We start from the raw sequence: 72,089 nt of genomic DNA on the forward strand, positions 1-72,089 counted from the left end.
TTTTTTTTTTTTTTTTTTTGCTTATTGTCATGAATGTGTAGAAGAAAGGATTTGATGTTTTCCTGTTTAGGTGTCTGATGACAGGTGACTGTGAAACCTGGCAGTGTTATTCAAGTGTTATTTTGAGTCTGCTGACCTCCACTCAGAATTATAAATTTCTTTGGGAGGAGAGAACCATTATTTAGTTGTATTAAGGTTTAACAGGGGTTTAATGAATATTTGCGTTCTTAATGTAATGTTTTAGAGATCTTTTAAATACAACTATACTAAAGAAACCTGGGGCCTGAAAAGGTGAGTGATTTTTCTGAGGTGATCCAGGAAAGAACAATGTCTTGAGAAGCTGCAGTCCATTCTTGCTTGCTCTGTATTATAATTGTCAATATTTAATTTTGATTTTTGCCAGTCTTTTAAAATACTAATGTGGAAACCAAGAGGTTTTAAAATAAGATTGAGCATACATTCATTAAACTGCTTGTGTTGTCATGTTTCTCTCATAGTCAAAATGGTTTCCATCCCAGAATACTATGAAGGCAAGAATATCCTCCTCACAGGAGCTACTGGTTTCTTAGGGAAGGTGCTTCTGGAAAAGTTGCTGAGATCTTGTCCTAAGGTGAATTCAGTCTATGTTTTGGTGAGACAGAAAGCTGGACAGACACCGCAAGAGCGTGTGGAAGAAATCCTTAGTGGCAAGGTAAATGTGGAGGATGATAATTTGGAAGGGGACAGAGGTATATGCTTGTGTATGAAATTCGTGAAGCATTAAATTAGATGCATAGTGTATACATATTGTTTCTGTATCCCCACCCCCCATAAAGAAAATTGTAGAGAAATTGCTAAGTTCCTGCAGTATGGCAGTGAACTAGAGTGAGGAGAAGAAAACAGCTTTCTTTTATGCTAGACCAAATTTTCTAATAAGGTCTAAACTACTGTTATGATTGATATTTCAAGTATGCAACAACCAAACAGAACTACGCAGTAGCCAAATCCAGTTGATGTTTCTTTCTAAAATGTATGTTTTTTCATCCTGTGCAAGAACACGCTTTTACATTGAAATTTCTCTCTCACTTTTGTCCCCATCACTCACCTGTATGCCTACATGTTCTGTTGCTCCTTCAGGTCTCTGATTCAGTGTCATTTCCTCCAAGAACTTTCTGTAACTCCTAACTCCAGGGGATACCACATCCTCTTCTGGCCTCTGTGGGTACTGCACTCAGGTGTACAGATACCTACACATATAATTAAACAGTCTTTAAAATCTTTTACAAGAGTCAAACAATTAACTGGCAGTGTTGGAGAGTGAGGCTATCTTTGTCCAGATGTCTTCTGTTTCTTAAGCCTGTTCTGAGGCATAAGGCAATCTGAGGAGCCAGCTTGAACTCTCTGAGTCTCGACTTTATGTCTGGAAGACGAGCAATCTTTCATTCTGTGCCTCATGAAATTTAAAATAGCTTTCCTTGATGGGGAAAGAGTTTATAATAGATTTTGGGAAGTGGAAAACACTATCCTAGAATAAATATATTCCTATTTGATAGCTTTTTGACAGGTTGAGAGATGAAAATTCAGATTTTAGAGAGAAAATTATACCAATCAACAGTGAACTCACCCAACCTAAACTCGCTCTCAGTGAAGAAGATAAGGAGGTCATTATAGAATCTACCAATATCATATTCCACTGTGCAGCTACTGTAAGATTTAATGAAAATTTAAGGTAAGTACAAATACTTATTAACATTGAATTACATATGTTACAGATATAATTTTAATTCGACTTTTTAGTGAGCTTGTTTTGAAAATGTTATGAAACTGTCATATGTTAATAGTGACTGTCGGTGTTTTATTGAAGTTAGTAAAATTCTTTTATAATCATTTTGAAAATAAAAGACAGCTAGTATATGCTGACTATAAAACCTTGCCATGACTTTATAAAATAGGACAGAGGTAACGGACTAGAAGAGAGCAGAGTGTACTTGATAAGAAGCAGGAAGAGTTACTCAGCTGTGTTGGTTACCTCTTTGTGAATTGTTGTCAGACTCTTCTACACCAGCAGCTGTTTGTTTCCACTCTTCACTATGTATTCTAGAACATAATCAAAATTAAGTTCAGGTTTTGCATGCTAAGAAGTGACTTTTGACACTTCGTTTATATTTCAAAAACTCTGCTTTGGTGTCATTGTTAAGACACAAGGTAACATCAGAAATTTAATTTGAAACCAAATTTGAACTTCAGGATACATCCTGCTTCTAGTTAAACACACACACACACACACACACACACACACACACACACACAAAACCAACATTTTAAGTGATCAGTATTTTAAAAATAAAATAAAGGGCTTGAAAGATGGCTCAATGGTTAAGAGTATCGACTGATCTTCCAGAGGACCTGGGTTGATTTCCAACACCCACATGATGTCTTACAGCCATCTGTAGCTCATTATAGGGATTGGCTGTCCTCATCTGGTGTCCATTCATACTGGACACATATGTGGTACACAGACATATATGCAGGCAAAACATCCATACACATGCGCTAAAAATAAATAAATCTTTTTTGAAAAATAAATGAATATATACTTCAAATAATAGAATTTAATTCATAACACCATTATTTTTGATGGTGTGTCTAAAAGTACAATTTTATGTTAATTTTATTATATAGTCTTACACTAGTTTAAACGATAAAGCATTTGTTTTGGGGGTTCAGAACTCTCTGTGAAACCCTTCTCTTTAAAATGTTCAAAAAGTTAAGCTCTGGGAATAATTCTCATATTTTTTGAACATAAAAGTGTTAACTATTACATGATTATATTGTGTGAGAGCATAATGCCAAGCGTTTGGGTGTGTGAAGATACGATCACTGCCTCTTATAGTTCCGGGGTTGTGCTTTACAGTCTTCAAAACATGCTCATTTGTTCCTTCTGTCATAACCTTACCCAGCTTGTCCTGGGCAAATCCATTTTATTCCTGAGGCATCTGAGGCAACACCATAGAGAAAACGGAAAAAAATTTGGAGTAACACACTTTAGTTCTAGTCTTGACCTCATTGTTTATTAACTGAAGAGTTTGGACAATTATTAACCTTCTTGAATTTGAGTTTGCTTATCTGTAAATTGGCACTTCTCAGAAGACTTTTTCTGATGGATTATTTTACCTCTCAACCACAGAGTATCAGTCTGTAAGCCATTGCTTTATCACTCTCTTTTAATTCTTTTGTAAGCCAGCAGGTGAGACACTCAGGGACTGTCATGTGTTTAGAATCCAGAAGTAACAAAATAATATCATAATCAGTGTAGTATAATCTCACTTTATTAGATAGATATGCATCATGTGTATTAGGCATATATGTTTTTCTATATTGATGGTAATTGTTTTTAATTTTATGTGACTATTATTATTCCCACCATAAACATATGTTATTCTTCAAATAAAGACAAATAATATTGAAAATATATGTAAAGCAATACGTTCCATCTTAAAGAAATTTGTACCTTCATCAGTAAGAAAATTTTTTTATAATTAATTTTTTTTAATTTCATATATGTGTGCTGTATTTACATTATTTCCCTCTTGTTCTCCCACCAGCCCCTCTTCTCAAATTCATAGCCTCAGCAGAAGGGATAATAAATACATATGTACATATATGAATAAATACATAAAAACAACTTGCCAAGTCCATTTAGTGTTGCTCATATTGTATATATTTTTAGGATTTACCAGTTTGTATTGGATAACCAGTTTGGGGCTCTTGCTGGGAAAGACCAGTTCTCTCTCTTTCTTAGCTGTCATGATAGGACTCTTAGGTTTCCCCCATGGCATGTTAGCTGGTATTTTGTTCAGCCATATCACTGAGATTTCATGGGTACAACTTTCTTCTCATATATGGAAGGCATAATCTCATAGCAGACTTCCTGGTCCTCTCTTAGAATTTTTTTGCCCCTCTTTGGTGATGCTCCCTGAACCTTATGTGTAAGAGTTGATCAGAGATTGTCATTTGGGCCCTAAGCCCTGAAAATGCCTTGTTTTTAACATTTGAAATTTTCCCTTCCTTGTATATTTGCATATAAGTCTAACATGGTACTTTAAATAGTATTTTCAAGATTATGAATATAGTCCCTGATATTTGTTTGAAACAGGCTATGGTATCCCAGGCTAACCTTAATATTATGCTCTTTCTGCCTCAGCTTCCCAAGTGCTGGTATTACAGGCATATACTACTTTGCTTGTTTGTTACTGAATTTTAGTGGATGCTTTATTTTTCCTTAGAATTCATTACTATACAATGACATATTTTCCCCTAATAGTTCATGCTTTAATTATTTTCTTATTATAATCAAAAGAAATCATTTGTGTTTTCAGGGACTGGTGTATAATACTAATATACTAGTTGTGGTATAGTTCTCATTGACTTAAAGGGGGAAATTGGGTGTTTTTAAGGGGAATTTTATTAACAGAAAACATTAATTAGGATAAAACACATCAAAGAAACCTTTACCAGAAGGATCACAGTATATTACTTTTGTATTCTCCTTGGATTTATCATTAATGATAAGGATTTTTTTCATTATTACAATTTCTTATACTAGACAGACCATATTGGAAAGTCTAGATAATTTATTGTTAACTATCCCTTTGTTAAGCCATGAATGTTTACTGTTCTAGTTCTAGTCTCTACATCATAACTATTTCTGTGAAGCAAATCTAGTGTATGTTGATGTGTAAATATTAGTAGAACATTAGATTTGGGCCAGATGTTCAGAAATACTGGAAATAGCCTGAAATAGCCACCTAGGGGAAAACCATGTATAACTATAATCATTATCATCTGTTAAGCCACAGATATCACATGGTATAATTATTACTTCTGAGGGGATGCAGGAGGAGGAGAGTCACCATAACATTGTGCCTAATGCTTTGGGGTGGAACCAAGGTAAATTTGGATGTGCACCCTTTCATAAAGCCCTGGGGCATGTGCAAACTATGTTGATACAGGCCTAAATGCAGATAGTACTGAACACATCTGTTGAGTGCTGAGGAGGCAAAGTTCATTAGTTTTCAGACATGTTTTTGAAATATTGAACTGGGGAGAAATTGACAGGAATAAAGAGGTGAGAAAGGAGGAGTAAGTAATTGTGTAAGTAGTTGGTTATTCACTAGGCGGGACAGTATCAGTTGTGTATAGAGAAGAATATCAAGAGGCCAGAGGCTATCATGGGGTCAAAAACAGTCAGAAAAGAGGGAATAAACAGATTGTTTGGGGAACAGGCATGGATTTCAGCAATGGAGCAGTTCTAGATGATGAGGCCCTAGGGGAAGGTATGGAGTTGGTTTTCCAAAAGGAGTGGAAGTACAGATTAAGATAAAGGAATGGTACAGTCCTTAGACTTAAGGAAGGGCCAGTGGTGAATCCTGGTGCTTGTGTGGGCACTTTGTGGTGATAGCTTTTTTTCTAGTTCTGTCTCTGCTGTGAACTTTTTATACGTGCTCCTGTAGGGAAAGCTGCCTTTAATAAATATATTATCTGCCTTTTTCCACCTCCAAAGAAAAGAAAAAAAGAGAAAATAAAACTATAATAACTGGAAACATATTTTAAAATGTAGATTTCTTGATTGTACTTGACCCTGCCTGTCTTAAGATTTACTATTTCATAAAGCAAAACTTGAGAACTTTATTTCATTTTTCTTACTTTCTGGTCTAGCATGTAAGGGACTCAGTCTGAAGTTCAACAGAATAAAACTAGTGTCTCTATTGAGGTTAAAAGTAGCCTTGCAGATATTGTTTTAGTATGTCTGCAGGTTTGGGCTCTCAGGTACAAATAGAGTGGAGAGACTAAAGGCACAGAAGTGTGCCTCCTGAGTTATTCCTCACTTCAGTGACCTAGAATCTGTCACTATCCTCAGGACAGTGCAACAGAATACCCCTTGTGTCCTTTTTTCAAAACATCTCTCTCCCTATCCCCATTGTTTTGTAAATGTGAAAGAAAATAATGCATTCTCAATGCTCTAGTGGATAGTATCCTCTCTGTGAAAGGTCTTTTGCTAGATTTCAATTTGAACAGATGTTTTTTTCTCCTTAGTTGAGATTTGGGAAGATCATAAGACCCCTACCTTAGTTTCATTAAAAACATTTTTTTCCTCCATAGAATCTCAGATGTAATTAAAAGAAATAAAGTCTTAAGAGATCTTTATTTATTTAGATTTTCCCTTTTATGAGTTACTCCTTGTTTCTGGTGACCCAGAACTTCTTGTCCTGTCCTCAGGAGCTTGTAATAAAATATTCTCAGTATACCTCTTCTTAAACAATATCCTCCTTGTCCCCGTTCTTTTTAAACAGATAGTTATCAAAGTATTGCTGTACAGTCAGATAGACTGAATTCTACCTGTGACGTATTTTTTCTTAAACACTGACAAAATGAGCATTTTGCAGAGTGCTCAGTGCCATTTTCATTTTTATAAAAAAATTTCACACCTGATGTAATGATACATGTTTGTAATCCCAACATTCAAGAGGTGGAGGTAGGAGGATCATAAAACAGGTTCATCCTAGACAACATAGGGAGTTGGAGTTCCAGGCCAGCCCTGGGCTACATAGCCCTACCTTAAAAAGGCCTCCCCTCAAAGCTCATTGGATCTATGTTTAAGCATGCATTGTTTTTACATAGTTATTAATGTTAATTTAATAATTTCACCTTTTAAATTTAGCATAGAAATAACTTACATGTTTCTAATGTTTTTCATGGTTATACTTTTAGTCACTACGTGATTCTGTAATATTGATACATAACAATTTGTGTAATTTTCACTTGCCATAAAAAATGTTTTTCTTGTTTGAAAAATTAGGCTTTGGGTGACTTTTTGCTCTGAAATTTAGGTTACTAAATTAACAAATGCATACTTCCTGTAATTACTGGCACTTTGTCCTAGTTTCTTTTAGGTCAGTTGTATGAATTTGTAGTTGTAATAAGACTAATAATACTCTATGCCAGTTTTACCACTCAGTAGTGTTGAGTATTTCAACCTGTCTCCATCCCCCTACTTTTATAGTCTGTTTGTTGGTGTATGTGCAGGTGTGTGTACACATGTGTGTGGAAACCAGAGGACAAATTAAGGGTAGGATTCCTTGAATGCTGTTCACTGTTTTTACTTCATTCATTCATTCATTCATTTACTTGTTTATTTGTTTATTTATTTGAGATTGAATGTGTCACTGGTTTGGGACTTACTCTGTATGTTTATCATGCACAATGCATGTGGAATGACTAAAGTATTATGTTTATGACCTCACATAACTTTTCTTGTATTGAGAATGTTTTAAAAATGTATAATTTTCATTATTCTGGTATGTTATTTTTTTAGTTCAATTACTATGTTGTATAATAGACCTTTTGATGGACCATTAAAAAAATGCTACGAATCAAGTTGTATAGAAAAAAACTTTCCACCATTTGCTTATCTTAATACTCACAGGCAGTTTTGAGATGGTGTTAAGAATAGCAGATACTAAATGCTTATAATGCTTACAAGTTATTTTTTTCATTTAGTCGTTCCCAGTTCTGGTGGGAGATTCTATTACTGTTTCATTTACAGGTGAGGAAGCTGAGGGTAGGGTGCTTGTGTAACTTAGCATTTTAGCTAACAAGAAAGCTATACCCGGGTCTGAGCCCAGCCTGATTCTATAGCTTTGTTCATAATCCTGTTTTACATCACAGTGTATGCTTTGTTTTTCAAATCCTATATTGGAGATTATTTTATTATTGGAAGATTCATGCATAGTTATTAAAATTAATGTTCTTCATACTAAAATGAAACACACCAACTCAGAGCTAACAGAGAAATTGCAAATTACCGAAAACCATGTTTCTTTGTCTGTACTTACCTACTGAAATTCAGATTTGGTTTTTAAATACGTTAAAGGGAAAAAAAACACATAGATTTCTAAGTTCTCATTGTCTCTTTCTTTTGCAGAGATGCTGTTCAGTTAAATGTGATTGCTACACGACAGCTTATTCTCCTCGCACAGCAAATGAAGAATCTGGAAGTGTTCATGCATGTGTCAACAGCATATGCCTACTGCAATCGAAAGCATATCGATGAAGTGGTTTATCCTCCCCCTGTAGATCCCAAGAAGCTGATTGATTCTTTAGAGTACGTTTGAATTCATACACATTGCTTTTAGTCTTAAGATTTTGGATTCAAGTTTATCTTTTTTCCCTCTCTCTGTGCTATCTACACACATGTGCATGCATGTATTTATCTCTTACTGTATTCAATAGCTGCTTATTTTCTGCCCAGTACAGGGTTCTGTCTGTTGGTGAGGTAATTGTAGAATTTTCCCTTTGAGTCAGGTAATGATTGGAGGAAGGTCTCTGAATAATTTATCTCTGTGTTAGAAGCTTTGTTTTTTAGGTAGTCATTTCTAGCTCCTATGGAGACCAGAGACCAATGGCTGCTAACCCCAAGGTTCTAAAGAACTCCCTCTCCTGCAATGTACATTACATAAAAAGAGACTTTATTTTTTAGGAGAATCAGAGGAATTGTAGTCCTTTAATTCATACTCCTAGTGTTACCATCTTTCTAAGGACAGGGATTCCTAGCAGCAATTCTTACATGAACAATATTTGTATTTGATAAATGTAGATGATTATGTGAAATGTATATAACACAATCTAGCCTTCAGTTGCTTTTTGGTCTGACTTTCTTACCTTATGAAGAAGTTTTTTTTGGACTACAATTATAGAAGCATTCCAACAGCCATTACATCTTTACATATTTGTTTTCAAACAGTATCTCTATGGGCTTTTTTTCTTACAATGTTTGTTTTTTCTCAGTCCCATCTTTCCTCATAGATAATTCCATTTACTTTTGATTCCCACCATCCCTGAAATAAGCACATGTGACCTTTTAAGAAAGGGTTTTCATGGAAATGGATTGTAAGAAAATCAGTACCATAGATGACTGAGACATTTCTTGTGAGACTCAGTTTCATTGATGTTCTTAAATATATACCTCATTTCATCATAGCTCAATAAAAGTGTTTGTGATTTTGGAGAAAAGTGATGTTAATGAAGCTTATTACTTTTTGGCTTTTTAGTCTTGGCTTATACATGTATCTAAGGAAATGAGAAGACCTTGTAACCTAAATCTTTTTTCTCCTTTCCTGGCTTTCAAAGGAATCTGTCTAGTCTAGTAAATGATTTGTGAACTTGCTGTGTAAACTCAGTAGAAGTAAGGTTTAGTGGCCTGAGTCTTTCTTCAGTGTTTTTATTTGTTTGTTTTTTTGTTTTTAGGTGGGGCAGGGAGCTTATTTTCCCATCTGTCAACTACCTATCCTACCCAGTTTTTAAAACTCAGTCTCTGTTGTAGTTTTTTCTCAAACTGGATAGCTATTTGCCTGTAGTTTAATGTTCTTACTCTTCCACATACACAAAGTACTTCCATATGTGGGAGCATTTTAAGCTTCTCTAGTTATTTTTATCATCAGATTGTAACAATATACAGAATCTATTTGAGTGCTTAGTAGACATAAAGGACAAGTTTCTAGAAACAAGGGCATAGCACCTTAGAGAAAAATAAGGAAAGATGATTGACGTCACCTGTTTGGTCATGGTCCTTTTTACAGGTGATCTTCAGAGATGGTAAGGTCAGTTAAGAGATGACTGAATTGTAGGTTGTTAATTGAATTTTCATAACAGGCTTTAATATTTTTATTATTAATCATAGTATTTGTTAATCTTTATTGGGGATATATAATCCCAGTGATTCATCTTAACTATTTAGATTATTAGACATTTTATATTAAATGTGAATATATGTAAATAGCAAATGTGTATATTTAACCTGTTACTCTATTAGATGGTAATACATATATATGTACTTTCTAATGAAACATTTGAGACACCTGATCTATTTTGGAATTTATTTGGACTTTGGAAAGGAACTCTGACTTAAGTACTATATAATAGTACTTAATTACTTCATTTTCGTTTTTGGTAGCATCCCCGATCAAAGACACACAAAATATTGAATGTTTAAACTGCTTGATAATTTCTAAAGACCCTTAATTGGTTCAGGTCAGTTGAGTTTGCTATCTAAATATGATTTATGAAAGATCTATTGGTTCTTATTTGATATAGGAGTTGGAGATAGTAGACCTATGTTTCATATTTAAAGACACTACCTTTTTTTCCCTGTTAGTAAAAGTTATTGTATGGCACATGCCTTTAATCCCAGCACTTGGAAGGCAGAAGCAGGAGAATTTTTGAGTTCAAGGTGAGCCTGATCTACGGAGCAAGTTTCAGGACATTCAGGCCTACACAGAGAAAACCCTATTTAAAAAAAAAAAAAAAGCAAGAAAAGGGTTATTGTGCAACTGTTTAAATCAGGGCAACAGATAGGTTTGTGCAAAGTTCAATTAAGTAGGTTTTTAATCTGTGATAAAATATTTGGATTTTTTAATGTAATTTCTTTGTTTGCCAGATGGATGGATGATGGCCTAGTAAATGATATCACACCAAAATTGATAGGCGACAGACCTAATACATACATCTACACCAAGGCATTGGCAGAATATGTTGTACAACAAGAAGGAGCAAAGCTAAATGTTGCCATTGTAAGGCCATCGATTGTTGGTGCCAGTTGGAAAGAACCTTTTCCAGTAAGCTCTTTAAAGTTGTTAAGTAATTGGGATTTAGAGTTTTAAGTTCTAACTGTATAAAGAGTAGGCATATGACTTAAGAGTTGTGTTATATGCTGAATGTGCTCTACTGTACAGAGCTGATGAGCATAGAAAAAGATATATTACTCACGCCTTTATCTCTAAGGTGCTTCTGAGTGTATGGAATGTAGAGTAACAGTTTTAATTTCTAGCCAAAAATCAAATCAAAAGTTCTGACATTGTGTCTTCAGTAAAGGAGACCACGATTTCATCTGTTTTCATTGCCAAAAGAAAGTTATGTAAAGTATATCTTTCTATGTGTAGATTACAAAGCTAAGAAAAGCATAAGAGATTTCTTTGGTAACTTGCTACTACTAAGCAGGAAAAAAACAGTGTTAGGATACTTTTAAATCCTTAAAATAAGAGAAGGCAGAAACAAACGCCAGAAAGTAAGCTGATTCAGGAAAAACAAAAACAAAAAGCCCAATGTCTGTATAAATAGCAGTAAGTGATAGCCTGTCTTTTGTTGTTTTGATAATTATTCTGTTTTCTTCTGATTTACTAAGTTTAAGGAACACGTATTATTTTCTCTTAATCAAGATACTGTGTTAATAAATAGTATAAAATCAAAGGTGTACGGGCTTAATTTAGGAAAAGCTATGGAAAGTATACAGTATTTTTTCCCCTTTGTGGAGATTTAGCAGAGGTAGATAATAATTTAAAGATACTTTGGTTTAGTCATTTATTACACTAGAGGAAACTCTTGGGACATTTTTGGGTACTAAGACCACTATTTTTCATGGAATGTAGATCTTTCTTAGGCTTTGGGAGAAAACGACAAAGTGTGTTTGGAGTTAGCACTTTCAAAATATAAATCTACTTTGATAGTAGTTTTAACCTCTTTTTTTTTCCTTCAATTTTTGACATTAGGGATGGATTGATAACTTTAATGGACCAAGTGGTCTCTTCATTGCGGTAAATAAACTTTTTGATTTACTTCTTTGATTAAAAATTCTTGTATCTTTATACTTATGTCTATGTATATGTGTTTTGGCTATGTATCTGAATGTATTGTTTTTAATTTCAAAAAAGGCTGGGAAAGGAATTCTTCGAACAATGCGTGCCTCCAACAATGCCCTTGCAGATCTTGTTCCTGTAGATGTAGTGGTCAACACAAGCCTTGCTGCAGCCTGGTATTCTGGAGTTAATAGGTATATGAGGCAACGATATTGCTTATTAACTGTGGTAACTGAGAGGGAAAAGGAGCTTAATCCCTTAGTCCTGATTGTGTCATGTTAGTAAAGTGTTCTATTAGGATATAGGAAATACCACTGTCTGTTCTAGTTGCTGAGCAGTGGAAGCAGTACCATATGGAACCATCAGTGGTAAGAAAGAATTAATGATTCACAGACTTTACAGGTGTGTGTGGGGGGGGTGGATGGATGGGGGTCCTGAATGATGATTTAAGCCAAACTAAAATAGTATAAACAAGAGATGTTTTTTGTATGTCAACCATGGCACACTAGAGCAGCTGTAATATTCTCTGAGCATCCTTTTATGGTAATAATAGTATTTGTAACTAAAGCCTAAACATTTAAGAAATAATCCCTTAGGGTGCTTTTTGTATAATATAGAATAGGTACCCAGCATCATCATGTCTTCCTGCTTTGATAGTACATAAGACTTAGGATACTTTTGACTTCTCTTATGTTTCTTTGCTTTCATCTTTGTCTTTGCAGACCAAGAAACATCATGGTGTATAATTGCACAACAGGCAGCACTAATCCTTTCCACTGGGGGGAAGTTGGTATGATTTTATCTATGTTTTTGAATGTTAGAACGTAAAGCATTCACTGACTTTTTTAAATGAGGTATTGGGGCCACTGAGTTACAAAGTTATTCTTATTTTAGTTACTGTTTTAGAATAACTACCAATCCTGCCTTGTGGACACCTTCAATGTTTCACAATGTAAGAATAGCCTGATGTATGTCTCCATTCACCTAGTGAGACCCTAGCTGTTCTCTTGTCATCTGCAACACTCTCATAGACTACCTATGGCTTAAATGAGTACACTCAGGTCTTACGTTGCCAGTCTGTAGGTAATATTTACACCTATAAGAGTAGGTTTATCAGTTGGTCCCCAGAGTTTTAAATGAAGGAGTTAGGAAGTAGGATACTTTTTGCCAGACTACATTCTACCAAAGTAAAAGATCTATAACAAGTAGAACATTTGTTAACTAGCTCTAAAATAGGCTAGTAAAACTTGAAGATGATTGAAGGCAAACTCTTTTTAAATTGAGTCAGATATAAATATTTATGACTTTCTTTTTAAAATCTTTTATTTCCAATTGAATTTTTGCTATTCTAAATAATTTTGTTTTTAAAGTAAATTGGTTCTGGGGATCAGTCTACCCCTTTCCTCACCCATCCACAGAGTCAAGCACTCTACCACTTCATTCCTGGTCCTTATTTCTGCTTTGCTTTGTTTTTTTCAATATAAAAATCTCACTATGTAGCTCAAACTGACCTGGAATTTGCAATATAGTTCTGGCTGGCATCCAACTTTCTATCCTCCTGCCTCAGCCTCACAAGAACTGACATTATAGTCATACACCACCACACCTTAAAGCAGTCTTACTTGATATTTGTACTAGGGTTTTTCTGTGCCATTTTTATTTAAATTTAAGGATTGACTGGAGTATGTAAGAAAAAACTCTATAGTGATTTCACAATTTTAAGTCATGGTCCTTCAGGGATATTAAAGCATCTTAAGTAAGTGAGGTTTTTATACACTTTGTTGTGTTGTACAGTTTTGTGAAAAATCAAATTCCATATTACACATTTCCATTAAAATATTAACATAGAAGATACCAAGTTTGATTGTGTTGATGTTGAATAACCTAAGTAAACTACAGCAGAGGTTATTTTGGGGTTGTTTTAAGCTTGTATGATGTGTCTTAATTTGAATAAATCATAAGCAAAGGATGATGATTTTCCTTTTCTTTTTTAAGTAAGTACAGTAATAAGAATCTGGAAAGAGGAACAGAAAGAAAGAAGCTATCGTGAGAGGTGAAATATAGAGAGTGACATTATAAACTGGCCTAGGTAAAACATTAACAAGATTTTCAGGATGAATTTTAGTAAAAATTTATTCATTTAATTAAAATTCTGGCAGTTTTTAAATTCCTTGGAATCAGCAGTCTAATGCCCATTTCTCTTAGCTATGGAGAATAGAAAAGCTTGTTTTTTAAATGAATGAACTCTGAATCTTTGGTAAAATATTTTGCATTGTGAAAACATGATTTTTTTTTTCAAAACTTCATTACATGGTTGTTATCAAAGCTGTTACACAACTTTTCTTCCTCAGAATACCATGTAATTTCCACTTTCAAGAGGAATCCTCTCGAACAGGCCTTCAGACGGCCCAATGTAAATCTAACCTCCAATCACCTTTTATATCAGTACTGGATTGCTGTAAGCCATAAGGCCCCAGCATTCCTGTATGATATCTACCTCAGGATGACTGGAAGAAGCCCAAGGTAATGGTGACTAGCTCTGTCTTATCTGTTCCTCTGACTGTTAAACAACCCGTGCTTAACACTGAAATGCTATTAATTCTTTATCTGTTCATGCTTATGATAAGGCTTAATGGCCTTTTGTGAATGAGAAGACTCTTGAATGTAAGACACTGTCAGAAAAGCAAAGGTAGTGCTGTAAGTCACTATTTGTTCTAAATTTTGGGTGATAAATTACTGTCATATGTTGAAGTCTAGGTCTAACTTTAGGTTCTTTCTGAATAAAAAAAATATTCAAAATGCTTTAACGCTTATTTTTCCTACAGGATATTATATAACTCATTTCTTCAGGATGAATCCTTTAAACCAAGTACTCAGGCACCCTAATATTAAGTTCTATACCAACAACCTAATACTCCATTATTGGAAGGGTGTCAGACATACAGTACCTGCATTATTGCTCGATCTTGCACTCAGGTTGACAGGTCAGAAACCGTGGTAAGAAGAATAGCAGTAATACACTATGTATTGGTAAGGTGGTGGAAGCTTGCTGGAGAGACATCATGTCGCTAGCATGAGCTTACCTTTAGAATTACTAACCCGATTAAACACAATCACAATCAAGATGCCAGGACATTTCCTAGAAATTGGAGGTGTTCAGATACCAAGAATGGATCTCATCTTATGGGGTCACTGATTCTCCAAACTCCCATTATAGCAGGAAATGTCCTACCTCGGGATTGTCATTGTTATTATAAGCTGAAATTGAGTCCTTCGCTCTCCCTTAAAAACCTAGTGCTGAAGTTTCTACAAGGGATTCAGGGTCAAATATTTTGCTTTAGAGTTGATGGTTTAGTTTCATATGAAAAATATAGGATGATTCTAGAAAATTACTTGAAATATCTTAGCTACCTATTCAGCTTATAATATGGCAATTACAGTTTTTGACTAATGTTCTCGTTTTAAAAAGTTGACAAGCAGTAAACTTGCTCTTTTCTTATAGTTGTAATATCTTTTCTTTCTCCTTTCCTTTTTTTTCATTGAAACCCCACAAATAAAGTTTTCCTACTTACTGTCTTTACCACATAGTGAAATATACTACAAAATGTATATTTTTTAACTACATTGGCACCTTTAATTGGCAAATTTAAGTATTTATGTACAAAGAAGATGATGATTCCAGGACTTTCATCAGCTGCTGAAAAAATAAAAGTGAGGTATTTTCCAGTTATAGTATCTCAGGATCTGAGTTACCTATAGGGAATTTTGGTAGATTGAATAGTTCAGAATGTTCATATATTCACCATTGAACTAAGGGGGAGTGTTGAATAGATTAACTTGCAGAACAAACATTTCAACTTTCCTAGAATGATTTGCAAATAGTTTTACTTATGTTGGCATTTTTCATGGCTAAAACTCAGGTGAAATTAATGATTGATGGTAATGCATACTTATATTAGTAAAGTTGCTATAAATTAGGGCAGAAAAGACAAAACTAGTCCCAAAAAGTAAAAGAGATTTAATGCACCATTTTGCCTGACAAAGAGAATGGGCTAATTCCCATTAATTAAAAGGATTTTTATTAATTCTTTGAGAATTTCATACAAGAAGTCAATATATTTTGACCATATTCACCCCCAACCTTCTGTACCCACCCTACTCCTCCTGACTTTATATTTTCTTGGAGCCTATCCTGGAACTAGTTCTTGTAGACCAGGCTGGCCTCAAACTCACAGAGATCCGCCTGCCTCTGCCTCCCGAGTGCTGGGATTAAAGGCTTGTGCCACCACCACCCAGCTATATTCTTTCTTTTAAAATGACCCACTGAGTCCAATTTATGCTACCTACATATTACATGGGTATGGGATGTTACACTGGAGCATGTTGGACCTACCGAGGGTCACATGTATGAAGAAAACTGACTGCTGTCAGCTATCGGCAGCTTCTCTGCTAGGGGTGGGAACACGTGAGATTCTACCCTGTCCCTGTTAGAGTGTTGACTGGCTTTATCTTGTGTAGGTCTAGTGAAGGCAGTCATAGCTGGGAGCTCAATAAACTTAAAATTATAATAAAAGGAAAAATCTATAGTTACTATGCAATACAAAGAAGATTCTGCATTATAGCAAGTCATCTCAGATTTAGTAGTTAAAATAGTCATTATCTCATTATCTTGTGTTCTTTTTCTCGTGGGATCAGGAATTTGCAGAGAAATCAGCTTCTGTGGTTTTTGTTTAAGACTTGTCATGTGATCAGATGGGAATGAAAAAACTGCAGTCTGGGCAGGGGTTGTGGAGCTGGGTTAGCAAGGAGCCGGGTATTACTGCCTCTGTTGATCAGCATTATACTTTGTAGGATCTTTTCAAGGCCTAATGGTTGCCTCTAAGAATTAACTTTTTTTGCATGGGAGCTAAAGTGTTAGAGTTTTAACGTAAAGTGGAAACTAGAAATCCTCCATTATCACTTCAGCCTTCTTTGTTCTTTGAAATAGGATTTCATGTAGCCCATGCTAGTCTCAGATTGAAAGCCAGGACCATAGGCAAATGCCACCATGCCTGATTTGCTGTTATTCACAAGCAAGTCACAAACCCTCCTAGATGTAAGGAAAAGGGGTGCTCTGGAGAGCAGTGAGACCCTGGAAATGAGCAATGAGCAGAATAGAATGGCTTTCAGCTAGTTTTGGAAAGTACAGCCTGTAACAGTTAACCCTCTGGCTAAGAGATTCCACATTCTTCTACCTTGAACAGTGCAGCTAATTCTTTCCTCCACAAATCCCTATGATAGCAGCTGGAGGTTTTGCCATTTAAATCTGGTCCAGTTACAGATAAGATAGTTTAGAAATGACATTGCAGATTCCATGACAAAGCAAATTAGCAGCTGCCCATGTACTCTGTATATGTTGAGAGAAACATAAGATAATGGCTTCAGGCAGTGTTGTCAAAAAGAGAAAATGGGGAGGCATGAAGCAAACACTGTTCTATAACAGTTCTCAGTTACAGTCCAGATATATGTTGACAACTAGACTCGTTTCTACATTCTGAAAATTCTTCATTTTTTTTTCCATAAAAAAATGACCCATGCAAGTTTGAACAGCCTACTCATTCTGTTTCCTGCCCATAAAAAGTTAGAATCCAGGACAGGGATTGGGAAATTTTTCTTTAAAGGGGCCATCTTGTATACATTTAGGCCGTGTAAGCAATTGTTTCTGTTACTACCAGTCTGCTCTGCTGTTAAAAGAAAGGAAAGTCATAGACATGTTTATAAATAATGAACATGATTGTTCAGTAATAGAATGGATTTGGTGTGTGGACTCTTGTTTACTTACTTTTGTTACAGAAACAATTTCATTGGTATATTCTCCCTTTATAGATAGATAGATAGATAGATAGATAGATAGATAGATAGATAGATAGATAGATAGATAGATATTCATGTAGCTAAAAATTAGGAGTTTCCATTGTGTCTTTTCTAATCAGATAGATCAGAGCCTATCACAGATCTCTTTGAGACAGCCCTTCTTATGTCTCATTAGATTGCTATGGAATATTACCTATAGATACTAAATCTTTGCTTATTACAACCTGCCATCCAAATAGTAGAGAATATGTTATCTGACTTTACAATCTGGAGAGATTTTTGTTTGGTCTTTCTGTTTAAAAAATTTCATGTTTGTGTAAGGGCACTCTAAATTCTTAAAGAATGTTATATCTCTACCCTGGATTTGATTTATATTCAGAAACTATCTTTTTCCCTTTTGTTTTTAAATAATTGATGGATACAACCTAGAATTTCTGAATTCTAGATTTAAAAATATCACTTTCTATACATTTATTTCGTTACTATTCACAGACTTAGTAATAGCCTAACATAACAATAGGTTAGCATCTGTCTCCCACTGTCCTGTCAGGTCTGTTGCTGCTTCTTACCCTCCTAATGGATTGCCTACTGTCTTCCTTTTAATACATTCTTAGTAAACTGGTTAGCTGGTGATTGCAAGGGTAGCTAGCATCAGTGGAGTGGTCCACTCAGCTTTCAGTGCAAGAATCTTGAGAATTCCCAGCTTTTTCATGTGCTTCTCCCAGCTTGCTGTATGCAGCAGTTTTTCTGTGCAGTGAACTATGCCGAATACTTTCTGGGGGAAACTGCAGCTCAGTTGTGCTTCTTCTACCTGGCACTGTTCTGCCGTTATGAGCCTATGGCTCAGGATTTGTATGCTAGCACTTGTGAGCATGAATGACAGGCATGCAGTGTCATAAGAAAATTGTTTTTTAATGAACTCCTGATTAGCCTTTTACATTTTCTCCAAATTTCATTCAGACACTTTACTTTCTAAGATCAGTTTGTCTTCATTCAAGAAATCTTGACTAGATTAAATTTTAGGAATATAGGTTTGGTTTTTATCTTCATGTTACTGTAGCTTCAAGCTGTATAAAGCGACCTCTAATTTTCTTTCCATGGCCCTTTCAGAATTCAGTAAATGATCTCAAAGGTCACAACAGAGTCTATCACCTAATTCTAAAATGCCACAAACCTCAACTTTGTATTATTGTCAGTCCTTCCCAGTACTAAGATGTCTTACTCTGTTGTGTGACCAGCCGTTATGTAACCATAGTGTCTCAAAGCAAGTTATTTTGTTTATGTGTCACAACTTCTGGGAATAAGGAATTCTGGAGAGGTTTGGATGAGTGGCTGTGGTTGAAGTAAGTCTGTAACATGAGGGCCAGGCTTGTTGGGGTTTCTGTGTGTCTTTGTCCTGCCCAGTTCCCACAGCTCACATATCCCAAAGAAATTACACAAAGAGTCTGCATTAGATATAAACTGATTGGCCCATTAGCTCGGGCTTCTTATTAGCTCTGGTAACTTATATTAGTCCATTATTCTTATCTGTGTTAGCCACATGGCTTGGTACCTTTTTCAGCGGGGCAGGTCACATTCTGCTTCTTCTGTGGTCTCAGCAGGACTGGGGGAAGAGCTTCTTTCTTCCCAGAATACTCCTGTTCTCATTGCCCCACCTCTACTTCCTGTCTGGTTTTCCCTGTACTTTCTGCCTGGCTATCGGCCAATCAGCATTTATTTAAAACATAATTGACAGAATACAAAATTGTCTCACACCAGTAAGTCTTTAAGCTGTGATCAGACAGGAACCAGGACATACACACTAGAGTGAGTCATTAAGGGAGAGGAAGGGTGCAGAGTAGCTAGACAGCTTTCTCTCTTCCTTCATGTGTTGTCTGCACATGGTCTGGTTTGAGATTCCTTGTAGCATGACAGCCTCAGGGGTCATTAGAAAGGATTTAAGGTAACTGAAGTCTTCAAGGGTGAGTATGCAAAGAGCAAGACAGACTACTCTTAGCGCCATTCTTACTTCTGAAGTGAACACCTCATTCTAATGTCTTCCCCTTGTGATAAGAAGTTAGTGTAGGTAACAGTGTAATTTACTTTGTAGGATCTATCAAAGCAGGAATAATCTGAGACCTCTGTAAGTTTATAATATAAAAGCAGCAAGGAGTAGGGTATGGTGCTGCAGACTGTAATTTGAGTACTCAGGAAGCTGTGAAATAGGAAGATTTCCACTAGTTTGAGGCCAGCCTGGGCTACATAGTTACTTAGGCCAGCATAGAATGATTGAAACCCTGTCTCAGAAAAACAATTAAGTAAATAAAAGCAACAAGGGATATAAAAGTTTACTTAGGTGATGTTTAGATATTTGCCTAGTCAAGAGTAAGTGAACACTATGTTACACCTTCTGTAGACCCTAATATAATACCACATTCTACATTAAACTAATGTTGTTCAGTTCATGGAATCCAGTGTACTCATTTACATGATTTTGAGTATGAGCTATATAAAATCTGACTCATTGTATATTTTGAGATAATTATGTTCCATTTTTTGGTTAAAGGGGAAATCAGGTTACATGTAGAATCATCATTAATTATTCTCCATTTAACATCACGTCAATGTTGCAAATAGCATATTTTAAAAAGTTACTTCATGTTTGTTGTTGTTCTGTTTAACTTCTCTGAACCTGACATTTTTCATCTGCGTGATTCTCACCAGGAGACATTTGACAATATTTGGAGTTGGTCATCACAATGGGGAGTGGTGTGCTTTACCTCAGCCCCAGTATGCTAAGGCCATGGGTACTGCCAAGTATCTTAGTACATAGATACTTTTATTTGTGATAGCTAAGGTTGAGAAATCCTAGATTAGATGATTATTAAGATTTGGCCGTACTGTAAATTGTGATTAATTATATTTTATTGATTCTATTTTAGAAGTTGTCATAGTAAAGAATAAATACATCCTCAGCAGGTACCAGACAGTATAGTCACAGCATTCACTATGACATGTTGAACCAGAGCGATGGTACAGTTTCAAGTGTACTTCACTTTACCAATATCTTGATGATAATTGTCTGCAAATTTCTCATGTGTATGAATTTTGAACTCTTCTAACTTCTTCCCTCTGTTTCGTGGGGTTTTTTTTGTTTGTTTTTGTTTTGTTTTGAGACAGGGTTGAGTTATAAACTAGTGTAGCTCCACATTCATGGCAGTTTTCCGGCCTCGCCTCCCAAGTGTGGGATTACAAGCATGCTTGAGCTACCATGCCTGGCCCCTCTCGGTTTTTTGTTTGTTTGTTTACTTTTAAATAAGAAATGTTCTTTGGATGACGGAATCAAGGGTTGATTTTAGGGCAGCTATTGTCACTTGAATGAATCCACACATGAGATTAGGCAAGAATGGACAGTTAAGGAGTCAGGAAGAAAAATGTTTTAGTAAAATACTCATTGGAAAATGGTGTGAACTATGCATGTTTGGGATGAAATTAATGTATATTATACTGCCTATGATACCATATTGATTGTTCTAGATTTGTTATATCTTTAAAGAAAAAATTCTTTTAGAAAAATCTTGTTCATTAAAGGAAAGTTCCCTAAGTTTTAGCTATATGTTTTTAAATCTTTATCTAGATATAGCTTTGGTTGTTTGATAATTCTTTACATGTTTAATGAAGAATTTATTTTAGAATTCCTTAGTAAATTAAATAGTTTTTCTTTACATTATTCATATTGCTTTATTTCCTTCAAGTATTTTATTCAAGGTTTCTTTCTAAATGTAATAAATGTTATCATAGTTTCTTAGCTAATGTTACTATTTTTATTTTCTTTGTCATTTCTTATATTCTGATTTTTCTGCCATATCCTCCATTTGTAAAGCTCCTAATTTGAGGTCTTTCTAAATTTCATATACTTTTAGCTAATCTTTTTTGTGGGAATGTAAATGGAATTTTTTTATTTCTACATGAACTATTTTCCTGTTTTGTTTTTTTTCTTTTTTTTTTTTTTTTTTGGTGTGTGTATGTGTGTAATTGATTCAGAAAGCTCTTTCTTAATTACTGCTTGGATTAGTACTTTGATATCAATGACTTATACAAGTGATAATATATTGTCTGATAAGATTAAGGTTCCTTGCCCTTTAAAAGGAAACAAAAAAATTATTATACTGTTTTGTTTCTCTGAGGAAAGACATGGGTGAGGCCTGAGCAATTGAGTATTTCAGAAAGTCCTTGACATTGGTCATTGATTTCACAGCACATCCACATGATCAGAGGTGGTGCCAATCACTGCTGAAGAGAAAGTTGTTGTATGTTTCTACTAGACTAAATGGCAGAGGAATATTTCTGTTATCTGCTTCATTGATGCTGAAGTGCTGGGATTATAACATAGTTATAGAACTGTGTTAAGGATTCTTATTAAGGACAGGTTTAGCTAAAAAGCAAAGGGAGTCTAAACTGAATCTTTTTGCCTTATGTGATACGTAGAAAATTTGACTTTAAACTATTGCATATGCTTTGAGAATTAATTCTGTGTCAGCAGAATTTTGTGCAGGTGATATTAAATTTCCTTTGCTGCTACTTCCAATTTGTTTTTTCATTTTGGATTTATAATTTATGCTCCCAAGATGCAGAAATATTCTGATTCTCTGCTATTTTGGTACACTTACTGAATTACAGTTGGGAGTAAGTGGTTGGGACCGTGGTTAGGGATTTTTTTACCCAGTCTATATATGAACCTGTTGGTTTTTCTTGAAATACAGGATGATGAAAACAATCACTCGTCTTCACAAAGCCATGGTGTTTCTTGAGTAATTCACAAGTAACTCTTGGGTTTGGAATACTGATAATGTCAATATGTTAATGAACCAATTAAACCCCGAAGATAAAAAGGCAAGTATTTTCTGTTTTAGGTTAAAAAATATGTAACCAGAAAACAGCCTGAAATCTAGGCATTTCCCACAACCAGTACATAAGTCAATCTAATTATATTTTTTTCAGTATTTTAATTTTATTTATAGAGAGATACAATTTGCTTTGTCTTAGAATTGATAAAGTATTTGGGAATATCAAAAGCTTTCTAAAGTACAAATGAGTTGTTAATCCTTTCTTCCCACAGGTTGAGTTCAGAGAGAACTTTAACATCTTTATGGGTCTTATGTTCAGGATATCTTGTTTTCTCTGATCCTATTTTTTGGTGATGGGGGAGGGGCTCTAATTGTTTTTTCGTATTGTATGTTCTTTGTCATTCTACTCTGCTTGTTTGAAAATTAAACTGTATTCCTTCTGAAGTCACCTCAGATTTTGTTTGTTTTGTCACATTATGTACCTCTGGCTGGCCTGGAACTTCCTATGTAGACCAGGCTGGCCTCAAACTCACAGAGATCCTCCTGCCTCTGCCTCCTGAGTGCTGGATAAAAGGCCTGGGCCACTACTGCCCATTGATCTCATATATTTTAGTGTCTTAAATACATCCCATTACTTCCTATTAGAAGTATAGCAGTGCTAGGGATTAAACCTAGGGCCTTATTCTCAGTCCCGTCCTTCTTTTGGTGGTTAGAACCTTAGCACGGCCCAGACTGTATCTCCAGCTCACCAGCCATGTGCTTACATCTTACTCTACTTCTCCAGTTCAAGCCCCACAGTTAGGAGACAATTGCTCCGTCTGTTTTCATTATCATTTTCTTTCTGATGTGTTGTCTAGGACAACAGAATATGGCATAATTAGGAGACTTATCATAGTGAAACTTTCAGATTTTGATTGTCAGTCTTTATTCACCCTAGGTAGCTTTTTTTTAAAACACTATTTCAGCATATTAAAGGTTATTTTGTGTTCTATTCTGTTACAGTTGAAAAGTCAGTTATTTGTTTCTCCTTGCTCTTTTCACATATTTGGTGTTCTAAAACTTTGTTTGGGCTTTTTATATCTGTAGATGGGTGTCTTTCTGCGCTTTGGAAAAATCCTTAAGCTCTGTTTCTTCAGATGCTATTTCTCTCTGGTCTTATCCTCTCACAGAGTGGTTTTGTGGTAGACCATGGTGCCCTTGGGCTTTTAATCCATTTGTTATTTTAACTAAAATGTAAATTATTTGTTTAAATTCTCCAACAGCCAGTCAGCAGTGTTGAAACTATTCCAGTTGAGTTTTTATACTTTTATTTTTACAAAGTTCAATTTAATCTTAGACATTTCTTCATAATTGCTTTAGACCCTTTTTCTACAAGTTCACATTTAAATGATAGACAGTATCTGGTTCTGCTGTTGGAGCCTAGTCTGACTCAGGCTACCTCACTTCCATGTTGTTGTTTTGCTAATCATTGTTTGTTTTCTTGTAATTCACATTCCTTGAGATGTCTGTTGAAATTTGCCTTTTCTATTCACACACACACACACACACAAACACCATGTCTCATAACAGCTCCTAGATGAAGTCAAATCTCCTTCTTTGTTAGTGCCGTGGTACTATCTTTTTATTGTAGTAATTTATTTGTAATGTTTTCCCTTCTAGAACTTGCTGTTTTATGGTGATGGTTTATGGTGAATAATCTTGTCATTTCACAGAAATACTTGACTGCTTGTGTGCTCTAGAGTACTGAACAGTTAATAGCCCTCTTATTTGCCACAGAGTAGCATTTCTAGAAAGTCTTCTTTTCTAGGTTTATCAACACTTTTCATCAGATGACAAAGTAACTGTTACTAAAATCCTAAGCCAACGTTCATGGCTAGCTTTTGCTTTTTATTGTTTATTTATTGTGTGTGTCGTGGTAGTTGTTTGAGACAGGGTCTCATTGTGTAAGCACAGTGTCTTAGTCGCTGTTCTATTGCTGTGAAGAAGTACTGCTTGACACCATGACCAGGGCAACTCTTATAAAACAAAGCGTTTAATTGGGATCTTGCTTAGTCTCAGAGGGCTAGTCCATTGTCATCATGTTGGGAGCATAGTGGCATGCAGACAGGCTCTGATGAATACCTCCTGATACTTGGGCAGAGGGGTTAGGCTTAGTATGGGCTTTTGAAACCTCAAAGGCTCCCCCAGTGACACTCTTCATTCAACAAGGCCACAGTTCCTGATCCTTTCAAAGAATTCCATTTCCTGTTGATTAAACATTGAAATATGTGAGCCTATGGGGGCCATTTTCATTCAAATCCCACAGACAAAGCCTGGTTTCAAACTGGTGAGCCACCTGCCTACTGTGTGCTGGCATATAGTGTGTGCTGTCATGCTCTGCTTGATTGTTCTTGATGTCAGAAATATTCTCTAGAAAAATTAATCTTTTTGCTGTAGAAAATATACAGAAGAGAGGGGAGGTTAAGATGAAAAGGAACTTGAATATATGTTAATTCCTTTGTGAAGTAGTGAAGAGCACAGAAATATGTTGACAGTAGAAAAAGTAATACTATAGTTAAGTGTTTTATAATCGTTTCATTTGAGATTGTACTTCAGAGAAGCTGAATTTTTTTGACAAATTACAAAAAAACTTTCACAGCAATAACTTTTTTTCTTACCATAGACCTTTAATATTGATGTAAGACAGCTACATTGGGCAGAATATATAGAGAATTACTGCATGGGGACTAAAAAATATGTATTGAATGAAGAGATGTCTGGCCTCCCTGCAGCTAGAAAGCATCTGAACAAGTAAGTTTGTCATGGGCTTGTTGTACATTTTCTCTTTCTTGTAAAATATTCCAGTTTGCTTTGGTGTAAGAGTATTCTGAATAAAAATGATGTATTATATTTAGGAATAGTGCTTAACTTTAGATTTGTAACTATGTGGTATTTAAGATTATTAAAGGACTGGAGAGGTGGGTCAGTGGTTAAGAGAGCACCAGCTGCTTTTCCAGGGTCCCAGAGTTTGATTCCCGACTTGCATGGTGGATCACACCTATTACTCCAGTTCTGGAGGATCCCACCCACACCATCTTCTGGCTTCCATAGGCACTAGGCATACATGTGGTACCCAGACATACATGCAGGCAAAGTATCCATACACATAAATAAATAAAGATTATAAAACTTACTATCTTCATTTGTGTGTATTCCTGAGTATGAACTTTGGATAAATTTTAATTTTGAAAATCACTATTTACTTACCTTAAATTTCTATTGAAAAAGTAAAAGTACTAGCAGAAAATGAGAATATTGTTTGAACCAAAAGTTACTTATATATATATTTTTATTTTTTAAACTTACAGTACAGAGTAATGGTCTTCTTACTCTTTTAGTAGAGGTAGTACATGCTGTTTTAAAACATAATAAATTCAGAAAACAGGAGTCCCATCATTCAGAGATTTAAGTATTACTAAGGGTCATCTCATTATTATGTGTGTGGTGTGTGTGTGTGTGTGTGTGTGTGTGTGTGTGTGTGTGTGTGTGTGTGAGTGATTTCTAAGACTCCTACTGTTCACTTGCCAAGGTCATAGCACTATGGATTTTGCAAAATGCTGATTTTATTGATGAGGACACAGGTTTGCAAGATCATGTTTTACTAACTGTAAGGAAATTAGAACATAGATGTTTTGACTACTTATTTAAAGCTGCTGTCGCTACTTCTACACCTCATTGTTGTCCTATAGTCATGTCTTGGACTGCATGATTAAGTTATTGGAATTATAGTACCTGCCTGAAGGGTTAAATTTCTTCATGCAACCATGAAAAGCCCTCAAAAATGTTGAGAAACATGAACAAAGGAACATGCTTGCTGATCTTTGAGAGCAGAAAGGTTCTCTATGGAGCTAATGCTATCTTATTCTTAGATGAGGACTTATCAGTTGGCTTTTGGGTTTTGGGACTGTTAGCTAGAAACTCAGACATGTATCTGTTTTACTTCCAGTTTTGCTTCCTGGCTTGGCTTCCTTTCCTCCCCCCTCCCACTTCCTTCTTCCCTCCCTTCCTCTCTCCCTTCCTCTCTCCCTCTCCCCATCCAGGTTTCTCCCACCCCTCTTTCTTTATTTCTGTAGCCCAGGCTGATCTCAAACTTAGGATCTTCCTGCTCAGATTCAGCTCCCAAGTGCTAGGATACCCAGTTATGCCATCATGCTTGCCTTAACCTGCAGTTTGTTGAAGCCTATCACAGGATTGGGTACAAAGCGATTGCTCAGTTTAATTGTTGTTTACTAAGTCTTTAGTCCAAGTACACTGACACAAAAAGACTTTGCTGTACTCCCTGTTGCTAGAGTAAGGCATTAGTATGCTGTTCAGGAATGCTGTTCAGGCAGGAAGGCATGTTTGAATTGTGCTAACTTTTAGTTTAGCTTTCAAATGTTGAAAATTCAAAGATTGCTTAGAACTTTGATTAAAATTATAACTATTAATTAGCTGCTATCCAAAAATAATTTTATTCTAGAAAATATTTAGTGTGTCTTTTGATTTGCTTTCCAGGTTGCGGAATATCCGTTATGGTTTCAATACTATCCTTGTGATTCTTATCTGGCGCATTTTTATTGCAAGATCACAAATGGCAAGAAACATCTGGTACTTTGTGGTTAGTCTGTGTTACAAATTTCTGTCATACTTCCGAGCATCCAGCACTATGAGATACTGAAGACCAAGAGTTTAGCATTAGAACATCTATGCATATGGTGATATAAATGCACAAAATGTAAAATGTACCTAAGTCATCTCACCTTTTGTTAAGACATTAAACCATCTTAAGTTTGAGCGTGGAGTAAATTATGGTCCATTTTATGTAACATTTTAATGTTTATGCTGAAAATCTAGTGAACACACTATGGTATGCCAGCTCAGATTTGCAATACCCACTCAAACTATGACTTATCATTTTGATCTTTGAAATGCAGAGGGTAGGAAGAGGAAAGAAGTGGGACTATGGGAACATTGACCAGTATAACTGTGCAGTTCTGGAACATACTAATTAAAACATGCCTTAACATGCAGTCCTAATATTCAGTGCAGTGGGAAGTGTGCAGAGAGGAAGCCTAGCTAAATTAGTTAAGTATTTGATTTGATTCTTCAATGTTAGATTTCTTTTTTAATCAGATGAGAGGTGGGTTTTAGTTTTGTTAAGACCACAGCCATGTATTTTTGCTTCCTATAAATTATAGGTGGTAGCATATATAAAGACTTGTTCTAACTTTCTTTCTGACTAAATGTGTGTCGTATATCATTTTCCTGCAAGTAATCAGTTGCTCTAAGGATCAGAAGGCCAAATATTATTCTAAAGACACTAACGGATCTAAGTGAACTTGAGAAACTGGATCAGTACATGCTCTGTGCATTTGAAGCAAAGTGAAACCATGCACAGTAAACCCGTGTTAGTATCAAAAGAGTAGGAAAACTTTTTTCTAGTCTGCTTTTTGATCAAATGTAACTCTAGTGAGATATGTTCTCATTTTGAAGAGAATTTCTTGAGACTTGATTGGAGATAGGATTGGAGAAGGATTTGTAACATGTGTTCTCTCCTCCCTTACAAATTTTCTCACAGAATTCACCCCGTCTTGAACGTGCATTATTCTAAAGGAATGTAGTTGCAGCTTTTAACATTAAGAAAATGTCCTCATGTGTTTACCAACACATACTAATTTTGACCTTGAAAGCTGAATTCCTTAAAAATAAATAATGCATAAGTATGTGTATAAAATTAAATAAAGGATTTTACCATGTAAAGTAGCAAACTTTTGAATGAGTATCAAGTCATCATTTCTTTGCATGTTGTTTTAGCTTTAGAAAGACATGCGTTATAGAAACAAGTAATAGCAAGAAAATTGATGTATATTTATTGATGCATTACAATTCCCTTTAAATCTTACTAGTTTGTTACTATTTTATCATATATTTTCTTTAATGACTTGTTCAGCACAATGCTGTTATAATTAAGCTGATCAAGTACTACATTTAAATCATCAGCAATGTACCTTGAAAGTGCTTAAAGGGGTCAGTTCACAGTACAAGAAATTAAATGTAACTTTACATTTTAATTTTTTGACAGTTGAAATGCAGTGTAGAAGAAGTTTATTTTGCTATTGTGGAAAAGCAAAATGTAAGAAAACCAACTTTTTCCAAGCAGGTGTATAGTCTTGAAAAGGAAAAAAAAAATGCTTCTGTGTTGAAGCCAGACTTTGTGTAGTAAAACTTATAAACATAATTTTAAAAGAAGTATGTATGTAAATATCTATGTATTCTTTGGAATGATACTGAAGTCTCTGGTCTAGGACCATGCCTTGTGTAAGGTATGAGAGACCATGATAGTGTGTGAAAATGGAATAAATGATGCCTATAAGGTGGCCCACATAATATACATTGAATACTCCATGTCTCCAAACACATTTCCATGATGTAATGACAATACACTAACCTTTGTATGATTTTTGTACATCTGCCAAATATACCTAGAATCTGGTGAATTGTCTTTGGGTCTCAGAAAAGAATCAGGTGCAATGTGAGCAGGTCTGTAAAGTGAATCAACATGTGTCTTCTGTTTCTTGCTCTTGTCGTCTAATTTAAAGCAGTGCTGACTAGGGCTATGCTGAGGTTACAAATTAATTTTGTGTATTTAGAATCCTGTTCTCAAAAGAAAGGTAATGAATAAATGACACTCATTCTGGAATTTACAATTTTGAAATTAGTATGGAGAGATAGTCAGTCCTCACCAAGTATGCTTTGGAGTCAAGTCATATTTAAAGGATTTGTAAATGTATTTTGTTTGTTTGTAATTTGCTAGACAGCATTTTTAGTTCTGATTTTATTTTCCATAGAGATTATTCAATAGGACAACCTGTAAAATAAATTTATTTCATTCAACTCATTTGACAAAACCGTATTCTAAACCATTTGGAGGGTTTTTCACTATCTTTCCTTCTCTGAACTCTGGCATACATATTTGTACACTGTAATGTCATTGTAACCATTTAATTGCCTTGGCAACGCTAATGTATCTTAAAGCTTAGTGCAGATAAGCATGAGCAGGTGGTATGTTGTTTGACTTAAGGGTGACATAGAATAAGCGTTCCTCAAGTCTGCCTGATGAAGCTTGGAAGCGGGAGGGGACGCTCCCCTCTCTCCTTTGTGTTTGTCTATAGGAACTGATTGGAAAATTTTGTTTTGTGTATTGTTTGTTTGTTGTTTTAAGTGTAAACTGATAATCTTTTATAAGAAGTACATAGAAGCATTGGGTGCCTTTGTTTGTAAACCAAAAAGTAATAAATGAACCCTATATTTCTATTCTAGCATCTATTGTATTTTTACACTGTGGAAATCATCCATGAGTTACCGTGACTACGTAGTTCTGACCATTTCATCTTTCTTAGGTGCCCTCATTGATTGTCAGCATCTTTTATTTATGTCTGAGTTATTCACACAGTACTTTAGAGGAAGCATATAGACATAATAAACACTAGTTAAAAATATTTTTATACAGCAGTTAATAATGAAACAGATTTTGTTTTGTTTTGTATTTAATGTAAACAGAACCAAAATACCACCAGCACATTTCTAGGGCAAATCACATCATGTTTATAGATTCTTCACCAGTAATTGATCTACTTTATTAAAAGGATTACTCATTTTCACAGAGATTGAGTGAACCACATGGGGGAGGATGAGAATGCATCAGGATAAGGTTGCAGTGTAAATGGTTTTGTAAGCATGGCTTTCTAGGCCAGCTTCCAGCTCTGTCTTGAAACCGTTTGCACTGACTTGTTCTGCTTTGGAAAAAAAAAAAAATTCTAACTTTGCATGAGAAGCTTAGAGAAAAGGATATATGCTGCGTAAACTTATCATGGAAATGGGTTTCACAGTCTGTTTAAATGTATATGGAATATTTTCTTAATAAAGAAAATTTGAGCAACATTGTTTGATGTGCTCCTTTTGCAAGTTGATAAGTTCAAAATGCATTTACTTAGAAAAGCTCCAAGTGATATACAAGTTTAATATTTTTTCTGTTGACTTGAGCTCCAAGGAAGAAAGCTCTCATTCTGTGTATGCTTGTGCTGGGCTGAAAACCATGCATTATAATATCTGTGAAGATTTCTCCAAAATCATTATATAAGCATTCTATTGAAATATTATCAATATATTTAGCATAAGAAAAATATGCTAATGACTTTAACATAGTAATATAATTTTATATGAATAAACCTTTTAAAAAGGAAACATGCATGTAAGCAGACAAATGAGGACAGTTTTATTTGATATAGTTATCCAGGGAGATCATGTATTTTAATTTGTCAGTGTTTAGTTTGATACTTAATACTCAGTTTGCTTTATGTTATATCTTTCTCAGCTTCCTGTATTTCAACTTGGTTCTTGGTTTCATGAGAGCAAACCCAGCCTTCACGCTGGACATTGTAAAGACTCTAGCTGACACTTTTTGAGTACTTAGTGATTGTTAGGCATACGCTAAGCATGTCCATATGATGCTCTATTTATGCCTTATAACAAGCCCACTGTTAAAGGCGCCTCCGTTGTCCCTGTTTTATTTGGGTAACTGAGGCATATGACACATAATACTATCAGTGTCAGAGCCAGGACTTGAACTCATTCTAGCTCTGAAGCCCACAGTTTTGCTCAATATAACTGTAGCTGGCCCTCCATATCCATGTCTCTAGATTCAACCCACCATAGCTTGAAAATAATTTTAAGTTACTTGCAAACATCTCTTCCATAAACGATATGGCATAGCTTTGGTCTTGTGCCCTTAATTGCTTGAGTGTGTTTCTCAGATGATTTGTTATGTAAACCTATATGTATTTAAATCTAGATGATTAATCTATACTTTAAGGCATATAATATATACTGTTAAACATGTGGCCTGCCATTTGAGGTGTTCTGTGCTGCATGACTGTTTACATAATTTTTATATTCTATTAAGTATAAGTAATCTAGAAGTACTTTTATGTGTACAGGCCAGTATGCAAACATTGTGCAACTTATATAAAGGACTCTGGCATATCTGGAGATTTTGTATTTGAAATCAATTCACTGTTCAGAGAAAGTTCCTTGTCAGGTTGTACTCATGTTCATTTTTCCTTCCTAAAACTGTTATCCGACAAGTACAGATGCCTAGTATGCTTAAGTACTGTTTTATATGTCTTTATCACCAAATGATAAGCTTCAAAGTAATCCAGTCCTGAATGTGACACACTATCATCCCTTAGGAGTCTTTTGATTGATAAAAGCAGGTTAATGTGTACCACAGATAAGGATAAAACACAGCTGAGAGGAGGGAGCACTCACTGCTTTAAGAAAACTCTCATCACCCAGCAGGAGGAGAGTGGTGGAGAGAGGTTTCCAGGCCTTTGGAAGGAGTTGTGTCTGGAAAAGTAATGTGAACCACAAGGATATTTATTTTATTTTTTGGTGCTAAAAAATGGCAAGATAGTCAGGGAAAGTTAAAGCTGGGGAGGGAGGGAAAATGGAGGGCCTTTGCATGCTCAGAACTCACTGTTGTGAAATGCCTATCAGAAACTAAACACCACAAGGTTTTCCTGGATCACACATATCCAAATATAGATTTAAATAAATGAAAGTGTTCAAGAGAAAAAGCATTGATGTGGTGTTGCTGTTTTTTCTTGAGAGTATAAGCCACACCTGTTGAAGCAAACCTTGATCTCAGTTTTCTCTGATTTCTCACAATGTAGTCTCCAGGTAGCATGGACATCTTACTGGAACACAGAAATTCATTTTGAGTCAGGAGCCCTGGAGTTCAGCAATCTGTTTTTAAGAAGCACCCCCCCCCCCATGTAATGCTGATGTCCACAAAAACTGGATAGAATTGTTCTAGTCAGTCCTGTTGAGGTACAGTGTTCTAGGTTAACCCACTGGGATTTCAAGAGAGGGTCAAGAAAAATCAAGATGATAGGATATGAACATACATAAAGGTCTAAAATGGCCTGAACTGAATGAAGAGGCCCAAATACTAGATGCTACTGCTGTGTGGGGAGATGGGTAACCTAGCTTTTGTTCCTCTTTCAGATTTTCTTTGTTCTTCCATGACCATGAGTCGTTTTTAAACCAAAGTTTCTGTTTTAAGTTACAGATGAAGGCAAAGCATGAAGAAGAAAAAAATCAGTCAAGGTTAAAATGTGGTTTTGCTCCTTTAAAGGGCCAGGGCCTATTCATTCCGGATTGTTAGCTTGAGGAAGCATGTCTGGTTAGCTTGCCAGCCATGAGGAGTGCCTGTCTGCAGCCAGTAACAGATCTCACCCGTGTTGACATTCTTATTTTTTAGTTAGTGAGCCTTGAGTTTATAGAATAGACTAGCCCAGAGATGCTTTCTCTATGGTGAGAGCTAAGAAGGAATTTCTGGTCTTTAAAGCTGTGCTCCAGAGCCCCGTGCCATGGTAGTGTCTCATCACCATAGCAGGACACAAACAGTTGAAAGTGTTGATAATCCTAGTTTTAGCTGAGGAAATCTGAAATAAGGATTCTTTTTGTCTTGCCCTCTAATTAAAAACGGGGAAAAAATTTAACATGCCCCATTATACGTAAAATCCCTGTTTGTGTTTCCTCTGCTCCATCTGTGAGTTCTCAGCAGGCAGACTTGCCTTTTAACCGATGAATTAAGATGCCCTTTTAGCAGTCTGAGTGTCTTATGTACAAGACTGCAAAGAAAGCAGTCTGAGTGTCTTATGTACAAGACTGCAAAGAAGTCTGAGAGGATATTACAAGTTCACACCAATAACCTTTGTTTTTAATCAAGACATGTTAATGACACAAATGGCCCGAGTTAGAAACCCTGCAGCTGTTTTGCTGTGATAAAGCACTCTTGACGAAAAGCAAGTTAGGGGGAGGAAAGATTTATTTGGCTTATATTTTCAGGTCATAATCCATCACTGAGGCAAGTCAAGGCAGGATTTTGAAGCAGAAACCATGAAGGAGCACTGCTTGTTGGTTTACTCATAAGCCTATTCATAGTTAGCTTTCTTATATAGCCCGAGACCACCTGTCCAGGGAATGGTGCTTCCCACAGTGGACTGGGCTCTCCTACATCAGTGAACAGTCAGGACATTTCCCTACAGGCCAATTTGTCTAGGCAATTAATTCCTCGATCCAAGTGTTTCCACTTAACTGATTCCAGGTTGTGTCAAGTGACAAACTTGACAACAGTTGACAAGCTTCATTCAATAAACATTGATAGGCTATTTGTTATTCACTAATTTAAAAAGTATTTTTAAATTCTTAGATTATAACAGTATCAAATGGGCTTTTTGTTTTGTCTTTTTATTTATCGCTGATGAGACATTTAGCCAAAGAAATTTAGTAGTATAATAGATTAAGGACTCCTTTGATTCTTAGCTCAGTAACACCAAGGTGGTTGGGAAGGCACACAGCATCTGACAGCACAGTAGGGTGGTCTGCGCTCGCACTGACCTGCCCTCGCATATGAATGCATCACTAGGCCTGGACCACTGGACAGTAAAACGCTGTCCACTCAACGTTGCTCCTCAGTTTTCTCTTCCCATAGTTGTAGGATTATTTGAACTCATACCATGTTAACGGTTCCCTCTTACCTTGAATTTCAGAGACCCTCTCTACAAGCTCCTTGTTTAAATCCATGTTCTTATTAGTCTAACAGACCACCAGATTCTAGGTCATCACAGAACAAATAAGTTGGTTTCATAAGGAAACACCACTACGTGTATCCAGAAATCCTGCTTAACATTGAAATGTGCTGATACAGCCTCATAAAGGCCTCACAATGACCCCTAAGAAGAAAAGTGGAAGGGTTTCTTGTGTCAGAAAAGAAATCAATTCTCTCCACCAATAACTAGTATACCAGGTAAATGCATACATGGAGGTTTATAAGAGCTCCAGTGTGGAACATTTTTCTCAAGCTCAGGCATGGTACACCTAGCCCTACCTCAGGCCTGTGCCTTGCCTGTTTACCAGCCCTGCTGCCCTTGCTGCGTATTGCTTGGTTAGCCTTCCATCTGGTTTGTGTTCCTACTTCTCACTCGAAAGTTTCCTTACCATCTTGATTCCCAGGAGCATCTGGTATCCATCTCCCAGGCTGGTCCCCCTTCTGGAAGATGAGAGAAGCTCACACTAATTTAAGGTTTGGGACATAACCACACAGATAGATTGAGGTCAACGGGTGTCCATTGCTAACTTGCTGATTTGATTCTACCTGTCAGTCTGTAAATTCTTTTCCTTTTTATGAGGTAACTCAGCAAATAAGAGTTGCCATCAGAGAAAAGGTTATGCTTACTGAATTTCTTTTAAGTTGGTTTCTCTGACCTCACATTCTTCACCATATTGTTAGTGTTCTTGAACAGTTGAGTTGTAGAAACTCCTGTCTTAATGCTGCCCCTCCCTGGATGAGACAGCTACAAACTGCTCTATTCTTTGCCATTATTCTCCCAAATCAATGCTCCATAGCTGACCGGTGACTGATATAACCAGGGCATCACTTTAAACCTGACTGTTCTTTAGACCAGAGCTTCTAGTTAGTACTAAAGAGAAGTCCAAGAGTCTGTGTGTTTTAAACTCTTGTGATTCTGATGATGAGCCCACAGGCTTGCCCTTCCCGGCCCTAATACAGTGCTTTTCAGCAGGACCATGTGGCAGGGAAGTGTCTGGGCCCCAAATGGGGCATCCTAGAAATGGGACCTGGGATTAGTATTTATAACAAGGCTTGTGCCTGGGGAGAACAAGAACCACCCAAGTCTTTTTGAAGAGTTGCCCTTACTACACTGGACCTGGCTGGTGGGTAAGAGGGGTAGGGAGATGTCTATCATTTATGTTCCAAGTGCAGACCACAGCAATGTGCAAAATTGCTGTTTAGCATTTTCCAGGAATTCCCATTGACCCTTTAGTAGAAAGTGCAATTGTTTGTAAATGGACCAGCTGCACCGTCTCTTAGTGACTACAGAATGGAAGTTCCTAGTTACTTCTAAAAAAAAAAAACAAGCAAACCTGCTCTATAAGGACAAAGAAGCCAAACTGCATAGTGGGAGCTCTAACAGACGTCTGCTTAGAATGTAGTAAGTGTTCAGTAACTCTTCCCTCAGGATCACACAGAATTTACTGAATTTGTGTATCCTAATTTGCATTTTCTACTGTACACTGATTTTTCCCATTTCTAGTGTTTTGCACATTTCTCGCCTCTAAGGAATATACATTTTGAGTATTATTAAATACTCAATATTAAAACTCGGTTCTCCTTCTCCTAGTGTTCATAGCCACTCATTGAGCACCCTGCTCGTTGACTTTTCTGCAACTAACCGCCCTTGCCTGGAAGAGTTCCTTCAAAACAGCCCCACCCAACACAGCATTTCCATGGGCCTCACCCATTTCAGAACCAGCTGTCCCCGTGGATTCTGTTAGCCACTCCTCGAGACAGCACACCCTGTGTTCCAGTTCAGTGATGTGTATAGCCAGTCAATTGTTGGGCAAACAAGTTGGTCTTCCCTTTCCTAAGGGCCTGAGAGATTTTAGCTGGTGAGCTGGGCTCCATTTGTGTTTCAGGAGTGTTTCCCCTTTCTTGCCTGCATTTGAAAGACAAGATACCTAAAATGTGGAAACGTTACTAATTGTACAAAACTTGACTCTTGTAACCGAACTTCACACGGCGTCAGCCTGATTGTCTATGCTGAAGGCACAGGCAGCCCATGCCGTGTAATTACCCAGAACATGAAACTCCAGAAGCTGACTCCAAGCCAGCCGGAAAGGAGGGGAAGTCACCCCGCCAACACAAATTTAAGATATAAAATGTTCCATTTCGAAGAAGGACAGGGCGAAGAGAAAAACCTTTCCAGTTTGAACTAGATTCCTTCCTCAGAATCAGAAATGCTCGTTTACACCTGCAATTCAAAGCTGTTAGATCACATTCTTGTTCTGCAGTTGGGTCTGGCTACTCTTTGCCCCCCCCCACACACACACACAGCATTTTCACTTGACGAATGAACAGTTTTCCACAGGAAGTTGCATTTTTTAAACACTATTTTAGGTGTATTTTTGCCTGCATGCGTGTGTGTATGCACCACAGTGATTGCCTGGTGCCTTGAGGAGGCCAGAAGAAGGTATGGGTTCCCCTGAACCTGAAGTTACATATTATTTTGAGCTACCACATAGATGCCGGGGATTAAATCCAAGACCTCTGGGAAGAACAGCCTGTGTTTCTGCCTGCTGGCTGAGCCATTACTCCAACCCTATCAGTTTTTTTTTAAAGGCTAAATTACTTTTTCCATTTCAGTTTAAGCCAATAATTAACAATTGTTGACCAAGGTTTCTGTCCCACTCAGTCCTGCAGCCGTTCAATCCCAAAGAAACACACAGAGGTCTACATTAATTATAAACTGATTGGCCTAGTAGCTCCATCTTCATATTAACTCTTTATATTAGCCCATAATTCTTGCTGTGTTAGCCACATGGCTTGGTACCTTTTTCAGTGAGGCAGTCATATCTTGCTTGCTCTGTGTCTGGCTTCCTCTCTGTCTAGATAATGACTATAGACTGAACTTTCCTCTCCCAGAATTCTCCTGTTCATTGTCCCACCTCTACTTCCTGCCTGGCTACTGGCCAATCAGGATTTATTTAAAATACAAGTGACAGAGTACAGACCATTAGACCATAGCACTTACCCCCCTTTTTTTTCAAAATGAGAACTCTAAATCAACTCTCCTTTGTTTAGCTTTTCTACTAACCATTATCCATAACAACTTGTAACCAACATTCTAAACAAAGGCAAACATCCATAATCCATTTTTTGGGAATGTGGGCATAGTTTTCCAGGCTACTTCCTGCTGGTTGGGGGCACTGATAATCTTATGGGGACCTAAAGAAAATTTAGTCTTATGATCAAGTCCTGACTAGAGTATCCTGTGAGGCATGATCATCTCAGGCAGCAGTCTTTGAACTGTTCTAGATGTAGAACTCAGACATCTGGGCCATTCCTGCTTTGGAGATTTCTCAAGAGGTCTTCCTTGGTCAACCCTGATTTTTCTTATAGCAGAATAAATAGACAGTCCCTAATATCCTATGGAAACAAAAGTAAAACATCTTCTCCAGAGTAACATCTTTTGACTTAAATTTTAAATTCAAAGCATTTTCAAAATATATATATATATATTAGATTAATCCAGCAGCATTTTAACAAATGTCTTTTAGCAGCTTTTGCTCCTTTCTCAGTCATCAAGCAACTTAAAGGCAACACAATAACATACAGTATCCAGATTCTCTGTATATTTTTTATCTTTGTGTGACTTTATTTTAAACTCCATTTCTTTTATTTTTAATTTTTGGCTTTTTGGAGACAGGGTTTCTCTGTGTATCTTTGTCCTGGAACTCACTCTGTAAGCCAAGCTGTCCTTGAACTCACAGAGATTGTCTGCCTACCAAGTGCTGGGACTAAAGGTGTGTCCCACCACACTTTGAGCTCACAGAGATTCGTCTGCCTCTGCCTCCCAAATGTTGGGATTAAAAGTGTGTGCCACCACACCTTGAACTCTGACCTCAATGACCTTGAATCTCTGATTGAGCTTGAATTATATATTATTTTGAGGTTATTGACAATGACCTCAAAATGTAAACGGTGTATAAGTGTCTTGATCAGAGGTAAGAATAGTATATAATTCAAGTTCAATCAGGGGTAAGAATAATATATAATAATAATAAACCTAGTTCTTTCTTTGTTCAAATGTGCATGTGTGTGCACATGCATATGTGTGCAAGTATGTGATCACAAGTGCAAGTGGGGGCAAGAGGAAACTATCAGCTGTTACTTCTCAAGTGTTGTCTGCCTTAGTTTTCTCTCACCGACCAAATAAGTTAGGGATCTTCCTGTTTCCATGTCCAGGGTCATACTTAGGATTTGCAATGAAAGCACTTCACTGACTGAGCCATTTCCATCCCAAGTCCGAAATTATTTTTTCTTAGTCAGAACTTTCTAATTTCGGTAGTTTTCAACGGGGATTCTGTAGCCCCTTAGCAGTTCCCCACCCGTCTCCCTTCCTTCTCTCTCTCTACCCTCCTCTTTCAAGATGAACTTTCCACAGTGAACTGACCTTTGTGAGATCCATTTGGACTCTGCCTTTAGCTTCAGTTGGGTTCAGCCAGTGAGTACCATGTAGAGTAGAAAACCAGAGGAGGGAGTCCTTTTTCTGGGTTCTGACTTGACTGGCTACCTGGCTGGCTGGCTGACTGCAGAATGCCAGGGCTGCTGGACCACTCTGCCTATTCTGCAGTGTGTTTCTTGGAGTTCTAATCACAGCTTCCAGTCCTTGCCCTGCAGGTCTTCCACTTGTCAGCCAATAGTGTTTCACCATTTCTTGTTGGCTGTCATAATGCAGCTTACACTCTTGTAGATAGCTGGCTAGCCTAAGTCCTCATGTATGTGTGTGTGTGTGTGTGTGTGTGTGTGTGTATGTATATATGTATGTATGTATATAAGTTCACCAACTTATATAAATGGTGATGGTACCTCCCACTGGTAAGGCGTCAGGTCCCAGATGTGGGACAAAGCTTACTAGTTCTCAAAAGGACTTCATCTCTTTCCAGTTTGCTAATACTTGTTAGCAGCCAGCATTGGGCCCCATGGTTACATGGGACTTGATCCTACTCTTTCAAATATATCACCAGAGACAGGTTTTAGGAGTACATTGGTTGATCAGACACCATCACTCAGAAAGTGAATTACTGGCTGATAGACTCTTTGCTCTCTTCCTATCAAGTCTAAAAGTCCTAGGCTTTCATTTATAAAAAAGTCCTTCATTGATCCTGTAGGAGCATTTCAACTCTGAAAGAGACTGATTAAGGCTACCCAAAGTGGGTGTTCTCTCTTACACCTACACATCCCTTCCCCCAGAATTCTGATGAGTCCCATCCATAAAGACCATCCAGGTGAGCTAGAAATGAGAATCATCCTTGAAGGACCCATTTCCTTATGCTAAATTTTGCGTCTGTGACTACATATTGTCTACTAGGTTCACTTAACACTGGGAATAGGTAAGTGTTGTAGTAGCCTGTTTGTTTGTTTCCTGGCTTCCCAGCAGCTCAGATCTGAAATAATCATACAGAAACTATACTATTTAAAACACTGCTTGGCCAATGACTCTAGCATATTTCTGGCTAACATATATTAAATTAACTCATCTCCATTAATCTGTGTATCTCCATGAGACTGTGGCTCGCCGAATAAAGTTCCAGTGTCTGTCTCCTGCAGGGCTACATGGCTTCTCTTGACTCTGCCTTCTTTCTCCCAGCATTCAGTAGAGTTTTCTCCGCCTAGTTCTGCTCTGTCCTATCAACAGGCCAAGGGAGGTTCTTTATTTATTAACCAATAAAAGCCACACATATACAGAAGAACTTCCCACACCATGTAAGCATCCATATTCACCTCTGTTGGAGAAGGCCTATACTTCCTTTGCCCAGATTGTAATTTCTTCCTAGCTGGTCTCCAGGCCTCTAGTCTTTTGATTCCATCACAACATACACTATCCAGCTGCCAGAGTAAGGTTTCTGAATTACAAATCTGAATATTTTAGCTGCTATACTTAAACCTCCTAAGCAGCCCTTGCTCTCTGCATACCATCCTTTGTTCCTCTGTTAGTGTCTCCTGACACAGGTAAATATGATTTGTCCTGGTCTCTTTATTCCGATTTGATATTTGACTGCTCTTTTCGAGTTGGTGAGTACAGAGTTCTCCCCTCCACACTGATTTCATGGATTCTGGCAGCACCTCACCCACAAGCCCCCACTCCTTTCTCATGATCCAGAGTCTGTATCCTTGGGTAGGACACCTCCCCCTGAGCCTGGGCTCCATGCTTCTGTAGGCTTGCTTGTAACCCTACAAACATGAACCTTAAACACTTTCAAAGAAGGGTTTATCACCTTTCTATTCTCCCTTCTGATGTAGTTGGTATATTGGCCAATGGCCCCACTACACTTACTCAAGCCAGAAGTAAATTTGGGAGGCATCCCCACAGCTTCCACTCACGAAATTGTCTCCATCTTCCTGCTTTTCCTCCTCCCACTTCACCACCATACTTAGCTGTGGTCCTTATGCCCTTTCACCCAGCCACTGAAACCACATCCCTAGTAAGTCTACTTCCTCCTCTTTGGCAAGTCCCAAATTCATTCTGACTGGAGACCTTTCTAAAGCACCCAGCTGATCATCTTTCCAGTTTAGGCACCATCATTAACAACATTCTTTGCCTCCACTGCCAATTGCCTTAGCATAGTGTATTATCTGACTTCCTAACACTCTATAAACTGCCTTCATCCCTGACCTCCGCAGTCCCTCTCCCACTCTGCATTTCTGCTCCAGCCACACTGAGCTGATGCCTCTGCACCTGTGGGCATGCTGCTCCTCCACACTGGCATCTTCTCCCTGTGTCTTCCCTTATTTTCCCTTTTCGTTGCTTAGGCTCACTTCAGCTCTCTCTCCAAACATATCATCAGATTCATATGCAACTGTGATGGCTTTGGCCATCACTGCATTGTAGTTTCTTATGCAAACTCTTGGGAGTGTCTAGCTGAGGCCAGACTGCATCCCATGGTGGACTGGGTACCCTCTTAGAGGTTCCATTACAGGAGCTGATATGCATCGAGGTGCTTCTGTGGGAAGTCGTGTGAGTTTGGGAGCGTAAGAAAGAGAAGATAGGAAAGTACAACAGTATAGGTGTTCATCCTGGACAGGCAAATCTCAGGTGTTGGGAAAAAGGGCTTGAGCTACTCTGCTTTGGGGTCTGCAGGTGACCAAGTCCAGAGCAGATGTGAGGAGAGGCCACTATTTTCTCAGCATGGAAGACAGGGCCCCTGCAACAGCTTGAGGTCTAGAGGCCTGGGAAGTGACCCCAGAACCCAGTAGTCCCATGGAATATACACTTTCGGATTCTTACCTGCACATTGGCACTGGAAAGAAAGTTGGAAATAGGACTTGTACTCACCAAAGCAGAATGGTTTTGTCTGGAGCACTCTAGAGCTTGTCAATATTCTCACTTGTCGTTTCCCGATATGTGTGGGTCGCCGTGCAGCTAAGAGAACAGAGGACATTGAGCAAGCAAAATCAAAGTAGCATGGAGAGTGAGGGCCAAGTGTGGGTTCGCGGGTTTGTTCATAATTATGGTTCCATGTTCCTTGGTAACTATGTGTTAGAGGGACACGGTAAGGGAATTAAAAGGCACTGAGGGATTTCATGAATGGGACTGCATGCGCGCGACAAGCTGATGAATCCTGGGGAAACTGGCTTTTATTTTGTCTGTTCGCAACCTACTCCCAATGTTTGGAGACTGGGATTCTTCATTAGCTGGGCCCCATGGCTGTGAGAACATCTTCCTACTGTAGATAAAGGGATCATGGATGAAAAGATGCCTTGCCTGGAATCCAGGTGATGGACGAGGTGAGCACAGCAGCCCTGCATGGAACAGTCCCACAGCTTTTGGTCTCTCTCAGTTCTTCACTCAGGATAATAGCCCTCGGATACGGTGCGACCCGGCTCTCATCCAGAAAACTGCTAAGAAAAACAAGCACTGATGATTTGCCTTGCGCCCAGTGGCTGTGAGCTGCATCTAATGGGGGAGGAGCTGCCCAAGGGAGCACAGTGCCTAGGTGCTGCCTCCATGGGCACAGCCATTGCTCCTTTGAAAAGGCCTCCATACCTGTTCACTTCTCTGTAGCCAAGATGTCAGCCTAGAACAGTGAAGTAGCAGAGGCCACTTTGTTTTTTTCCTGGAAGGTAACATCCTATTAACTCTCGGTTCTCTGTCTGCTTCCATTCATTCTGAACGGAGGGCTGGGAGAACAGTAGACTGCAGCCCCAGGCACCCGCTTTCAGGGAAGGCAGCACAGTCTGGGGAAGCTGGATTAGAATGCCTTTCTTTATTGTCTAATGGTTACCTGGGCTTGAGTTTTTCCTCATCGTCAGAAGACCAAGATTTCCCCCACGTGCCAGTCAGACCAAATGCTGGAGGTAAATCACAAGGAAGAATGTTTCTTTGGCTCTGAGGTGGGTCGGTTCTGTTGACTTGGGACCAGTGCAGCACAGTATAGTATAGAAAACGTGTGAGAGGAAACTTCTCACCTCACAGTGGCAGAGAAGGAAAACGGGTGCAGTCCCAATATCCTTCAAGGACACATCACTAAGGACCTAATTAGGCTCTACTTCTTAAAAGTTCTCCTGTCTTCTGTCAGCACCAGAGGCTGACAGCTGAGCCCTTTCAACAGTCAGGGCTAGAGGCACACTTAGTCAAAACCATAGCACACTATGCCAAAGACAGGCTAAGAAAGAATAAAGGTCTTTACAATCAGACGACTCTGCAGTCAAGGCCTGGCTTCACAGCTTAGGTTCCTTAGGCAACTCACTTCTCTTCCCTATGAAGATGAATTGCCTTGAGGATAGAATATGGTCATGTATGTAAAGAACCCAGGGCACTGTCTGACTCAAATTTAATAAATGCCAGTTTTCATAATAACTAATAGGTAAGCCTGGGACAGCAGGTTTCTTAGGTCCCCACTGGAATAAAGATCCTGGCATAGGCTCAGAGTAGGTATTTAGACAATTCAGCAGTGCCATCTTTACTGAGTGTTAAGAGACGAGTTTATTTACATTTGAAGGGTGATAGGCTATAGATGTAAATACTTTGCATTGGTATGGATCTTGGTCTGTTGATACAAATTTTAGGTCAATTTTGTTTTATATATATATTTCTGCTCTTCTACTTTCTTCTACTTCAAAAAGGATAATGGGCATCAAAGAGGCTCCTTATGGAGTTTGTTAGCCATTTGGGCAAGAAACTGCTCTTGCTTGGACTGCTTAACGTTATGCTGTATGAGCTGGACATACAGGACCCACACATACACACACAAAATGACTGCTGAACTTGCCTAAAGTTAAGACAGTCTTTCAGGGTTCCTGCTTCATGAAAGAGTCTGCCAAACATTCTGCAGGACATAGAAGAAAGTGATTGACAAATTGCCAATATAGGTAGAACTGTCTTTAAAATTTCCTGTTTCATGGAAAAGTCTGCTGGATACTGTGGGCCTGTAGGCTAAAGATGGGTACCCCAATGTTACAAAAAAAACTTTGGGTGACTATCCAGGTAGCAAGATCTCTCTGTCAATTCTAGAGTTTTGGAAGTTGCTTGCAATGCACTTCCTGTTAACTTAGGTAATATTATATCCTTCTAGGATCTTTGATGGAGTTAAAAAATAAATAGTTATAATTATAGTTTTCCTTAGTTATAATAAAAATAAAAATATATAAATATTGTACCTGTAATTCTTGTTTGATACCTGTTGTTATATGTAATTTTACTATGTTAAAGTTAAAACCTTCCTCTTTATTTAAACAGAAAAGGGGAAATGGTGTGGGAAGTCCTTCTGTATATGTGTTGCTTTTATTGGTTAATGGGTAAAGCTGCTTTTTATCAATGGCTTAACAGAGTAAAGCCAGGTGGGAAATCTAAACAGAGATGTAGAGAGAGAATAGGCTGAGTCAGTGAGAAGCCATGTAGCCATGGAGGAGACAGATGCCGGAACTTTGCCTGGTAAGCCACAGCCACATGGCAATACACAGATTAATAAAATGGGTTAATTTAAGATATAAGAGATAGCTAAAAAAGATGCTTAAGCTATTGGCCAAACAGTATTACAAATAATATAGTTTCTGGTGATTATTTCAGGTCTGAGTGACCAGGAACGAATGAACAGGCTCTGCCTACAGAACAAGAGTCTGCTCTCTCTGAAGTGATGATGTGAGTTTGGTAGTAGATCCAACTGAGTCCATATTTAATTGTCTATCTGCATCCACTTTGGTTTGGAGGCTTGAAAGGGAGAGTGACATTGTTCTAGGGCCAGGCTCAGGGATATGGAGAGTCTAGAAACCTGTCTGCGAGAGCCCAGAAAGTAGAGCTGGCCACTGTACAAGTATATCCACAACTTCTTTCCAGAATGCTCCAGAGATTTCCTTGGGGCTTCTCAGCAGATGAGAAGGAATCCAGGGGCCTGAGTCACCTGCATGAGCACCCAAGTCCCACAGTCTCATGGCTTCCTTCCCAGCTTGTCTTAGCTCTCCTGCATCGGTCAGGGCTCTCTAAAGGAGGACAACGGATGGAATGAACAGTATTAAAGGGGAATTTATTAGATCGGATTACATGATATGGTCCTGGTAATCCAACAATGGCCGTCTCACAGTGGGGAGGCTGGGAATCCTGTATTCATTTGGTCTATGAGGCTGGATGTCCCACGGATCCCAGTCTGGTGCTGAAGCCCTAGAGGATTCGCCGAGAGGGCTGATTTAATTTTATGTCTGACGCCCAAAAGCAGTTTCTAATATCAGCAAAAAAAATGCTGCACCCATAGGATAGGTGAACTTGCCCAAGGAGTGAAGGCAGGCGAGACAGAAGCAAAGTTTCCTGTCACTGTGACCACTAGATGGCGCTGCCCACACTTACCAAGGTAAGTCCCTCACAAGAATGCTGGGTGGCTTGTGTTTATTTCATTCAAGCTGACTACCAGGATTAGCTGTGGCACCTTCCCACTGTCATCCACGCTTCCCTGTCTGTACTATTAGCTGCTCAGCAGAGACGCCGTTGTCCCAGGCAGAACGCATCTTCACCATGTAGTCCTGTCTTCCCATGCCCACCCCTCGTCTGCCCTTCCCAATCCCCCCACCCCTTACACTGGTGTCCCAGGTGTTCTTTGCACTCGCTCACTCCTCTTCTGGAACGTCCCCTGCTTTCTCCACCAACAGGAGACATCCTTCATGAGACCCCAGCTCAGATGTCACATGTCAAACGCCACAGGAAGCTCTTCCCGTTTCCCCTGTAGGCCTCTCAGGACACCCAGAGTTGCCTCCCCTCTCTCCAACACAGATTTTTTTGAGGGCCAGTCTCCTTTCTTAGACTCATCAAAGGGAAAAATTACAACAAATTTTATCATAAATATGAATGGCTTTTCTGCAAGGATGGTGAATCAGGGCTGCCTCAGTTCTACAAAATGAAACAAAAGCTGTCGCTGGACAAGGTTAAACCAGTGGGCTTTGCAAATGGAGACAAGAAAAAAGAAGGAGGAAATAAACTGGTCGCTAATATGAGGTTACGTCATTTGGGGGAAGGGTTAGAGCAGAATGGACTTCCTTTTATTAGCTTAGGGAGACTGGAGTCTGTTTCCAGGAAGCTAGTCTGTTTTAGGGTTGATTTACTTAAAATTTCTGTTTATGTGGTATTTAGCTCCAATGACATCATTTGGTTTGGTTGGGGCCTGGTGCGAGAGTTCAGTTCCAAACAGTGGCCTCCATAATGGTCTCTTGGGGGCTGCAGACTTCTGGCCCCTTGACTGTCTTTGCCTGCCTCAGACCCTTTGCCTGCTGGAGTGAACTGAGCAAAACCTCTGTGCTCAGCTGCTCTGAGCACGAGACCTTGATGGCAGGGGAGTGGGTTCTGATGAGGCTTGCAGCAGAAAGATCCCGAGAGCTGGGGCGTGGCTATCAGGTAAGGATCCCTATATACCTATATCAGGTAAGCTGCCCCCCCCCCAGCACAATAAAGTGGGCATTCTTGTGTCAAGGAAGACCTGTGTCCTCGTGTCTCTGTCTGTCTGGGTCTGTGTGTGTGTTTTTAAGCCTCCAGCCCGGTTCCCGGTAGTGCAGGCACTACACTGTTCCATTGGGGCCTGGTGCAAGAGTTCAGTTCCAAGCAGTGGCCTCCGTAATAGTCTCTTAACACACTAATGCTCCTGAAGACCTGTTCTGTGTCTTAGAAGCTTTCTGTGTTCTTCTCAGTGCCTAGCAGCAAACCTGAGATGGAAAAGGCTCTTATCCCAAAGGAGGTGTGGGGGATAGGGGTGTGTCCCTTAGGGACACTGCACATTTTCCAGTTCAGGGCCAGCTGTGCTGCTGGGACCAAGGCAGTAAGGAGTGCGGCTTTTACTGCCACCTAGTGTCAGACCCAGTCTTAAGTTTTGATACAAAAAAATGGCTGTGGGGCCTAGGGCCAGCTATGCTAACCAGTTACAGCAATGCATACCAAAATACGAGAGCTGTCGTCATGAGTATAGTACCGTGACAACCATTATTTATGTGGTAATTTTACAGTTTAAGGAGATTTTGATTCACTCAAACCATATTCCAACCTGTGAGGTCAGCGGAACAGCAACGGCTCTAATTCACACGGGGCTTAAGAGAGCTGAGTAAATCCACAGCTTCACCTACTACGACCACTACTACAGCAAATCTCAGATTCTCCACTTCCTCCTCCTCCCTACACTATCTCGTGTTTAGAAGGTGCCAGGCAGGGAGGGGATAGTGGGATCCACAAATAGCGTATAGCAGACCCTTGAACTGGACTTATCCTACCCTGGGGTTTTAGCTCAGGTAAGCCCTAAAGCCATGGGCCCATACATTTGAAAGCAGTACTGTTTAGTAGAGATATACTTTTCCTGGTAACTATATTTTTTTAAAAAGGAAAACAACGAGATCAACTTTAGTTGGTTTTTTTTGGTTTTTGGAGTTTTAGTTTCTTTGTTTTTGCTCTTTGGGGGACCATCACCCAGCTCCCAAATGGAGACTATTTTTACTTATGAATGCCTGGCCTTAGCTTGGCTTGTTTCTAGCCAGTTTTTCTAACTTAATTATTCCGTGTCTCTTTAACTACATTTTGCTTCTGGGCTTTTCCCCTTCCTTCCTTCTTTCCTTCCTTCCTTCCTTCCTTCCTTCCTTCCTTCCTTCCTTCCTTCCTTTCTTCCTTTCTTTCTTTCTTTCCTTTCCTTTCCTTTCCCATGGCTGGCTGTGTGGCTGGTGGCTGACCCCTGATGTCCTTCTCTCCTCTTTTTTCTATATTTCTCCTATTTATTCTTTCTTCATGCCAGCCCTGTGTGTTACTCTCTTCTGCTTAGCTCTTGACCATTCAGCTCTTTATTAGACCAACCTTGTATTTTATGCAGGCAAAGCAACACAGCTTTACAGAGCTAAACAAATAGAACATGAAAGAATGCAACCCATCTTTGCATCATTTAACAATTATTCCACAGCACAAATGAGTGTTACATACCTTACACTAATGCTCCACAAGTGTTTTTTTGCCAGAGACATCTCCCAGGAGCCTCTTGAATTGAGAAACTGTAAAACTAGTTCACAAGACACTATTTCAAAAGGATGAGCTCAGCCAAAATCAAGCACCAAGTTTATTGAATTTTTAACATACTTTGCATGTGGTGTGCACAAGCCTCAGAGAGTTGTGAAGGTCAGAGGACAACTTGGAGGAGTCAGTTCTTGCTTTCCACATTTTTTTGTTTCTTTTAAATATATTGAATGCTTATTTTATTTGTTATTTGTATGTATGTATGTATATGTGTGTTCATGGACTCTGAGTGGGCACACATGGGCCATGGCATATGTGCAGAGGACAACTTTGTGGAGCTGGTTCTTTCCTTCTACCTTATGTAGGTTCTAAGAACTGAACTCAGGGCATTGGGCTTATTCAATAAAGGTGCGTTTATCCACGGATCTGGCCAGGTATCCTAGTTTCATTTCTGTCGCTGTGATAGAATACCCAGACAAAAGGTAAATGTAAGGTTTATTTTGTTAGCTCACAATTTCAGATTACAGTCCATCATTATAGGGAAGTCAAGGCAGGAACGTGAAGCATCTAGTCCCACCACATTCAAGAGCAGAGACAAGTGATGTGTGCATACTTAGTACTCAGATACTCAGCCAGCATTCTCTACCCTTTTATAGTCCAGGTCCCCCAAATAAGGGGTGATGCTGCCTGCTTTCAGTAAGGCAATCAACATAACATGCCCATAGGTCAACCTGATCTAGACAGTCACTTGCTGAGACTCTTTCACAAACGCATTTGAATGAAAAATGTCGCCCATAGGCTCATGTATTTGAAATTGGTCCCCAGTATGTAGTGATGTTTGCAAGGTTATGGAATATTTAGGAGGTAGAAACTTGCTGGAGGATGTACATCACTGGGGGCAGGCTTTAAGGATGTATAGCCATGCCTCATTTCCTGGTTGTTCTGGGCTTCCTGTGTGTGTGGTGTTGATGTGATCAGACAGTTTCCTGCCCCAGCCACCTGCTGTCATAACTTCTTCGCCATTATGGGCTATCCCTCTGGAACCATTGTAATGGTCCATCCTGTCCCTTTAAGAGGCAAGCCCTGCCCACTCTCCCCACCCCGTCTTGATGTGGGAGTGTCATATATCAATCTGTTGATTTCATTGGTTAAGCAATAAAGAAACTCCTTGGCCCTGATAGGTTAAAACATTAGGTGGGAGGAGTAAACAGAATAGGATGCTGGGAGGAAGAGGAAGTGAGCTCAGACTCGACAGCTCTGCTCTCTGGAGCAGAGGCCCTGCTTCGCTCTCCTGGACAGACGCAATGAACTCCGACCCAGGATGGACATAGGTTAGAATCTTTCCCGGTAAGACTGATGCCACACAGATTATTAGAGATGGGTTGATTGGGATATGAGAATTAGCCTGTAAGGGCTAGAGTTCATGGGCCAAGCAGTGTTTAAATGAATACAGTTTGTGTGTTGTTATTTTGGGCATAAGCTAGCAGGTGGCCAGGGTGCTGGGGATGCAGCCCCGCCACTCCTATTATTTCAACACCATCTTGCTAAGGCAAGCAGATCTTCCTTCTGCTTCTGCTTCTTCACTTCCAGCTTGCCAGTTCTTACTTTTCTGTCTCACTCCCAAAGAGGCAACATCTGCCTCTCCTCTCCCTTCTTCCCTTTCTCCCCTCCCCCTTCTCTCCCTCCCTCTCTCTGCTCTTCCCCCTTTCTTCCCTTTCCCCTTCCCTTCCATAGCCCACTAAATAAATATCCAACCTCACTCTGCATATCTTGTGCCTATACGTCTCTGTCTCTCACCCACCATGCAGCTCCCTGCCTGGGACTTGCTGCCCCGCATGGCCCACAGGCCCCTTGAGGAATATGGAGGAACACACCATTTTTACCATAACAACCATGAGCCAAAATAAACTCATTCTTCTATAGTCAGTTCTATTTGTAGTATTTCATCGCAGCAACGAAAAAAGTAACTAACACACCAGGTAATTTTAGATCATGTCAAAGATAAGCATCACACCAGCCTTCTACTTTTTTTTGTTTTTGAGGAAGAGTCTCTTGTTCCTGCCACTTCACTACTTACTGCAGCTGATACAAAGACATAAAGCACATAAGATCAAAATGATGAGAGAAAGGGGAAATTGCAATGACAACGCATCAGGTACATGATAGAAGTCATCAAGGTTGAACCTGGGACACAGAGGTAGAATTGGGTTGTAGAGGACCTCTGTGTCATGTAGGGAATTTTACTTTTTAATGTATCTATTTCATTGCTTGTGAAAGAGCAGTATTCTAAGAAAGTAACTCAAGAGCCGATGAAGAGACCACAGTGAGATAAGTGAAATCACTTGTGAGACTGTTCAACCAGACTCAGCAAGAATAGAACAAAGAGACATAAGGAAAGATGGTTTTAAGGAGACCCAGTTGCTTACTCCCACCGCCATGAACTCCAACATACCTTGTCTTCCATAATAGATTGTACCCTCTCAAACCCTCTGGAGAGTCTGAGAGCTTATTCTAGTGCACTCTAGCAAAGAATGAGTTTCCTGGAAGTGGCTCAAAAAGGCACACTGGTCAATGAGACTGGAGGAGAAGCAAGATGAAGTTTTTAAAAGATCCCTGCTGAGAGAGTGACCACAGACTCCCATGAATTACACTCATGAAAGTGCCATTAGACTATATACTGGACCTTGGCCAGGAGAATACCTCTAGGCTATGGGGAGAAACTTTGACTTGGAATTGCACAGTCTTCATAAGGCAAAGGCCGCTCAGAGCCAGGCCCTAGGGGAAAATAGACTCACATTCTAAGTGGTGCACAGGGCAACAGGAAAGTTGAGGTCAACTTTGGCAAACTGACTCATGAAAATAGGACCAGTATTTGAGATCCAACCTATAGCACAAATTCTAATTGAAATTAACAATAAAAACCCATGTTGGACCCTGAAGTCCAACTACCAGGAGGAGTTACCCCAAGAGACCACTCTCACACCACAGTTGATGTAAAAGCAAGAGGATTTAATTAATTCTGTTGTGACAGGGTCTTTCAGCATTCGAGAAGCCAAAAGACCCTGTGTCATGGTCACCCTCGTCCTGCAAGGAATGACGCGACCACCAGAGCTCTTCTCACTGCAGTTTTATTCCAGGCCTTTATTCACTTTCTCTCTCTCTTCCCCCCTCTCTCTCCCCTCTCTCTCCGGGCAAACCTCTCCCAGCCCTTAAGTAGGCATGGGCTGCCAATCCCGAACTGCCAGGTGGGCACTGCCCATAGGTTCACGCATATGCAGGCAGCTGATAATCATTGCGTGATCATAGCATAGGTCATGCCTTAGCCATATCAGGAGTTGATTATACATCTCCATCAGATGTGACACCACACAGCTTGCTACAACCCTGAATAGCTTGTACAGGCTACTTTTAAAGTAAAAAGCCATAGAAACAAGGGGGCGGGGAATTGGGGGTTGTTCTTCAACTATTAGGATTGGCTTATTCAAAGGACTATTAACAATAACTTGTTTGAGCCAGGGCTTGAGGGCTGTTGCCAGATCAGACGAGGTAAGAGGGAACATCTGAGGGTTACTTTGTCCCCTTTCCCAGGACTGAGTCAAAACACCTGTGGACATCTGTGGGTTATCTTGTCCTAATTCCAGGAGTGGAGCTCTCTATTTGGAGAACATCCACAAGGACACAAGGAGATAGAGAGTCTCCAATATTCCAGTACATGCATTTGAGTAGTTGTTAGGTTCCCAGGGAAGGGGAAAAAGCACTAAGGCTGAGAGGCCTCAGAAATGGCTTCAGAGTTATCCTAGAGTTTTATACTCAGAGTCAGACATAGAGGTTAATGCTTAAGATCAGAGAAGTAGAGTGGCCAGTCACTAGAGACTTCTTTTACCTCTATCAATACTCAGACCAAAGGGGCAATCCTGTCCTCAGACTGTCTTCTCAGACTTTGTTCTCTGACTGCAGGAGTGATCCTCAGACTGCACTGAGCTCCTGTCTCCTTCCACCTTACATTCCTCTCTCCACCCAGCCATATTATTCCTGTCTCCACCTCCCTAGTGCTGGGATTAAAGGCATGTGTTCACCTTTGTGTGAGCTCTGTTTCTCAGTTGGACAGATTTCAATCTTCTGTCACCCAGTGTGGCCTTGAACTCACAGAGATCCCTCTGCCTCATTCCCCCCCCCCCCCCAGTGCTGGGATTAAAGGTGTGTGCCACCACTCCCTGGGCTCTAGTGACTTAGCTCTGCACTCTGATCTTCAGGCAAACTTTATTTGTAGAAAACATAAACAATATATCACCACACCAACCTCGCAAAGTTGAGGTGGAACCAGAATTCAAGGCCAACTCTTGAAAGACTGCCTGTTGACTGCTTCAGCACCTGTGACCTTACAAAAGGTCACCCAGGGTTGTGACAGGCATCTGGAAGAAAAAACAAAGAGAGCTGGGACTGGCATCAGCAACTAGGTGAGACTCTAGGCAAACTCTGCTCCCGTCCCTTCCTCCTTTATTTAACAGCCAAAGCCAATTATAGAAATCAACAGCAAATAAGCCACAGAACAGACAAACGCTGGGAGATTTAATAACAGACCATTGAATGATGAAAGGATCACTGAAGAAGTTGTTTGGTTGGAGGCTTCACCCCAGGCCCTGGCATCCATTCTAAAATGTTGAAGTGGAACTTTCCGTTCCTGGCCCCTCCTCTGGGAGTTGCTGAAGTCCAGACTCCACCTCTGAAAAAGCCCACCAAATGGTGACCCCTCCCCAGGGAGGATCAAGACCACTCCCACAGGCTATTTAAACCGCCCCCCCCCCCTCACCAGAGAATAAACATGTGGTCTTCTGGTCTTCCTTTCCCCTGTCCATGATCTTTCCAGTTCTTCTTCCTCCCTCCCCCACCACCGGCTCTGTGTGTCCCATTCCCGAGGGTACCGGGGAGCACTGACATCCATTAAACCTGGGCTTTTTCTAATTTGGTTTGATTTGGTCTGATTTGGATTATTGTGTTGGTGGAGAGGCTTATCGGGCTGGAAAAAAACTTTACAGAAGTCAGCAAGGATAAAAAATATCCATAGAATTAAATGAAAATAAAAGCATAACATTCTAAAACCTATGGGGTACAAGGAAAACTGTCCTAAGAGGAAAGTATAGAGCCAAAGGTGCCTGTGTTTAAAAAGTCAGGGTGCTCTTGAATAGCTAACTTACTGATGTGCCTTGGGGCCTTAGAAAAACAAGTGAAATCCAAAAGCAGTCAATGGAAAGGAATTACTGAGGACAGGGCAGAAGTTAATAAAGTGGAAATTAAACCCCCCAAACAATACATAGAATCAAAGAAACAAAGAGCTGGTTCTTTGAAAAGATTAGCAAGAATGGCAAAGGCTTGGCCAAACTAAGAAAAAGAAAAGAGAGAGACCCCAAATGAGTGAAACTGGAGCTGAAAAGGAGACATGGTAGTGAAGACCAAGGAATTCACAGAATCAGTGGGGCACAAAGATTAGTGTTCTAAGAAACTGGATAATCTAAAAGAAATGGATGACTTTCTGTGTGCATGCAAGATAATTAAGCATATCTTTAACAAACAATGAGATTGAAGCTGTAATTTAAAACAAAACAGATTCTCCTTATTAAAAGGAATCCAGGCCCAGATGGGTTCATTGTTGAATTCTCCTGGATGTCTAAAGACCTACCACTCATGTTTCTCAAGCTAAATGCTTTCACGTCATCTAGTGAGCCACTGAGCTCTATTCTCCTCATATAATAAATTCCATAATCAAACTTAGTGTTTCCTGGGCTACAGTGTTCTCTTCTTTCTATACTTTAATTTTGACTCCTGTTACATTGCCTTACTTCTTGATCTCTGACCCTGGAGATCTTTTTCTATCTTCTGTAAACTGCATTGTTTCTTGTTGTTTTGTTTTGGCTTTGTAACCAGGTAAGTTTTATACAAATATATAACTTAATGTCTTTGCAGCTACCACTCTGATAAAGACACAAGCAATGAAACAAAAACCTCTTTAAAAATATTTAGCAAGGCCTGTGAGGTGGCTCAGTAGGTAAGACTGCTTGAGCCTGAGAACTTGGTTTTGATCCCCAGATGCCACAGTAGAAGGGGAGAACTGACCCCCAAGAGGTTTCCTATGACTTCCACATGCACACCATGCCCCTCCTCACATACACACACAGCTTTTTTTAAACACGCCTAGTCTGGTGGCATTAGGCCCATAACCCCAACATCTGGGAGGTAGAGAGGTAGGTGTTAGAAATAATCCTTAAGAGGAGCCTCTCCGCTGACACAAATAATTTCAATCAGACGAGATTAGACTGAATCAAAGATGGCCGTGTTTAATAAATGCAGCATTCCCAGGTGGTTGGGAGCATGGCAGGGGGTGGAGGGGGGGGAGACAGAGAGGGAGAAACCATCCAAAACCCATGACTATGTGTTCCTTTTTCAGGCACTAACCTAAATAGCCTGTGGGAGTGGTACTGACCCTCCCTGGGGAGGGGTCAGTGCTTGACTGACTTCCCAGAAGTAGAGTCTGGACCAAGGCAACTCCCAGGGGGAGGGGGCTTGAAATGGAGCATTCTGCTCCATTGGTGACCCAAGGATGACTGCCAGGGGCTGGGGTGATGCTTCCAACCCAAACACTGAGAGTTCTTGGATATAAGGGTGTCAGAGAGCTGGGGGTCTCACTTTTGACCAAATATCAGGAAGATCTGGAGCTCAAAATCATTCTTGGATATCTGGTGGGTTTGAGGCCAGCCTGGGCTACCTGAAGCCTTGTCTCAAAACAATATTTAAAAGAGCATATTCAACAAGCATAGATGTATAACTCTATGGTAGAGTGTAGCATTAGGAGCGGTGGGGCTGCGTTCCTGGCACCTGGCTGCCCACATGGCTAGCTTATGCCCAAAATAATTACACGGAAACTGTATTCTTTTAAACACTGCCTGGCCCATTATCTGTAGCCTCTTATTGGCTAGCTCTTACATATTAATCTAACCCATTTTTAATAATCTGTGTAGCCCACGAGGTGGCTTACCAGAGAAGATCTTAACCTGCGTCTGTCTGGAGTGGGAGAATCATGGCGACTCCTCAACTAAGCTTCTTTCTCCCAGCATTCTGTTCTGTTTACTCCACCCACCTATCTATCAACCCACTAAGGGTTGGCCTATCAAGGGGCCTGGGCAGTTTCTTTATTAATAAGAAATCACTCCCACATCAGTAGAGTATGTGTCTAGCATACAACAGACCTGGGTTCAATACCCAAGAACCATACACATAAATCTAACAATGTAAAAATAAATTCACAGCATCTGTTAGTTTAAAGATTTCAACAAAATCCATAGTGCCTACACTGAATTTACAGTTGCTTATGACATTTTGCAGACTGGTTTCTTTTGTAGTTATATACATTGCCTAATAAATACTATGACTAGAAATGCATGATTTCCAATGCCTCTGTTACAGCAAGAAGAGGTAAAGTCACAAAATACTTTACCTGTCTTGTATACACGCATTATGCCACATACTTGAATTGCTAGTTTCATTATGATATAAGAATAATACTTGTTTAGAGGTAAAAGTGTTTTATTAAGCCAGGCAGTGGTGGTACACAGCTTTAATACCAGCACTCAGGGGCAGAGGCAGGCAGATCTCTGAGAATTTGAGGTCAGCATGGTCTACAAGAGCTAGTTCCAGGACAGGCTCCAAAGCTACAGAGAAACCCTATCTAAAAAAAAAAAAAAAAGATGTTTTATTAATTCAACGACCACCAAAGAGTGTCCAGGAAGTTTCAAAGAAAAATCTCATTATCCTTTCTACAAAATAAACAGCATGAATGATCTGAATGATCTTTGTCCATTTTCTTAAACATTATTATAAAAATTTCACTGTATTTTTATTTGTCTTTATATAAATTGTTACAAGATAAAAAGACTATAGAAACTACTTGACACTACTGATCTAACGTTGGTTTAATTTGTTTGAGTGAGTTGGTTAGAAATAAACAATTATTTATAACTTATAGATAAGGCAAAGTACTCCCACTTACCATGATATCAAAACTTACTTCTGAAAATAATCTACAGAAACAACACATAGGCCAGCTATGGTAACATGAAATCCCATCACTGGAGAGGCTGAGGTAGGAGGTTGCATACAAGTTTGAGGCCAGTCTTCTGGTCTAGGCAATGAGTGCCAGGGTAATCAGGCTACACAGTAAGATCCTGACTCGAAAAAACAAAAAAATGAAAAAAGAAAATTTCAGAGAAATAATATGTACATGTTGTTTGTTGCAGTAAACTAAAAAAACCAAATAAAACAAAACCCTCCTACATTCTAGGACTGAAATACATTTGTAAAGGAACACACTGATTTGGTGTGTTTGATATTAGATATTACTATATGCACAAAAGGGCACATTATAAAACAAGTTCTGAATATGTTTCTAGTGATGCTGTAGTCTCTAACATCAAACAGAAGAAAAAAGTTAAAAATTTAATATGAAAATTATTTTCCTTTTTAAAATAAGATTTTGAAGCGGAAAAAGAAATGTAACATTTTATATTACAACAGGGGCTGAATGATAAACCATTCAGGATCAAGAATGTCTTGGATTGTGGGACCGGAAAGGCAGCTTAGTGGTTGTGGTGGCTTGAATAAGAATTCCCCCCCCCCAATGGGCCAAAATATTTCAATGCTTTGAGGTTTCAAAAGCCCACACTAGGCCCACCATTATTCTCTTTGCCTGCAAATCAGAAAGGCAAATTCTCAGTTACGGTTCCATCACCATGAGTTCCTGCCATGCTCCCACCATAAGATAATGGACTAAACCTCTGAAACTGTAAGCAAGTCCCCAACTAAATGCTTTCTTTCATAAGAAATGCTTTAGTCATGGTGTTTCTTCACAGCAATAGAACGACTAAGACACTGGTCAAGAGCACCTATTGTTCTTGCAGAAAACCAGATTTAGGTCCTAGTACCCATGTTGGATGGTCCACAAAATCTTGTGTAACTGTAATGGTAAAAATAAAATGCTGCAGGTCCATGAAGGGCAGCAGCAAGTCGCGGGCCACAAGGGGCAGTGGGTCCCAGGCAGGGATGGTGCAGGAGACCACACCACCACAGGTCTAATGCTGCAGGTTGCCAAGTGGCTGCAGTGGGCCATGAGTCCCAAGCAGGGAGCCACATGATGAGTGAGAGACCTCAATGGGGTCGGCAACTTAGCCCTTTTGAGCGTCAACTCACTATACCTGGGAGAGTCTTCTCATAATCCCTATCATAGTTGGGTGTGCTCCATTGATTTCCTGACTTTTTTGGTGATGGTGGTTGATAGTGGTTTTTTGGTTTGGTTTGGGATTTCTTGTATGTTTGATTTTGTTTTTTTTTTTGTTTGTTTGTTTTGTTTTTTTCTAGGTTTCTCTGTGTAGCTCTGGCTGTTCTGGAACTCATTCTGTAGACCAGACTGGCCTCAAACTCAGAGAGATTCCCCTGCCTCTGCCTCCCAAGAGCTGGGATTAAAGGTGTGCACCAACCACCACTGCCCAGCCACCTGACTTTTTTGTATTATAATTATTTCATGCATTTATAGTGAACAGTGTGATCCTCAACTTTGTTTTTGCTTCTATGATTTGATTAAGCATGCTTTCCAAAAAGCAGCTTGGGCAAATTTGTACATTTCTGGGTCTGTGCTTCCTCATCTTAAAGATTATAATAATACCTACCTATAAATCAAGCTAAATACTTTGCATAAAGAGCCTCTGCAAACCTCACATTTATGTATCGTTTCCTTTTTTATTCTAGAGAGACCTGTTCTCAAATACCTGTTCTTCAGTATTGTTGTAGCCTTCAGAAAGTGACAGACCCTTGAGAGCGCTTGCTGAGCTGCATCCAACCCGAACATATTCTTTATTAATGCAAGCCAGTCACTGTGTTAAACACAAAAGGTCAGGGACATTTGAATGGACCTTTTATTTGTCGCCTCTTCCAGAGCATTCTCTTTGGTCCACTTGATGGCAGCATTGCCTGAATCATACCGAAAACAAAATAAGAAACCTGAATCACTAACAAGCCACACCAAGAGCTCCCTTGTCTTTTCCAAAGGACATCTGCAAGGTGTCCTTCACCACACCAACCAGAACACTTCTGAGCTCAAGCCTTCATTCTCTTATGACACAAAGCAAAAAGAGATGATGCCAGTCACAAGCCTGCCTGGAAGTATCTTTCACTTGTATCCACTCACTGTCTGAAACTAATCCTTTTAGACTGTTAAAGAAAACAAAACAAACAAAAAAAAAAAGGAAGGCAATTTAGTAACACTCTCATACTAGAGATTTAAAAACTAAATAACACCCTGTCAGTCAACTGAAGATTCATCGTTTATTATCAATGATAAAGAGGTTAAGCTAAGCAGAGAGCAAACTTGAGAAGGTAAAAATGTAATTACCTTGTTCCTAGGAAGATCCTAAAAACAGCAGAGATGAGAAAAAAAAAACCATCTAAGTAAAAGAGTGCATTTGGTGCTTTTGTTTCTGAGATAATCCGCTACAAATTACGGTGCAGGGGACTGAAGATAGAGAGTCGAGATCCAACACTGATGAACTCCCAAACCCTTCTGTTCGTGGGATCAGCCACCTATACACCTCAACTCCTTCACCCCACTTGAGATCTTGGGTAATGCTCGTAAAAGCCAGCCTTAAAGAGATGTTCTTAACACCCATGAACTGTAACTTGTTCTGAAAGTTCTGAAAATGTACACAGCCCTTTGACTACTAACATTGTTCAGTACCGAATATGTCATCCACTGTTTCTTCTAAGAGCTTCTAGGTATAACTGTTTAGGTTTTTAAATCCCTTTTGCATTATTATTGGCATCCCTGAGGAAAGAACAAAGCCTTGTGTGTCCCAGCCTTACTTACATCTACCACTGAGCTATATCTCCCCTCCTTCGAGTTGAATTTGTTTGTTGTTTAAAGTAGAAATTCGGCTTTTTAGTTAGTGATTTTGCTGCTAACAGGGCTTTACTTATTCATTTGAAGCAGGTTTTCCTGTGTAGTTCAAGCTGGCCTTGTACTCAGTCTCCAGCACTAGGTATGTCCCACCACACCTAGCACAACAGCTGGTTTTACTGTGTGCAAAGCCCAGCTCTATTACACTAAATAAATTCTTCTATCTAGATGTTTATAGATTAGTTTTTTCTAAGTTCGCTACAGAATTGGCACGGAACATCCATTTACACCATTTAACAAAGGTCCATTATGAATAGCCAAGTCAAAAACTAGCATAAGGGGTCAATGAAGTGGCTCAGCACAGAAGGCACCTGCAGCCAGAGCTGACAACCTGAATTAAGTCACTCCCTCAGGCTCATGGAAACAGAGAACAGGCTTATGTCAATATAAAAAATTCTTAAAAAGAATAATGCCAGTGAGATGGGTCAGCAGGTAAATGCTGTCCGTGCAGACCCGATAGCCTGAGTTTGATCCCTAGCTCTCCTGCCGAGCTGCATCCCTTGCTCCATGTCCTCATCGCAAAAATATTTGTCTAAATATTTTTGTCAGCTTTTGTTTTGTTTTTGTTTTTTGTTTTCTCTTTTTCAAGACAGGCTCTCTCTGTAGCTTTGGAGCCTGTCCTGGAACTCGCTCTGTAGACCAGTCTGGCCTCAAACTCAGAGAGATCTGCCTGCCTCCGCCTCCCAAGTGCTGGGATTAAAGGCGTGCACCACCACCACCCAGCTTTTGCCAGGGACGCAACGTGGTTCTTGTTTCCTCAGATGTGGAAATGAGGCTCAAACAGGTTAGATGATGACTATAACACTGAAGAGGAGTCAGATGCAGTTCTGCAGGGGACTGACAGGCTGATTCTTGCGGTACAGCTCTCATACTGCTGCTGCTATGTGTTCTGTTTGACCTTGGAGTGGGGCAGTGTTCCCAGGTAATGAGAAGAAGGATAAAAACTGGATTCTACAGCCTTAGTTAGATGGTAGATTATTCGATCATTTATTCTCTAAAAAAGTGTATAGATTTATTTTTTTAAATTGTGTGTGTGTGTGTGTGCGTGTGTGTCTGTGTGTGTGAAGATGAGTAAAGATGACTGTGGAGGAAAGAGGCGATCCATTCCTAGAGCTAGGGTTACAGAAGGTTGTAAGCCACCTGGCATGGGTGCTGGGAATCGGGACCTTTGCAAGAGCAGTACATTTTATTAACCACTGAGTCATCTTCTTAACCCTCAATCAGTTATTCTTTAACAATCATTTATAAAGAGTGTGCTTACTGTGCACCTATAGTTTTGACATAATCAAGACTAGACAATGTATTGCTTCATGAAGTTCACTTTCTTGTACAACAGGCATAGAATTTCCCATACACACACACACACACACACACAATCCAGCAATGCAATTACAAGTAGGCATGATGAACCTGCAGTCCATGGGCCACATACATCCCAAGATAATTGTGAATGCATGTCCAACACATTTGTGGATGGCATTGCCATGTTCCCATGCCAAAAGGCCAGACACCCCATCAGTAAATAATTTCTTTAAAGAGAAGAAAAACACCCCCATTATTAAGTGATCAGCAACAGTTACTTTATCTTAGTTGTGAGCCTAGCCTCTAAGGGCTGAGTCACCTCTCCAGCCCAGCAACAGCTACTTTAGACGGCTTCTTTGAAACGGTAAAATTTAATCAAGATATGAAGAATGAAAACTAATCCCCATCAAGAGCATTCTAAGCACAAAATCAAAGTGCCTGAAGCAGAAAAGACTGGGCGTATCTACCCTTAGATCTGACAGAAAGCTGCTATGACCCGAGTGTCCTGAGAGAAAAGACAGATAAGCAAGAGCTAGCCCCCAGAATTTGAAGAGATTTATCTGAAGTACAATGAGCAGCCATCAAAGGAGGTCAAACTAAAGAGTGTAGTGGCTTGGTTTGTAGTTCATAAAGCTCACTCAGGCTGATGTATGTAGAATAGGTGAAGTAGAAGTGGGAAGTTCAGTTAGGAACTATTGCCCCCAAATCAAAGAAGGATGTATTGGTCTGGGCAGACATCCGTGAACATAAGCAGACAAGTAAACAGAGCATGTATTTTTTGGAAGTGAAATGAACAGGTTAACATTCAAGTTTCTGGCTTGAATAACTCACTGACTGTTGGTTCCATTTGGTGGAAGAGGAAGAAGGGGAGAGGGCTAGAGAATGTGCGGGTTAAAGAAACGCTTGAGAATGCTAATTAGACACCTTAAGTTTGGACATCCAAACAGCAGCATCACTAAGATAGGAGGCAGGCTCCTCAGCAGGAAACACGGTTGAAGGAGAGCTTATTGTCGAGGGGAACCTGGCTGCCTAGGCGGTGGGTGCAGAAGCATCAGGCTGTAATTCTGAGGAGCCAAGAACAAATGCTGCCGTCCAAGCTCATCGCAGCAAATCTGTACTAACGTCCACAAGGGTCACATAAGGCTATCCCCATACATCAGGGGGCTGAAAGTTGGCCCAGTGGTTAAGGATGCATACTGCCCTTGCAGAGGACCTAAATTTGGTTTCCAACAGGCAGCTCACAGCCATTTCTAACAATGGCTCCAGGGGATCAGACTCTGACTTCTGCAGCACAGCAAACATGTACACATATACACACACATGCACACATACTCACACACATACACACACCACACAAGCACACACACACACCACATACACACACGCCACACAAACACACACACATGCAAAGATACACAAACAGACAGGCACATGAACACATATACACATATGCACATATGCACACATATACGCCACAAGTACACACACACACACAAACACACATGCAACATACACACACCTTACAGCATGCACACACACAATTAAAAGTAATAAAAACAAATATATTTTAAATAAAAAGACATGAACTCAAAGAAAAAAGGAAAAAGACGTGGGTTAAAATTCAGTGACTTTGATCAGTTTAACCTTGTCAGACGGTTATAAACACTGCATGTAATAAGTCATGCAAACATGTCTGGCTATACAAATGTAGTTTTGTACTACACATTTGGGGAATGTTATGAGTGATCAAATGAGTAGTACTAGGTAATACTGCTTTGCTGATAGTCTGGAATAAACTTGGTTTCTCCTGCACAGGCCAGATCTTGCACAGTTGAGGAAAAGCTGATCAGGATAAAATGGTACAAAGGATACTGACCTGTGTCCACTGAGCTCCGTGTGGGTGAAGAACATTCCTCAGAACCCCGCGTCTCAGCAGATCTTTACCCAGATTATCTGACCGTATCTCATAGCTGTGGCTTGGTTGCACTGACTGCAATTTCTGTGCTACTGAATCCCAAACATATTCAAACCATCTGTACATCTTGCACCTTCCTAAAGAAGCTGCCTGTCAGCATTAACCCGAAAACCTCAGCAGCGCACACCACGGTTCCTTTGGATTCTCTCTCACATCGTTGCTTAGACTTGCTGCTTCAACAACATCAGCATTGTTTTTCCTTCCCTCGCCGCCATCTTTAGGAGAACTCAAGCTTTCTCAAGTACCATGTGCTTTTGCATGTTGGTCCTACAAAGGGTCTTTGGTCTAGGACATCCATTCCTGCTACTCACCTTCCTACTTATTATTTCCAGTATAGGTGCAAATATGTATAAATTTTCATTTCTCCTCAACAGTAGCTAAAAGTCACTCCATCCTCACACACATTTCCATTTTACTCTCTGTGCAATACATTCTTCAACAAACATTTACATGGATATCTAGACTCTTAAGATGCAACCTCAGAAGCTCAAACCCAAGCAGCTAAGACAAATTAATTCACCTAGGATGCTCAAAGTAAGACATGGAAACAGGCTGTGAAGAGCGTTACTAGCGTCCATCGCTCTTCTGTGTGTTCCCTAGAAACACAGCCGGGGACAGAGAGTCTAGTGACCATGATTTATTGATTCCTTCAGGAAAAGGCACATGACTGAAACAGGGTAGGACAGGGGACAAAATCCAAACAAAGAAAGTTTGAAACCTTCACAGTGGCAAGCATGGGTTAGTCCAACTTTTCCTCTCATTAACCTCATCCCTGTTGGTCTTCCTTCTGCTTTCTTCACACTGAAGGGGTGGGCTTCACATCTGGGCCTCCCCTGCTTACTCTTCTGATTCCATTCCATGTTCACTGTTGGCTTAAATGGCGCGTCGTCAGGAGGGAACCTCATTATGGAGAGAGCAGAGCGCCATTGTTTTCTCAGCCTTTGTTCCTGTCGGTAACTCCAAATCTAATTCCTTTATGGTACACAGCACAATTTGTAATGAAGAATATTTTTTTCAAGATCCGATCCTTTATTTGTTGCTCTTAAAGACTTATTTTTGGCTGGACTCAGAAGTAGAAGCTCTCGGCGAGGACAGCCTACATCTCTTGCAATCTGTTCCTAGTGCTTTTCTTTGGCTTCCTTCACTCCCTTGGCCAAAAGTTTTGCATATTCTGCAACCTCCTCATTTTCCCCAGTGCACCGTTTCTTCAGAGCAGTATGTCAGTGTTGTTTTTGCAGGACACATAGAATCTTTTTTTAAATATTCATTTTATGTGTATAGGTGTTGTGTTTGCATGTATGGCTGTGTACCACTTGTATGCTTGGTGTCCAGTGAGGCCAGACGACAATGTCAGATTCCCTGGGACTGGTGTTACAGACCATTTGAGCCTCTATGTGCTTGGAGTTGAACCTTTGTCTTCTGGAAAAGCAACCAAGGGCTCTTAACTACTGAGTCAATTGTCCAGCCACCTGGTTTTGAATCTCCCAGTCTTTCTGCCTCCACTTCCCATGTGCCGGGATTACATTACCACTCTTCTGTGTAGGGCTGGAAGTCAAACCCAGGGCCTCAAACATGTAGTCTATGGGCCTCTACTGATTGAACTACACCTCCATTTCTCTAGCATTCATATACTGATCACCTATCTTCATTGGTAGACTTCTATTCTAAGAAGGCAAAGGGCATTTATATCATTCTATTAATCAGACATATCCTCATTACTTGGTTCAGTGCTTTGCATGTAATATTCAGTAAGCATCAAGTTAGTATTTATATACTCATTCATTTACTCAATAATACTTTAAGCTCAGAGATGTTTTTATTAACCTTTATGGATAGAAGTAAAATACGTATGATTTTCATGTTTTAAGCAGATCTCTGATGTAGCTCAGAGACAAATAATTATCTAGCCCATGTAAGATCCTGAGTTTGACTCCTAACATTGAAGACAAACACCAAAAAGTAAAATAGTTTTAGAAATAAAAGCTAGCGTTCTTGCTCGAAGAACTGACTAGATTGTGGCAGAACTACTGGAAGGGGCTTGCCACATATTTTCTCTGTTTTCTGAAATTCTCATCCTGAAAGCAAAGATTTCTCATGACACAGTTTATTGTTTTATGCTCAGGTCTATAAAATTGATGTGTGCTTTGACCGTGCTCTTTTGTAGGATTTATGGTTAAATAGGGAGAGCTATGGTTTGACTGGGTTTAAACAGCTTTCTGGTTTATTCTTATGGAGATGTTTGAGTGCCCCTTTTTTCTGTGAAATCTGCAAATTTGAAAAATGCCAAAAATATGAGGCTGTAAGCTTTGTCTGGGGCTGCAGGAAGGGACAGGAAACTAAAGAGAAAATTAGGCTAAATTGAAGTGGGTTACATTGTAAGACCCTATCCCAAAAGCAAATCAGATTCAGCGAAATATTAGAATAGGTGGCAAGGCTGTGATGAGGGCTCCAAGGGTTGGAGGTGGGAAGCGTTAGATGTCAGACAGACCCTTCTGGACAGAAATGGCAGTTTGGGCTCAGTTCAAGCTGGACTAGAGAAGGATTTGGGGTGGTTAGAAGAAAGGTTGACAGGAACTTGTGAAATAGGTTTGTGTCCTTCAAAAGGAACCATGTCCCTTGCCTCAGGAAGAAGGGACATTGGGCTGGAGACATGGCTTAGTGGTTGAGAGCACTGGCTGTTCTTCCAGAGGTCCTGAGTTCAATACCCAGCCATCTGTAGTGAGATCTGGTGCCCTCTGCTGGTCTGCAGGCTTACATGCAGACAGAGCACTGCTTCCATAATAAATAAATAAATCTTTAAATAAAAAGGGACATATAGTTCTTCAACTGCCCTGTATCTGTGGTACCTATCAGCATATTAAGGTCCACATTAGCCTCCAGGCTCCTTCAGTCCCATCAGACGCCATCCTGGAACCTCCAGACCTGTTCCAGATCAGGAGTTTCCTCCCCACACCCCTAGCTCCTGGGCCTCCTTATAACCCACTATTCTCTGCTATCCCCGCTTCTCCCCACTTCCCTAGCCCTGACCAGTCTGCTGCTTTTTCTCTATTTCAGATGCCTCTGGATATTTCCTCTCCTTTATTCACAATAAAAACCATCCCCCAGTAGGATGGCCATATTCACAGTAAAATCCTTTCCCCCAATGGGACAGCCATTTCAGTCACATCTTTACTGCACCCCATCACATTCAACAAGTCTTATTAGAAAGTACAATGGGGGGGGGCTGGAGAGATGGCTCAGTGGTTAAGAGCATTGCCTGTTCTTCCAAAGGTCCTGAGTTCAATTCCCAGCAACCACATGATGGCTCACAACCATCTGTAAAGAGGTCTGGTGCCCTTTTATGGCCTGCAGACATGCACACAGAGAGAATATTGTATGCATAATAAATAAATAAATATTTTTTTTTAAAAAAAAGAAAGTACAATGAGTCAAACTTTTCTGCGGAAGACCTGAAGAATCTCTAATCTAAGGAACTGTGAACATGATTTAAAAAAAAAAAAAAAAGCCATGAAAATGAAGTCAAATTAATAAGACTGGTCACTTTGAGAAGAGGCAAAAGGGCATGGTACACACCTTTAACCCCAGGACTCAGAGGCAGAGGCTGATGCGATGTCTGTGGGTTGAAGGCCCAGCCTGGTCAACATAGTGAGTTCCAGAATAACCAGGGCTATATAGAAGGACTCTGTCACAAAACACAAGATGGGGAAGGAAAGAGAGGGAGAGAGAAGAGAAAAAGACAGACATGTATGACACTAGAGGCAGAGATGGGTGTGATGTCAGTAACTTTAGGAATATTAAGGAGGTATCCTTGGGCTGGAGAGATGGCTCAGAGGTTAAGAGCATTGCCTGCTCTTCCAAAGGTCCTGAGTTCAATTCCCAGCAGCCACATGGTGGGTGGCTCACATCCATCTGTAATGGGGTCTGGTGCCCTCTTCTGGCCTTCGAGCATACACACAGACAGAATATTGTATACATAATAAATAAATAAATATTTTTAAAAAAGGAGGTATCTTTCCCATTGGCCTTCAAAGGACTGTGACCTTCCAGACACCTTGATTTCTTACTTTCAACCATCAGGTTATGATGAACTTCGTTATGGCAGCCTTACAAAACTGATACATATGGCATGCTAACATAAGCTGGAATGGCTGGGCTATAAGACAGGGTTTGGGTAAACTGAGCCATTTGAGCTTCTTTGTGTATGTGTGTTTGAGACAGGGGGTTTGTAGGTAGTCCAGGCTGGCTTCAAATCATAGTCTCCCTGCTCTGACCTCCCAGGTGCTAGGGTGCTAGACCACAGCCGTGTATCCCTATATCCAGCTAACAAAAAAAAAAAAAAAAAAAAAAAAAAAAAACATTAAGATGGAGATACATATATAATAATGCCAAAGTATTGATAACGGGAAACTTGTATCTTCTCTCGGAGAGCATCAAGGCGGTCTTGGCATTCCTTATTGAAAATTTCCTCAGAATTTCTAGTTTGGGAGCTTGCTTCCTGTTTCCACACGTCCCCACTCAGGGTTGTCAGCTGCTCCGGCTGAAGCTGCCTGCCCTTCCTTCCCTTCCCTTTGCACATCTGAGCTGGCTCTTTTACAGACTTACCACTATTCCCCGTGTTCCCCACCATCTTGACTTTTTTCTAAAATGTTTCATTCAGTTTGAATATAGAACTTGAACTTCATCAGGATATAGCTTGTCAAAAGGCTTTACATTAGCATTTAAAAAGCCATCTCACAGATGGCTTATTTTCAGTGTAGTATTAAACATATTCAACATATGTAAAAGTAGAGAGAATGGTATACCAAACCCAACACATGTCTCGCATATATATAATAATTATCAAGATTCTGTCATGCTTACATCAACTTATCCTGAATACTTCAGGCTATCCCTGATGATTAAAAATAAATTTAGACCTCTTGGCAATTTACGCCTGTGTAGTTTATTGTGCAACTCTTAAAAATACAGGAATTGCCTTACATAACCGTGCTGCCATTGTAAGAACATATATTTAGAGAATTTCGGATCCTGTCCTTATTGTTTCCACCCCCTTCTTCCCTATCCTTAGCAACTAACCTTTAGGGTTTTTTTTTTTCTTTTTTGAAATCCTGACTTATCCTTGTATCTTTTAGAGCATCTAAGAAACTATTCATATACATTCTTAGTTAGCCTGTCTCCACACATGAAATTTATATCATGTTCTGTGCCTTATTTTATCATTTCACAATGTATATAGGCTTTCCTTGATATTGGTAGGTAAAGAATCCTTTTTGTTTGCTGTTAATGGTCGCTAGTATCTTATTATTAATTACCCAATGTTCTATCAATATAAATTTTGATGTTGTTATAAATAATACTATATATTAATAATAATATTCCAGGTGGTGGTGGCGCACGCCTTTAATCCCAGTGCTTGGGAGGCAGAGGCAGGCTTATCTCTGTGAGGCTGGCCTGGTGGACAAAGTGACTTCCAGGACAGTCAAAGATACACAGAGAAACCCTGTCTCGAAAAACCAAATGATGATGATGATGATGGTGATGGTGATGGTGATGGTGATAATGATGATGATGATGACGGTGATGGTGATGATGATGATGATGGTGATGGTGATGATGGTGACGGTGACGGTGATGATGATGATGATGATGACGGTGACGGTGATGATGATGGTGATGATGATGGTGATGGTGATGGTGATGGTGATGGTGATGGTACGCTATGATATACATAAGCCAGTTTGTTCTTTGCCAATGTATCCTTTGAAAAAATTCTTAAGGGGCCTGTGAGATGGCTTAGTGGGTAAGGGCTTTTACTGCCAAACCTCGTGGTCTGAGTTTACTTCCCAAGACCTACATGGTAGAAGAAGAAAACTTTCTCTCTCCAATTGTCCTCTGACCTCCACATGTATACCATTCAATGGGCGCACACACACAGACACACACAGAGAGACACATATACACACATGCTAAATAAAAATACGTTAAATTCTAGAGATGAGATTAATGACTCAAAATGTAACCAAACCCCTTCTTCATAATCAGTTTGGGACTCTACTTCCTGTTTCCCTGGTAAAGTTAAACAGAGAAGAATCTGCTTGGTCCCTCCTGAAAGTCTAAAATATCACACAGAAAGGCAAAGCTTTCAGGGTGTTGGTGAGGCCCACTCAGAGAAAGTTACTTCTTCCCAGTCAAAAACTCAAAAAACCTGAGTCTTTCCTCAGGTCCCTGTGAGGAGATGTGACATCTAAGCTGCCTCGGACAATCCAGGCTTCTGTCTCCTTCCTTAAGAGTTAATGCAACTGGGCCTGTCAATCACCTAGCCAGAAGACCACCCTCAGGAAAAACAGACTTATCTGGAAACACACAAAGATGTAAATAAAATAACCAGCCCCTAATGAGATAACGAACTTATATTCTCAGAAGTCCCTCCTTCAATTGCGTGCAGATTGTGCAACCGGCGTGCTTTTTTTAGTTCTAACTCAAAACAATTTAACTTTTTTTTCCCCTTTTTATGTCTTCTTCAGATACTTGACACTCTGAACACTCTCACTCTTCCCTGAAGGCTGCTGCTCTTCCTGCCTCCCCACCCCGCACCCCAAAACTAGGTGCTTGTACACATTCTTGTGTTTACGTTCACATCAATTTAATTAACAGCGAAACTGGAAACAACTCCACGTTCAGTGCGTGGATAATGGATAAAATGTAGTATATTCATATAATGAAATATTATTTCGTAATAAAACAATATGAGGTACTAATAGTTCCTCTAATTTTGAAAATATGCTAAATGGAAGAGATAATTGAAGATGACTATAAATTGTGTAATCCCATTTGTCTACAACAGGAAAACCACAGATATAAGAAATAGATTAGTGGTGGACTATGTCTCAGAGAACAGGAAGGGGCAAAACAGACAGCGACAGCTAACAGAGTGGGTGTTGGGTTTGGAGAATGGGATCCAAGAGCACAGTGAGATGAGACACTGAGCAGAGTTCACACGCTGGCATCTGAGGACAGCATGGCAGGGTCTCTGCAGAAAGGAAATATCATGTGGCAGAAGTAGGAGAGCTTCTCTTACAGCTTCTAGAGAGTACTGAAGGCTTCACAGAGAGGGTGTAGCCAGGCTCTCAGGTGAAGGCAGGAATGTGGGTGGAACAGGACAAGTGACACCACCAGTACTCACTTGGATGCTGACTCACTTCCCAGACGAGAACTTGTGGCCCCAGATGTCTGCTAGCTAGGGGCTTCACAGGCAGCATCTGCTGATATTTTGTGGGATGCTGGATTCTAACGTTACATTTTTGGTTTTTTTGTTTGTTTGTTTGTTTGTTGACAGGGTTTCTCTGTGTGACATCTCTGGCTGTCCTGGAACTCACCCTGTAGCCCAGGCTGGCCTCGAACTCACAGAGATCCACCTGCCTCTGCCTCTCCAGTACTGGGATTACAGGTGTGCACCACCACCGCCTGGTTATTTTTTTCCCATTTTATTTTATATGTGCATTGGTGTTTTGCCTGCATGTATGTCTGTGTGAGGATGTTGGATCCTGGAACTAGAGTCACAGACAGTTGTGAACTGCCATGTGGGTATGGGGAAATGAGCCAGGTCTTTTGGAAAAGTAGTCAGTGATCTTAACCACTGACCCATCTCTCCAGACTCCTAACATTACACTTTTACAATGCGGCTGTTGTTAAGTTTTTATTAGTTAATTTTTGAGATAGGCTCTTGTCATGTTTCCCAAAGCTGGTCTCAAATCCATGGGCTTAATTATACTGAAATATACTTAGATAAACTACTGTCTCAGTATTTAGAGTAGTGTGGACATGTGCCTGTAATGGTCTGCTCTGTCCCTTTAAGAGACAAGCCATGACTACTCCCTCCCCAGAGAGCTGAGGCAAGCTGTTCTTCAGCTTCCAGCCTGAGTCCCTCTCCCTCTCTCTCTCGAACAGGCAACTTCTGTCTCTCCCTTTTCCTGACTCTCTCCTTTACCCTTTCTCTCTCTCTCTTTCTCACTCTCTCTCTCTCTGCCTCTCTCTATACTCTTTTCCCCTTCTTCCCTTTCCCCTCTATAACCCACTAAATAAATATCCAATCTCACTCTGCATGGTGTACCTATCTGTCTGTCTCTCGCCAGCGTGTGGCTCCCTGCCTGGGACCAACTGCCTTCGGAGACCTGTGGCATGGTCTCATGGCATGCCCATCCCATCCATTTTCTCTCATAGGACTGGCTGCCCCATTGAGGCCTTTCACCACCACGCGGCTTGCCTGGGATTCATGGACCACTGCAGCCACTCAGAGAACTGTGCCATCCCTGCCTGGGACTGGTTGCTCTCAGGACCCACTGCCTACCACAACTTCAGGGACCTGCTGCATGGTCTTGGGACCCACTGCCTGCTGCAGCCACTTGGGGATCTGCAGCATTTTACTTAATCCATTATAGCAGCACCATGGCCAGACGGCATAGTGTTTATCCCACAGGATAAGAATAAGACCACTACCACAATTTTAAGCCAAACTTGAAGCAAGTTTTAATTAAATACTGGCCAGGTTAATAAATTCTGGCCAGGTCCATTCCAGGGTTCTCAGGAAATGGCCATGAGTTAAATCTTACGGAGACTTAGAAAGGCAACCCCTACAGCGAAACCCTGTCTTGAGATAAAAAGAAGAAGAAAAAGAAGAAGAAGAAGAAGAAGAAGAAGAAGAAGAAGAAGAAGAAGAAGAAGAAGAAGAAGAAGAAGGCGGCAACCAACCCCACAGGAGCACTGTATTTCCCATCAGGTATAATCGAGGACAAGCATTTATCCTGATATATATCTTGATGCACTTCCTGCCTGCATACCCTGAGCCTCCCCACCATGCTCACTTTTCACCCAACCATGTACTTTCCATCTACATGTGATCAAGCAAGCAAACTTGTTTGGGGGAGTGAAGACAGATGGCTTGTTATTTCACACAAAAAAATGGCCTCCAGCATGTCCTTCAGCAAGGGGCTTGCAGATCAGAAGCATTTTTATTTCATGGATCTCTAAGGCATAGTCATTAAAACTTAAAATGTAGCTTTGACCTCCCACCAAAAGCCAGCATGCAGTTCTCAGGTATTAGAGAACAACTTCAGAAATGAATCTTTCAGTATAACCTTGAAGTGACTGAAGTCCAGTCCATACTGTTGCTAGAGTTAAAGTCACGGTCTGTGCCATGGTAACCCTGACAGAGCAGTCTCAGCCTGATGATGGGAAGCTGAAAAGAAATTCCACACTAGCTCAGAATTGAGAATTAGATAGTATTTATTTGGGGGTAAACTCACAAATCAGAATTCTCTACTTGAATGGTGGACAGAAATCAATTCCAGCAATCCAACACTCTGAATGAGTAGCCAGGGCAAAGGAAGAAGAAGGGGCAGACACAGGCTCTGCATCTGCATATATAGTATAGGAGGCCACACCCCATTAGGCAGGGAACCACACGCTGCAAGCCTTCCTACACCACCTCCTCATTTTGCTTAAATAAGAGAGTTCTAAGCCTAAAACAAAATTATATACAATAAGAACAAATACCCTATCCTAATTAGCTTAAGTCTTCTATAATAAATAACTTATCCAAGTCATAAGAGGAAAGTAACTACAATTATCTATTCTTCAACCCCATAAAAGATCCAAGAAGGGAAATAATATTAGTTGAGTAAGCAGGAAGTGCCATCAAGCAACTTCCAAAATGACAGAGACAACTAGCTACCTGGGCAATCACCCAAAGTCTCATTTGCAACTTTGAAGCAACCAACTTTGGCTAAGGCCTAGAATAACTGACAAACCATTTTCAATGGCAAGAAAATTTTCAAAACCATCTTACACTGTCTTGGCAAGATTTGACAGTCCTGCTTATCCATTTCCGGATACTATGTATCTTGTCAGAGATTGAGGCATGGGCATTTCTTTGCCCAAAAGCCAGTTTTTGCCAAGAAGAAAACAAGCTCCAAGTGGAGTGTTTTTGGTGCTCAACATTCTCTCTGGAATAGATTGATGCTGCCAGGAACAATCGTGTCTCACTTCAACAGAACTCTAAGTTATTTAAATGCCATTTTCTGCAGCTCTTTGAAGTGGTTGAAGATTATCTATCTATGCAGAATGTAATCTCTATGTATCTAAAGAACCTGATTAGTCTAACTATAAGTATGACAAACATAAATGACTATTGATCTATAATTCTTAATACCTAGATAACTTAAAGACTAAGACAATAAAAACTATGCAATAAATGAGGACAATGACCTTCAAATGTAAACAATGTATAAGTATTTTGATCAGAGGTAGAAATGTACATTGCAATATAATAAATTTATATCAATA

At 39.5% G+C, this 72,089-nt stretch overlaps 1 protein-coding gene across 1 annotated transcript; it reads left to right on the forward strand.

Moving 5' to 3' along the window:
- The first annotated feature begins 41 nt into the window (after positions 1-41).
- LOC126487579 (fatty acyl-CoA reductase 1-like) lies at positions 42-29,685 on the forward strand. The gene is given in 11 exon segments (XM_050120483.1): positions 42-691; positions 1,533-1,708; positions 7,964-8,143; positions 10,475-10,652; positions 11,583-11,627; positions 11,745-11,863; positions 12,392-12,459; positions 14,021-14,192; positions 22,265-22,394; positions 25,011-25,138; positions 26,882-29,685. Coding segments are annotated over 11 exon segments (1,632 nt in total). The 5' UTR covers positions 42-418; the 3' UTR covers positions 27,045-29,685.
- Positions 29,686-72,089: the final 42,404 nt, after the last annotated feature.

The sequence above is a fragment of the Alexandromys fortis genome, unplaced genomic scaffold (assembly GCF_014885135.2).
Source record: "Alexandromys fortis isolate MF-2015 unplaced genomic scaffold, M_Fortis_MF-2015_v1.1 scaffold_191, whole genome shotgun sequence".
NCBI classification, from domain to species: domain Eukaryota; kingdom Metazoa; phylum Chordata; class Mammalia; order Rodentia; family Cricetidae; genus Alexandromys; species Alexandromys fortis.